Below are 72,089 nucleotides of genomic sequence, written 5' to 3' on the forward strand. Positions count from 1 at the left end.
TTTGGGTTGAGCTTCACTGGAACAATGCAGCAAGCCAAGGACAGACATGTGGGCAAGCGAGCAGGGTGGAGTGTTAAAATGGCAAGCGACAGGGAGGTTTGGGTCATTCTTGCGGACAGACCGCAGGTGTTCTACAAAGCGGTCGCCCAGTTTGCATTTGGTCTCTCCAATGTAGAGGAGACCGCATTGGGAGCAACGAATGCAGCAGACTAAGTTAGGGGAAATGCAGGTGAAATGCTGCTTCACTTGAAAGGAGTGTTTGGGCCCTTGGATGGTGAGGAGAGAGGAAGTGAAGGGGCAGGTGTTGTATCTTTTGCGTATGCATGGGGAGGTGCCGTAGGTGGGGGTTGAGGAGTAGGGGGTGATGGAAGGGTGGACCAGGGTGTCCCGGAGAGAATGATCCCTATGGAATGCCGCCAAGGGGGTGAAGGGAAGATGTGTTTGGTGGTGGCATCATGCTGGAGTTGGCGGAAATGGCGAAGGATGATCCTTTGAATGCGGAGGCTGGTGGGGTGATAAGTGAGGACAAGGGGGACCCTATCTTGTTTCTGGGAGGGAGGAGAAGGCGTGAGGGCGGATGCGCGGGAGATGGGCCGGACACGGTTGAGGGCCCTGTCAACGACCGTGGGTGGAAAACCTCGGTTAAGGAAGAAGGAAGACATGTCAGAGGAACTGTTTTTGAAGGTAGCATCATCAGAACAGATGCGACGGAGGGGAAGGAACTGAGAGAATGGGATGCAGTCCTTACAGGAAGCGGGGTGTGAGGAGCTGTAGTCGAGGTAGCTGTGGGAGTCGGTAGGCTTGTAATGAATATTGGAGGACAGTCTATCACCAGAAATTGAGACAGAGAGGTCAAGGAAGGGAAGGGAAGGGAAGTGTCAGAGATGGACCATGTGAAAATGATGAAGGGGTGGAGATTGGAAGCAAAATTAATAAATTTTTCCAGGTCCCAACGAGAGCATGAAGCAGCACCGAAGTAATCATCGATGTACCGGAGAAAGAGTTGTGGGAGGGGGCCGGAGTAGGACTGGAACAAGGAATGTTCCACATACCCCATAAAGAGACAGGCATAGCCGGGGCCCATGCGGGTACCCATAGCCACACCTTTTATTTGGAGGAAGTGAGAGGAGTTAAGGGAGAAATTGTTCAGTGTGAGAACAAGTTCAGCCAGACGGAGGAGAGTAGTGGTGGATGGGGATTGTTCAGGCCTCTGTTCGAGGAAGAAGCGGAGAGCCATCAGACCATCCTAGTGGGGGATGGAGGTGTAGAGGGATTGGACGTCCATGGTGAAGAGGAGGCGGTTGGGGCCAGGGAACTGGAAATTGTTGATGTGACGTAAGGTGTCAGAGGAATCACGGATGTAGGTGGGAAGGGACTGGACAAGGGGAGAGAGAAGGGAGTCAAGATAACGAGAAATGAGTTCCGTGGGGTAGGAACAGGCTGACATGATCGGTCTGCCGGGACAGTCCTGTTTGTGGATTTTGGGTAGGAGGTAGAAGCGGGCCGTCCGAGGTTGGGCGACTATCAGGTTGGAGGCTGTGGGAAGAAGATCTCCAGAGGAGATGAGGTCAGTGACAGTCCTGGAAACAATGGCTTGATGTTCAGTGGTGGGGTCATGGTCCAGGGAGAGGTAGGAGGAAGTGTCTGCGAGTTGACACTCAGCTTTCACGAGGTAGAGATCAGTGCGCCAGACAACAACAGCACCACCCTTGTCAGCGGGTTTGATGACAATGTTAGGGTTGGACCTGAGAGAACGGAGTGCAGTAAGTTCAGAGAGAGACAGATTAGAATGGGTGAGAGAAGCAGAGAAATTGAGACGACTAATGTCACACCGACAGTTCTCAATGAAAAGATCAAGAGAAGGTAAGAATCCAGAGGGAGGGGTCCAGGTGGAGGGAGAATATTGGAGGTGGGTAAAAGGATCCGTTGAACGGGGAGAGGACTCCTGCCCAAAGAAGTGAGCATGGAGACGAAGGCGGCGGAAGACTGTCCACCAATATCCATTACAAGCCTACCGATTCCCACAGCTACCTCGACTACAGCTCCTCACACCCTGCTTCCTGTAAGGACTGCATCCCATTCTCTCAGTTCCTTCGCCTCCGTCGCAGCTGTTCTGATGATGCTACCTTCAAAAACAGTTCCTCTGACATGTCCTCCTTCTTCCTTAACCGAGGTTTTCCACCCACGGTTGTTGACAGGACCCTCAACCGTGTCCGGCCCATCTCCCGCGCATCCGCCCTCACGCCTTCTCCTCCCTCCCAGAAACATGATAGGGTCCCCCTTGTCCTCACTTATCACCCCACCAGCCTCCGCATTCAAAGGATCATCCTCCGCCATTTCCGCCAACTCCAGCATGATGCCACCACCAAACACATCTTCCCTTCACCCCCCCCTGGCGGCATTCTGTAGGGATCGTTCCCTCCGGGACACTCTGGTCCACTCCTCCATCACCCCCTACTCCTCAACCCCCACCTACGGCACCTCCCCATGCATACGCAAAAGATACAACACCTGCCCCTTCACTTCCTCTCTTCTCACTGTCCAAGGGCCCAAACATTCCTTTCAAGTGAAGCAGCATTTCATTTGCATTTCCCCCAACTTAGTTGACTGCATTCGTTGCTCCCAATGCGGTCTCCTCTACATTGGAGAGACCAAACGCAAACTGGGTGACCGCTTTGCAGAACACCTGCGGTCTGTCCGCAAGAATGACCCAAACCTCCCTGTCGCTTGCCATTTTAACACTCCACCCTGCTCTCTTGCCCACATGTTTGTCCTTGGCTTGCTGCATTGTTCCAGTGAAGCTCAACGCAAACTGGAGGAACAGCACCTCATCTTCTGACTAGGCACTTTACAGCCTTCCGGACTGAATATTGAATTCAACAACTTTAGATCTTGAACTCCCTCCTCCATCCCCACCCCCTTTCCGTTTCTTCCCCCTCCCTTTTGTTTTCCAATAATTTATATAGATTTTTCTTTTCCCACCTATTTCCATTAATTTTAAATTTATACCTTTTATGCGCTGCTAGTCTTATTTCACCCCACCCCCACTAGAGCTGTACCTTGTGTGTCCTGCCATCCATTCTTAATTAGCACATTCTCTTAGATAATATCAGCACCTTCAACACCTTTGTTCTTTTGTCTGTGACATCTTTTGATTATCTGCTCCTATCACTGCTTGCTTGTCCCTACAACACCCCCCCCACCACCTCTCTCCCCCCACCGCCCCCCACACCTTAAACCAGCTTATATTTCACCCCTCTCCTAATTTTACTCCGTTCTGTTGAAGGGTCATGAGGACTCGAAACGTCAACTTTATTCTTCTCCGCCGATGCTGCCAGACCTGCTGAGTTTTTCCAGGTAATTCTGTTTTTGTTTTGGATTTCCAGCATCTGCAGTTTTTTGTTTTTATTTTTTACAAAAGAATCGGGTTGTATTAAACATTAACCTTTCATCTAGAGCCAAATCCAGTCCACACTGCTGGGATGCAAGTGTCCTCTGACTGTAAGGGTCCCATGTGAAATGAGTTTGTGCATCTCAATCCTGTTTCTGGTGGATGTGAGCCTAAAGCTCAAAACTGCCCTTAATTCAGTACTCATTGGTGAATTGACTTGGAGGGTCAATAGGCTGGAGAAACGGCCCACTGGTCGACGGGCTCTTCTGAGGCATAATGTGGCTGAAGACATGATGTTGTTGCTGAAAGCAGGGTTGCTTTACGCTGTAGCCTGCTGCGCTGTACCTGACAAAGAGGAAGCTGTTTTGTAGGTCAATACAATAACTAAAAAGGCTGCTTATAAGCGACTCTGAAAAAGTGTAACATTGACACCCGTCAGTGGGGGCAACTGGCTTAAGGGGAGAAAGCATAGCGAAAAACCATTCATGAAGCTACCTCCTCCTCCTGAGGCCTGTCGCATTACTGATGCTAAATGTGAAGGCCAGCTAAGGTAGTCTTGTCTGAAAAATCCAGATCCCCAACTCGGGATTCAGTGTTCAATCTATGAACGCTCATTTCCAGCAAAAATAACTCTCATTAGTCATCAAAAAAAAAACACCCTGCAAAAACTGAGATGACATTCTGGTTGATCGCAAAGGAGAGACAATGACAACCTGACCTGGGAGTGTTTGACACCTGGAGCAGGGAGACTGATGGCGGAGTTGATAATCTATTTAGAATTAAATGATTTGATGTCTGATCGATCAAGGAATTTTGATGGTTTGTATCCTTTGGTGGACGACAGCATCAGCCACACTCCCTGCTGACGTTGTCGCCTCGTCACTCAGGGGTCGTTATTCCATACATTATTCTGATGTGAGCGCTCCACTGAGAGTCAGTTGGGAATAATAATGGAAAATTGGCTGCTGGCACTGCCGAACGTCTTGCCTGAATCAGAAGGGATTATTCACAGCAAAATAGTGTTATTTCCCCTCGTCACATTGTCAATCAACTAATTCCTTTTACACATATATATGAAGTAAAGTGAGGATTTGGTTTCAGCTGCTGTGCAGTGGCAGTGTGAAAATCAAGGTGCAAAATATTTGGAGCTTCAGCTGGTTATCAGGTATGGTATCGGGTCATTAACCCTGGTTTGAGAAATTAACTCATGATATGTAGCTATGCTAAAACTGTGATTGAAGTGCCATATGATTAGACAGCTCTGTTCATTCCGTTACTCTCACTTTTCATTTTAATGACCTAAGTATCTCCCATTGCACCTGGATTGTGCCACGAGTTAAAGGTTAATTGACATTATTGAGGTCTGTCAATTTGGGATAAATCCCCCTTCCTTAAAGTCATCTTATTTCAGTTTATCCAGCATTTCTCAAAGGAAAAGAGTGGATCCTTGGAATAAATGAGTAAAGTTTTTGGACCAGAGAGATCAGGAACAGCTAGAAGCACTCACAGCTGCTGAACAGATACATCAAGTAAGATAATGAAGGGAATAATTTCACACTCAGTGATTTGATGCTTGCCCCTAGTTCTCCTTCAAACTCATTCGAAGGGAGGTGTCAGCTGTGGCTCAGTTCATAGCACCCTCGCCTTTGAATCAGAGGGTTGTGGGTTCATGTCCCACTCCCGGAAATCAAGAACTGTGATTGTACTCAAAAGAGTTGCAATCTGTGACTGTTGATAACTCGAAAGAGTTTCAAACTCATTCGAGCTGCCTCACCTATCCAGGCCCAACACCATGACAGACATGTTACTAGTAAGGGGGGAGGAAGTAGCACAGTGGTAATGTCACTGGACCAGTAATCCAGAGGCCCAGGTTAATGCTGTGGGGAATATGGTTCAAATCAAAATCAAATCAAAAAATTTATCTGGAATTTAAAAAAGCTACAAGGTGACTCTAGAGCCAGAGTAAAATGGTTGACTCTTAAATGCTCTCTCAAATGCTGTATTAAGCCACTATGAAGTCTAGAAGGAATGAAACCGGGTCAGGTGTCGATCTATGCAACAGAAACAACAATGATACACCCAGCTTTGTCGACCCTGCAAAGTCCTTCTTACGAACAACTGGACTCTTGGGAGAGCTGTCCCACAGATGAGTCACGAGTCATGGAATCATGCCTTACAGACAACATCCCATTCCTGGGTCTGTCTTGTTAGTCCTGTTGGTGGCGGCACAGTGGTATACAGCCAGGAGGGAGTTGCCCTGGGAGTACTCAACATCAACTCCGGACCCCCATGAAGTGTCATGGCATCAGGTCAAACATGGGCAAAGAAACCTGCTGGTTACCACCTACTGCGCCCCTCCCCCCAGAATGATGAATCAGTACACATCCATGTTGAAAACCACTGAAGAAGCACTGAGGGTGGCAAGGGCATAGAATGTACTCTGGGTGAGGGACTTCAATGTCCATCACCAAGAGTGGCTTGGTAGCACCACTACTGACTGATCTGGCTGAGTCCTAAAGGACATAGTTGCTAGACTGGGTCTGCAGCAGTGAGGGAACCAACAAGAGGGAAAAACCTTCTTGACCTCGTCCTCACCAATCTACCTGTTGCAGGTGCATCTGTCCATGACAGTATTGGTAGGAGTGACCGCCGCACAGTCCTTGTGGAGACAAAGTCCCCTCCATTATGTTGTGTGGCACTACTACCATGCTAAACGGGATAGATTTCAAACAAATCAAGCAACTCAAGAATGGGCATCCGTGAGGCGCTGTGGGCCATCAGCAGCAGCAGAATTGTACCCAACCACAGCCTGTAACCTCATGGCCAGGCATACCCCCCGATCTACGATTACTATCAAGCCAGGGGATTTCGTTCAATGAAGAGTGCAGGAGGGCATGCCAGGAGCAGCACCAGGCATACCTGAAAATGAGGTGTCGACCTGATGAAGCTACAACACAGAACTACTTGCATGCCAAACGGCATAAGCAGCATGCAATAGACAACTAAACAATCCCACAAAGAATGGATCAGACTTAAGGTCTGTAGTCCCACATCCGGTCATGAATGGTGGTGGATAATTAAACAACTAACTGGAGGAGGAGGGTCCACAAATGTGCCCATCCTCAATGATGGAGGAGCCCAGCACATCAATGCATAAGATAAGGCTGAAGCGTTTGCAACAAGCCAGAAGTGCCGACTGAATGATCCATCTTGGCCTCTGGAGGCCCCCAGCATCACAGATGCCAGTCTTCAGCCAATTCGATTCACTCCGTGTGATATCAAGAAACAGCTGAAGATACTGCAAAGGTATGGGCCCTGATAACATTCCAGCAATAGTACTTAAGACTTGTGCTCCAGAACTTGTCGCGCCCCTAGCCAAGCTGTTCCAGTACAGCTACAACACTGGTATCTACCTGAGTTTAATGGCTGTGGAGGTAGCCCTGTCCATTTGCCAGAGAGCCGGTGGCAACCCCACTATGGCCACTTCCAGGAGCCCTGATGGGATTAAATCCCAATCGGGCACTTACCTCCCTGCCATTGGGATTATGGATCGTTCAGGATGGGGGTCCAGCCTCCAAAAGCTGTCAGCAATCAGAGGTGTCCATTGTTGAGACTGCAGGAGGCCTGGGACAAGGAGCAACCATAGAGGCCTGGAGGAGAGGGTACGTTGGGGCGGCCTTTGCGGGGCCATTCAGGCAGGCCCCATTGAGGTGGGGGAGACGGGGGTGTCAGTATGGAGGGCAGGGGTCTTCCTGCCCTTTTTCAGCATCAAGTATTTCCAGGTCAGTTAAAGCATGGATTGGAAGCATAGCGTGTGCCTCCACCCCAATCTCAGAAGAATATCTCCAAATGTACCAGTGTGGCATTTTTTCAATTTGCTACGCTAACTGCCTTCTGAACTCTTAGAGCAACATTACCAATCTACAACTATTAATTACTACAACATATATAGCTTCTTTTGATGTAGAAAAATGTCCCATGCAACTTTCTCTTCTAGCCGTGCGGGTACAGGGCCATTAGGAATGTGCCACACAGGGGACAAACAGGCCAGGCACAAGCAGTGGCTCCTTTTAAGATGTGCACATGCATGGCTGAATGGCAATCTTGAAGGGGTTGCACAGTGCCATAAATGGAGTGCACACAGCAAAAAGAAATTACAGGGAACAATGCTTTCAGGTGCTCACTTATTGCTAAATTAAAGGCAGTTAAGCCCTTTTGAGTCCATGCAAACTTGGAACTGGCTTCAGATTTTGCAAAACTCAGTTTGCATAAGATCCCCTTGGCTATAAGGATAGAAGAGAATTTTATCCCATCAGCCTGGGCTGGATTTCAGCCCAGGCCAGTGTAAGATTGAGAGACTGAGCGTGATAATGGATTTAGGAAAATATTTATTTCTGCTCATTATTTTTTGTGTTCCCTGCGTTTATACTACTGTGTACCTTTTCACTAGAAATAGTAATGGATTACTATTAGCCCTTGGTAACAATGCACTTCTATCAGGAGCTCCAACACAGAGGTCCCACTATTACTTTGCAAACCTCCTATTGGTAAATATCCAAAGTTTGTTGCTTTTTTAAAAAAAAGTTGAATAAACTGATCACGTGATTGTGTATATGGCTTTCAGTTTCCAGTATCTGTAGTGGGTGAAGGTCAAATTCAAAGGCAACTTTCAGTTGAATCACAATGTTCTTTTTGTGAGTAGCATTATTGTGTTTGCTCACTATTTTTTCTCCCACCTCCCCTGAAGGTGCTGGTTCATGCCAGGTTATGGAACCATCCCTCCCCACTCACCCCTCCCCCTACCCTGCAAGCTGCCCCAACAATCCATTCCCCATAGCTATCTCTGATTATGATCAGCACAGATTCACCAAGTAAAGGGAGATCTCAATTACATAGTATTTACAGCACAGAAACAGGCCATTTAGCCCAACTGGTCCATGCCAGTGTTATGTTCCACATGAACTTCCTTCCGCCCCTCTTCATCTCACCCTACCAGCATAACTTTCTATTTCTTTCCTTTTAATTTTTAAAACTTCTTTCATGGGATGCTGGTGTTACTGGCTAGGCCAGTATTTATTGCCCATCCATAAGGTGAGCCGCCGCCTTGAGCCGCTGCAGTCCATGTGGCGTAGGTACACCAACAGTGCTGTTAGGGAGGGAGTTTTCCTTCATGTACTTATCTATCTTCCTTTAACTGCATCAATGTTACTCTATTTAGCACTGTCAGGAAGATATAATAATGTAATTGGAATTTAATGTAGAGTAATAATGGGGTCTGTGTTTATGTGTGTGTGTGATTTAATTAAAGGCAGCTGGTCTAAAGGCTTTGATGTAACAGAAGATAAGCTAGGCTTGAAATGTTAAGTCATCAAATATAGGTGTAAAGGGAACATTTGCATTTTAAGTAAACTAAACTAGCTCGAATTCAAAGGAGGGGTGAAATGTTTCACCTAGCCAGGAGAAGTTAAGAAACAGTGGCCGGGATTTTCTGGCCCCATCGCAGGACCTGCCATAGGCGAGACGGCGCCCGAGCCAGAAGTCCATTGACTTGTGGCAGGACCGGAAGGTTGCGGCAGTGAGCAGGTGCGGAAAATCCCGCCAAGTGTGTTTATTTTTCCCAAAGATTATTGGTAAAATTGGTACTATTATAGATTTTTTTTATTATTAGGGAGGTAAAGTCCAAAGACATCATGAGACAATGGGAATTTGCATTCAAAGGGGAAAATATGTATAAAGGAGAGAAGGCTGTGTGTAAGTGTAGGCATTCTAAGATCTAACAAGTGTGAAACGCCTCTAGCATCTAAGCCTCAAGCTGTTGCCTACAAAGAACTGAAGTTAAGCAAACTTACTTTGAATTGGATTGTTCAGGGTATCATGTTTCTTTGCCTGGGTCTTTTAAAATCTGTGTGTCTTACTGTTGCCTTAGTGTAAGTGTAACTGGGAGTTAGATTAACTGGGGGATTTATAAGTTACCATAGTCATCATTTGTAGATCTATGTGTGTGCTTAAAATCATTTCTTCTATTAATAGAGGTTTAATTTAGTTTTGTAAGAAACCTATAAGACTCGGTGGTCTTATTACTACTGAATTCAAGGCGCGCATCTCAATTTATACAAATTGCAAAACAGTTGTGGCGGTTGTTTCAAGTTTCCATTTGGGATTTGAGCAGCTCAGCATTTACCATTGGCTGTGCCATAACAAGCACCAAAGTTCACGTTTTATGATGCCACTATTCAGATGTTATCCAGATTAAATGGGACTGTAACCTGCAAACATTATCATTTTTGATGTAAATAGCATGCCTTAACAAAGAGAAAAATTAATGCTGGAAACCTGGAACAAAGATAGAATATGCCAAGAAAAGAAAGCTGGTCTTTCAGCATCTGAAAGAGAGAGATAGATTAATGTTCAGGGTAAGATCATGCATCTGAACAGTGCATCAGGTAAGGACCTCAAATGTTAATCAGTCTTTGTCTTTTCAGATGCTGACTGACTTACTATATATCTCCAGCATTCTCTGTTTGTATTTTATGTTTAATAGTTCAATAAGCATGTAGATTCAATGATGATTGACCAGAATATGAACAACTTTATAAGCATACAGTGCACGGAGGAAATTATCAGTATGGTTAGTCTCCTAATTTCTTTTGTTCAGCAGTAGTTCACCCATGAAGGCTTTTATACATAACATGATTAAAAAACAATGCTGACACATGGGACGCTATTAAGTTAATACTGTAATTAGTGTGAATTAGTGTAATTCCAGAACCAGTGTCTTGTTACGGACATTTTCAATTAGATGCAGATGTAATCCTTTTGATAATTAATCATTGCAATCCTATAAGCAGTGAATGCAGGGAGTTTACCAAGTGACATGTTCCAGGGGCTGGAGATAGAGACCTCCTTTCTTGGAAATTTTCTTATTTTTCCTTCTATGAAGTGCCTTGGGACATTTTTGTACATTAAAGTGCTCTATAAATGCAAGTTATTGTATTTGTTATTCTAAAAAATAGCCACAGGTAACTTTCTGATATATGGATGCAAAGGACAGTTTTGCAATTTAAAGGGCTGTTGCCTTCTCCACTCACAGTTTTGTTATTTTTTCCAATACTAGCTCTGAATCTGCTTTGTTTTTCTGCCTGTATTTTCTTCCCTTCTTCTTTGCATGTCCTGACTCACATTTGGACACGGTTCAGTGGCTGCTATCTGGTCTCCAGTAACTCACCTGAGCAGCCATCCTTCATTCTTTTAAGGGTACGGTAGCATAGTGGATACGTTACTGGGCTAGTAATCCAAAGGACTGGACTAATGATCTGGAGACAAGAATTCAAATCCCACCACTGGGGAATTTAAATTCAGTTAATTAAATAACTCTAGATAAAAAAGCGAGTATCAGTACTAGCTAATCAGTTCTTAAAAAGCTAGTATCCGGCCTACATGTGACTCCAGACACATAGCAATGTGATTGACACTTAATTGGCCTAGCAAGCCACTCAGTTGTACAGGGATGGGCACTAAATGCTGGCCTTGTCAGTGATACCCACATCCTGTGAATGAATTTCAGAAAGGAAGTTTGAGCCTACATGCTGAGTGTCAGTGCGTTGTTTTACCCTGAGAGGGGGTATCCCAGCCAAATCCAATCCAATGCACACGCAGGACTAACTAGATCATGATCAGAGTGGAACCCAAGCTAATTTTTTCCCCCTTTCTCTGGCCTGTAGTTAATTATGTGCTGCTAAAATGACCCAGACTGTGAACAGCTAACTCAACAAAGAATGTGGATGGAACCTGGGAATGTCCTGGTCTGTATGACTCAGTACCACACTGGGAAAAGCTCACCAATAATGGTTTTACTTGTAGGGTATTTTACTGTTGCTTTAATGTACTTAAGTTGCATGTGTATTTGTGCATCTCAACCAGTTGTGTAAAAGTAGATGATGATTATCTTAATCCATGCCTTATAAATTATAAGATGGCACTGTAACATGATCTGACCTTGATTCCCAGGAGAGCTTGGATATTCTCGGTTACTGCAAACACTCAATTTCAAGATAACATCTAGACTTTGAACATTTTGATTAAGTTATATAAGTTTCTCCAATAGTGATTAATGTAATAATATATAAAGTAGTCAATCACTTTTTACCCAGTGTTACCGTGGTTGAAATCTCTAACCCCATTCTTAACTTCCTTACATTTACTGTGACTATAATATGAAAAGATGGCCCTCAGCTCGTTAACAGATGTGGCAACAAGGGCACAGAGTGGCACATTACAGTAAGACACCAAACAGTAAATCACATCAGAGATAGTGTTGCTCCACAAAAATAGCGATCAAGTATTCATGTATCCCCATTTTATAATGCGCTTGTCCTCTGGTGACATTGTATTTAAAAGAAGAAAACTGACAGAGCCAACACCAACTTGCTATAAAAGAATTCCATGTATTAATTCAAAATGAACGTGTAACCCAATATGTATTTACATAAGGCAACTGCTATTAGGTTCTATGTTCCCATAGTTACATTTCTACCATGCAGGCTAGCAACAACAACAGCTTGCATTTATTTAGTGCCTTTAATATAGTAGGGAGGTAGTGGCATAAAGGCATTGTCACTGCACTGGTATTCTAGACACCCGGGTTTGAATCCCGCCACGGCAGATGGTGAAATTTGAATTCAATAAAAATCTGGTCTGATGTTTGTTATTGATTGATAACTCGAAGGAAATCTGCCGTCTCTGCCTAAATGCGGTTGACTCTTAAAATGCCGTCTGAAATAAATGCCCACATCCAGTGAATAAAAAAAAAATGTCCCAGGATCATCACCAGACAAAGTTTGACACCAAACCACATAAAGAGAGCAAAAGCGTGGTCTTAGTAAGTGACTTAAAAGAGGAGAGAGAAGAAAAGTTAAGAGAGGTCAGAGACCTTGGGAAAAGGTGAAGCAATTAAAATTGGGAATGTACAAGTGACCTAATTGGAGGAGTGCAGATATCTCTGAGTTGTCATAGGTAGGGAAGGGCAAGGTCAATAAGAGATTTGAACAAGAGGCAGAAAATTGTAACATTTGGACTAAGAGTCGATGTCGATCAGCAAACGAGGGTGATGGACTTGGTTCAGGAAATGAATGAGCTCAAGTTTATGGAGGGCAGAATGTGGGAGGCTGCCAGGTGTGCATTAGAATAGTTAAGTCTAGATGTAACAATATGGATGAAGGGTTCAGCAGCAGTTGAGCTGAAATGGGTAGAGTCAGACAATGCTACGGAGATTGAAGTTGCCTTGGTGATGGAGAGAATGTGGGCTTGGGAGCTTAGCTTGCTAGTAATAGGACACCAAGGTTGTGAATAGCATTATAGCAAAGAAACAACTTGCATTTATATAGTGCCTTATCACTTCTCAAAGTACTTCATAAACAATTAACTGTGCTTGTAGTATAAGGGTATCCGGCATAGCAAGGGTTGATGTGAGACTGGGAAACAGTACCGCCCAGAGTGTGATGTAAAAAGACATGTGACCTGAGACGAGGGTCAGTTGTGGACTGGATCGAGATGTGTAGAAGTAAGCATGGAGTCAGCTCATAGCTTGGGCTAGACCCTGTATATGTACATAGTTATGTGTTATCAATAAACACTTGATGTTTAGTCATACAATACTCAGAACCCCTTTGTGAGACCTACTGAACATACAACATGGTGGAAGCGAATGGAAAAACCCAGTACCTCAGAGAAGCTGGAACAGAATTTCAAATGCTGAAAAACTAAAGGGGCAGCAGTCTGACCTGATTAAAAGCACTGGAAGTGAAGACACAGAGGGCGATCACCTGAAAGAAGCTCCATTTCAGAACTGGAAGCAGAAAGGCAGAAGATAAAGCTCCACTGTGCAACTGAGGACCCCACAAGATCTCGTGGAGGTCCATTGTGAATGCCCACAGAATGCAGAGTCAAAGGACATAGCAGGGGTGAGCAAAAAATTCAGTTCTAAGCCAGGACTAGTTTAAAAAGCTTCCGTGTGGTTAAAAAAAAGTCAGAGAAGCCCATTTCTGAGAGCATTGTTTCCAGCCCAGGTTCAGAATCGGCGCCATATCATGTGGCAGCCGAGCTCGGTGTAAGAAAAAAAAAGCGGAAGGTATTAAAACCCCAGCCAAAGCTGGGAATCGATTGTAAAATGCCTGAGAATCCTCTGATATCACAGAGTAGGTCCAGAATAGTTGATTGAGTAAATCGCTGCACAAAACTAAAGACAAAGAGGTCGGGACCGCCATCATTGCAGGAGTCCACCAAAACGTGACCAGTGCTGGAAGACACTTTGGGGAAAAACGATTACTGTGGCATCATCTTTAAAACCTGCACAGCACTTAAAGCTGTACTTGCCTGAATTTAAAAGCAACCGTGGAAATCAAATCAACATTACGACAGCAATTTGGACTGATCCAAGGGCCAGACCAAACAATATTGGGGCCTTTGGCAGAAACGATTTTTAAGATACATGATAGCTTCAGGATTAGATAAAAAGGCAGAAGCTGAACAAGTGAATATGCTACTTTATTCAGTAGGTCTGATAGATGATATTATTGTGAGACAAGGAATAAACAAATCCTCAGATAAATTTGATGAAGTTCTAAAATCTTTCGATACATATTTTAATCTAAAAAGCAACAAATTTTAGAGAGAGCGAAACTCAACAAATGTGTCCAAAAGCCTGGAGAACCAGTTGACTCTTTTATAAAACGAATTATACAGATTGACTGAAGGCTGTGACTAAAGGTGAGCTTAAGTCAGAACTCAAGGGACAGAATTGTTGTCAGAGTGGCTGATGATGCCCTTTCAGACATACTACAGGCAAAGGAAGACCCGACTTTGGAAAAGGCCATCCAAATAGTCAGACAATCTGAAATCCGTCAACAGCACCGTCTATTTTATGGGGCAAAAGTAAGCCATGGTTCAGAGCAAACCCAACTGTCCAGCTATCAAGCAAAGGGGCAGAGAGACTCCAGGCCAAGGAAGGCAATACCCAAACAGACCACAAGCAGCTGGGAGACCATGTCAGCACTCTGGAGCCAAACAACTTCAAGGCAAGGGCAATGTCCAGCAATCTCAGTGCAGTGTGGAGCCAAACGACTTCACAGGCAAGAGCAATGTCCAGCAATCTCAGTGCAGTGTGGAGCCAAACGACTTCACAGGCAAGAGCAATGTCCAGCAATCTCAGTGCAGTGTTTCAACTGCAGCTGCCTGGGACACTTCGGAAAGCTATGCAGTGCTAAGACACCCAGACGGGCAGAGGATGCCAAGACAATCCATGAGATTTGAGGTATCACATCAGGAAAAGACCCAGCTGTGCTCCTTGGGTGAGGCCAAGGATCCTGGATTCTCTTTTTGGAATGTGGACATCTCAGTAAACGGGCACCTCACCAACTTCAAATTGGACATGGGAGCCAGTGTTACAGTCCTCTTAGACAAGGAACCATGGGTGGTGCCACAATGCCTGATGCCACCCACAACACAGCTGTACAGTGCAGGAGGCGTCAAGCTCCCAGTTAAAGGTATATTGCATGCAATATTCCAATACAAAGATAAACAAATACAGGTGACATTTGTAGTCGACAATCAAGAAAGGCCTGTGCCGACCTCAACATCCTTCAGAAAATTGAGGTCAGCCAGCAAGAGTCTGGTTCTAAATTTAAAAAAGTGTCCGAAACTTTTCACTGGATTGGGCCAGCTGAGGACCACATACAGTATTGCATTAAGGGAGGACGCAAAGCCCGTGTGCCCGTTCACACCACGGAAAATACTGCAAAGTTCATGAAGCAAGTACAATTGGATGAGATGACCAAAACGAGGGTGATCTCCCCCATGATTCAGCCGACCGAATGGTGTTTTGGGATGTCCCAGTTCTGAAGCCAAACGGGTCCATCCATATCCGTGTCGAACTGACACAACTCCACAAGGCAGTGGCAAGAGAAGGCCACCCAGTATCCTTGGTGGACGATGGCCTGACCAAGTTCTCCAAAAGCACAGTGTTTTCAAAAATTGATGCTCTCAGCAGCTTCTGGAAACTTCCACTAAACGAGAAATCCAGATTGCTGACTACATTTCTTGCCCCTTTTTTGCAGATTCTGTTTCAACCGCTTGTCATTCGGCGTTATCTTGGCATCCTAGATTTGTCAACGCACGATGTTAGCCATTTTGCAAGGCCTGGAGGGTGTCATCTGCCATATGATGAAGTTTTGGTCCACGACACAACTGTGGAGAAACATGGCAGGAAGCTCACAGCGGTCTTAGATTACTTGCACAAAGCAGGATTGACACTAAACAAGAAATGAGAGTTCTCCAAGACCTCTATTCGGTTCTTAGGACACATTGTCAGCAGCAAAGGCATCACGGAAGCCCCACAAAAAATGAGTTATCAGCGAGTTTCCAACCCCAACATCTATTCTAGATTTCCAGAGATTCCTGGGCATGGTGAAATTTCGACCCAGCCTGGCACAGGTCACAGAACCCCTGTGACATCTTTTCAAAAAAGGCCGGGAGTGGTGCTGGGATGCGCACCAGGAGCAAGTGTCTGGGCACAAAGCCACGCTGCTCTCACCTGATATCCTGGCTCACTATGACCGTTACTGTCCACTATAGCAGTGTCCGCAGGCCTGGGGCGGTTTCATTTCAGGAGCAACTGGATGGATGTCGCCGACCAGTATATTATGCACCTAGAGGACTGTCAGACATAGAGATACGGAAACTTCACCTCTCTTCTATTTTTACTTCGTTCTGTTGAAGAGTCATATGGACTCGAAACGTTAACTGTGTTCCTCTCCGCAGATGCTGCCAGACCTGCTGAGTTTTTCCAGGTATTTTTATTTTTGTTTTGGATTTCCAGCATCCGCAGTTTTTTGTTTTTATCATAGAGATACGGTATGTTGTTATCGGAAAAGAAGCTCTAGCAGTCTCGTGGACTTGGGAGAAGTTCTCTGACTACATTATCAATCTGAAAGCCACCATTGAAAAGGATCATAGACCACGGGTCTCACTGTTAGATGAGAAAGAACAATGATCCACCCGCTGCAATGTGGATTAGCCCCATCAAAACTCCTGGCGGGTACAAAACTCCGCACCCAGCTCCTAATGCTGCCAAAGAAACTAACCCCAGGGTTGGTAGTCAAGGACTACCGAAACATTCAGGACCAAGAAAAGTCCTACAAGCAGCAGTAGGCGCCTCTCTACAATAGCAGGTACCGCACTAGAAACCTGCCACAGTTACACAATAGTGACAGGGCGTGGATCAGGGACCTTGAAAGAGAGGGTGTCATTGTCTGGAGAGACAATGACCAGCCAAGGTCATACCTCATCCATACATCGGAAGGTACAATCAGGATGAATGAGGAATCCTCCTCATCCCTCGAGGCGAACCTCCGACTATACACACACTCCTACTATACACTTGAATCAGAAGAAAACAGCCAAGTGCCAGAAGCACAGACTACAACTCAAACTCTGAATCAACGAAGGTTTCCTAAATTAACAGAGCCTACCACTCCTCCGAATGCGACCAGAATGAGATCTGGAAGAATTGTCAAGCCTCCAAACCATCTGAATTTATAAAGTCAGAGACTTGAGTGGGGGAGAAGGGGTAGCACAATTGTAATGTAAATATGTTGGGTAAAGACTTGGGGGAGGTGTAGTATAAGGGTATCTGGCATAGCAATTGTTAATGTGGGACTGGGAAACAGTACCATCCGCAGTGTGATGCAAAGAGACACATGAACTGAAACAAGGGTCAGTTGTAGACTGGACAGAGACCGGTGCAGAAGCTAGTATGGAGTTAGCTCATAGCTCAGGCTATACCCTGTATATATACATAGTTATGTGTTACCAACAAACACTTAATGTTCAATCATACAAGACTCAGAATCTCTTTGCGAGACCGAGTGAACATAAAACAATGCTGAAGTGCAGTGGCTGTTATGTAGGTAAATTAAGCATTTATTTTGCAGACAGCAAGATACTGCAATCTTGCAGTGAAATGAATGAGCATTTAACCTGTTTTTTGGTGCTGTCAGTTAAGGGATGAATGTTGACCAGGACAGTCACAGTCACAATCAGTCACAGTCACAGAATCACACAGTGCAGAAGAGGCTCTTCGGCCCATCGAGTCTTTACTGATACGTGAGAAACACCTGACCTACCTACCTAATCCCATTTACCAGCAGTTGGCCCATAGCCTTGAATGTTATGACGTGCCAAGTGCTCATCCAGGCAGTGCATTCCAGACCATCACCACCCTCTGGGTAAAAAAGTTTTTCCTCACATCCCTCCTAAACCTCCTGCCCCTCACCTTGAACTTGAGTCCCCTCGTGACTGACCCTTCAACTAAGGGGAACAGCTGCTTCCTATCCACCCTGTCCATGCCCCTCATAATCTTGCACACCTCGATCAGGTCGCCCCTCAGTCTTCTCTGCTCCAACGAAAATAACCCAAGTCTATTCAACCTCTCTTCATAACTTAAATGTTTCATCCCAGGCAACATCCTGGTGAATCTCCTCTGCACCCCTTCCAGTGCCATCACATCCTTCCTATAATATGGCGACCAGAACTGCACACAGTACTCCAGCTGTGGCCTCACCAAAGTTCTATACAACTCCAACATGACCTCCCTACTTTTGTAATCTATGCCTCGATTGATAAAGGCAAGTGTCCCATATGCCCTTTTCACCGCCCCACTAACATGCCCCTCCGTCTTCAGAGATCTATGGACATACACGCCAAGGTCCCTTTGTTCCTCAGAACTTCCTAGTGCCATGCCGTTCATTGAATACTTCCTTGTCAAATTACTCCTTCCAAAGTGTATCACCTCACACTTTTCAGGGTTAAATTCCATCTGCCACTTCTCTGCCCACTTGACCATCCTGTCTATATCTTCCTGTAGCCCAAGACACTCAACCTCACTGTTAACCACCTGGCCAATCTTTGTGTTATCCGCAAGCTTACTAATCCTACCCCCCACATAGTCATCTATGTCGTTTATATAAATGACGAATAACAGGAGACCCAGCACAGATCCCTGTGGTACACCACTGGACACTGGCTTCCAGTCACTGATGCAGCCTTCTGTCATCACCCTCTGTCTCCTACAACTAGGCCAATTTTGAATCCACCTTATCGAATTACCCTGTATCCCATGTGCATTTGCCTTCTTTATAAGTCTCCCATGTGGGACCTTGTCAAAAGCTTTGCTGAAATCCATATAAACTACACCAACTGCACTACCCTCATCTACACACCTGGTCACCTCCTCAAAAAATTCAATCACATTTGTTAGGCATGACCTCCCTCTGACAAAGCCATCCTGACTATCCCTGATCAAACCTTGCCTCTCCAAGTGGAGATAGATTCTCACCTTCAGAATTTTCTCTAATAGTTTCCCTACCACTGACGTGAGACTCATTGGCCTGTAGTTCCCTGGCTTCTCTCTACAACCCTTCTTAAATAGCGGAACCACATTAGCTGTTCTCCAGTCCTCTGGCACCTCCCCTGTGGCCAGAGAGGAATTAAAAACTTGGGTCAGAGCCCCTGCGATCTCCTCCCTTGCCTCCTTCAGCAGTCTGGGACACAAATCATCCGGACCTGGAGATTTGTCCACTTTTAAGCCTGCCAACACCTCCAATGCCTTGTCACTCCCTATGTCAATTTGCTCAAGAACCTCACAGTCTCACTCCCCGAGTTCCATACCTTCATCCTCATTCTCTTGGGTGAAGACGGATGTGAAGTATTCGTTCAACACTCTATCGATGTCCTCTGGCTCCACCCATAGATTGCCCCCTTGGTCCCTTATGGGCCCTACTCTTTCCCTGGCTATCCTCTTCCCATTGATATACTTATAGAATATCATGGGATTTTCCCTACTTTTACCAGCCAGAGCTTTCTCATATCCCCTCTTTGCTCTCCTAATTGCTTTCTTAAGCTCCACCTTGCACTTTCTGTACTCCACTAATGCCTCTGCTGATTTGCTCCCCTTGTACCTGCTAAAAGCCTTTCTTTTCCTTTTCATCATATCCTGAATATTTCTGGTCATCCATGGTTCTCTGGGCTTGTTACTGCTTCCTATCACCCTAGAGGGAACGTGTTGAGCCTGTACCCTCCCCATTTCCTTTTTGAATGCGCCCCACTGTTCCTCTGTAGATTTCCCCACATGTAGCTGTTCCCAGTCTACCTTGGCCAGATCCTGCTTTACTTTACTAAAATCCGCTCTCCCCCAATCCAAAACTTTTTTTTTGCAACTTATCTATTTCTTTGTCCATAACAAGCTTAAATTGTACCATGTTGTGGTGGCTATCACTAAAATGCTCGCCCACCACCACCTCAGCCACCTGTCCGGCTTCATTCCCCAGAATTAGGTCCAGCACTGCTTGTTGGACCCTCTACATATTCACCTAAAAAGTTCTCCTGTACACATTTCAAGAAATCCATTTCATCCAAGCCCTTAACACTATGTATATCCCAATTAATGTTGGGAAAGTTGAAATCACCTAATATAATTACCCTATTGTTATTGTTTTTACACACCTCCGCAAATTGTGCACATATTTGCTCCCCAATTTCCTGCAAATCGTGCACATATTTGCTCCTCAATTTCCCGCTGACTATCTGGGGGTCTATAATAAACACCTAACAATGTGGCTGCCCCTTTTTTATTCCTAAGCTCTACCCACAAAGCTTCATTCGATGCCCCCTCCAAGATATCATCTCTCCTTACTGCAGTAACTGACTCCTTAACTAATAATGCAATGCTTCCTCCTTTTTTAACCCCTCCCCTGTCTCGCGTGAAGATTCTATATCCCGGAATGTTGAGCTGCCAATCCTGCCCCTCTCTCAACCACATCTCTGTGATGGCTACTATATCACAATTCCACGTGTCAATCCTCACCCTTAACTCATCCGTTTTACCTGCAATACTCCTGGCATTAAAGTAGAGGCCATCCAGCCTTGCCTTACTCCCTTGAAACTTAATGCAGCTGCATGCCCTCTGACTGGACATCGGGAGATCTTCATGCTCTTCAAAGTGTGCCATAGTATCTTTTGCCATTCCCTGAAATATTAAATGGGATTTAAGGCCCATGCTTTTTCGATGTCATGTTTAAGCATAGGCCCCATCTATCTGGTAAGCATAGGCCCCATCTATCTGGTCAAGTGACTACAATTCAAAGATGAGCAAGGAGCTCTCCTGGTACCCTGCCAAATTCCTCCCTCAACCAATACCATTAACAAAATCAGATTAACTGATCATTCATCTTGTTGCTGTTTGTGGGATGTTACTGGTGCAGACTGGTTGCCATGCTTGACTCCATAACAGACACCTCAAAAAAAAATCATTGTGCGAAAATACTTTAAAATGTTTGAATGTGAAGGGGTGCTACAGAGAGGTTGCTGGACTACTGAGCTTTTCTGCTTGATGGGCAACACATTGTGAAAACTGACCAGTCTCTGAAGTGGCAAGCACCAGAAAGAAAGAAAGACTTGCATTTTTGTAGCACCTTTCACAACATCAGGAGATCCCAAAGTGCTTTGCAGCTAATGAAGTACTTTTGAAATGTAGGTACTGTTATAATGTAGCAAAATGGCAGCCAATTTGCACACAGTAAGCTCCCACAAATAGCAATGTGATAACCAAATTATCTTTTGTTTTAGTGATGTTATTTGAGGGATGAGTATTGGCCAGGACACCAGGGATGACTTTCCTGTTCTTCTTTGAAATAGTGCCTTGAGATCTTTGACATCCACCTGAGAGAGCAGGCAAGGCCTCGGTCTAACATCTCACCCAAAAGACTGCACTTCTGACAGTATAGCACACATTCAGTGCTGCACTGGAGCGTTGGCTAGATTTTTGTGTCCGAGTATCTAGAGTGGATTTCAACCAGCAGCTTCTGATAGTAGCAAGATTGCTACCCACTGAGCCCCAGCTGGCACACAACATCAGAATACGTCAGTGGCGAGTCAGAGCAATGACCTTGAAATGACAAAAGTTGACTTAGAAGGAAGCATTAAAGCAAGAGTTAAATCAAGCAATAAGGGGTGAATGTGCAATGGAGCTAACTGACATGAGATATGAACTGTATTAGAAAGAGGACCTGCATTCTTGTCAGTAAAGTTAATTCGATTAAAATAGACAGCCAAAGAAGATATTAATAGTGTGCTTATTATTTAAAACAGATATTACTTTGTGCACCTATCATTCATATGGCAGCTAAGCTCTTAAATTGTATACCTTGTGTATATTGTATACCTTGCATAAAAAGCAGGAGACTTTGCCTACTGATACTTTGCCAGATACAGAGACATGTTTGGTTCACAGTCGATCTCCACATGACAGCACAATTAAGAATACAGGCTGACTATATTGGGCAATGGAAGGTTTTGTTTTTCTTTATGAGGCAATGTCGCATAATATTTTGTGTCTGTAATGCCCCATTTCTTCTTCCTGATTCGTTAAGCATCAACCAATCACTTTCCACTTGGAAAGAAATTCTCCCGCTGACCTGACTGTGATGGAAACAAGATTCCACCCTCTCTTGTTCCACTGTTGGCCACTGTGCCTTCAAAGTAAACAGTCAGCATTAGTCATTTCTATTGCTATGCATTCAAAGTATATTTTCAAAGGGTACACATTGCAGTCTTGGCCATCAACACATGCAAGCAAGACTGAAAAAGACACCAGAAACTGATAGATTGCCTCCGAGCAAGCATTAACCAAAATTAAAATGCTCAGCCACATCACATATTTATTTCAAATATATGGATTCCCATGATTTAAATTGTGACCCTATCCATTATAGTCTAATTTAGTTTATACATTTTTGCAAGCAGCCTCTCATCAGGTCAAGATTGGTTAGTGAAACACTTTCCCATGCTGGCTTCAGAAAATGGTTGAAATGATTTAAAATATTGCATCTCACACTTACCACTGAAGTGAGAAGGCCTCCTAGGTATCTGCCAGTATCACTCCATAATCGATCAGGAGATATGTGAAAAATTAATCCGTTATTCTCCTTCCTGTTAGGGCATGGGTGACATCAATGACACACCCTGTGGTGAACTTCATCACTAACCCTATGTAGCACATTGTGTTCAGGTTCCATCTGCCACTGTCAGGGCTGTAATAAACAGGATACACTCTGTCCCTCATGAATCGCTCACAAAAAAAGGAAACTGATTGTAACAGTGGGAACAGAAGAACATTTTGCTTTCCTTTTAGGATAGTATCTCGACTGCAGTACCAGACTATAAACCAGGAAGCAACACTTGGTAGCAAATTAATTGTGTGTACCTGCAGAGATCAGTATGGTGCTTTGATGCCACTCACCACCATTGTCCTCGCTGGTGTCAGGCAGTATCATCCCATTTCCAGTCGAACAGCTGAGAGAAGAAGCAAACACAGTGAAAGGGGAACTAAATTCAGATTGGGAACTTGACTGAAGAAAAGGCAGTGAGAAAACAGAAACCCTGTGCAGCAAACCGATCTTGTTAATTTTATTTTCCTTCTCAGTCTTTTTTTTTTACAATTTTCTCCTCCTCTTCTGAAAGCTCATTCCCTTTAATGAGGTATGGTTTCATGCCCTCTAGTACTTCACCCAAGTGACCATTATTCATTGGAAGTGTTAAGGGGCTATTTGACTACAAAATGTGGAGTGAAACTTCCCAACCAAGCCTGATCCTGGTGTCCACATACCATGCACAACCAGCAAGGGTTCACTCTACTGTGATTGAGGGTAGGAAATTTGACTCTTTTTTTCCCCTCCCTAACTAAGACAACTGTCATTCCCCAATTAGCCAGCTAACTCCACACAAGTCGGGATACCTCAGGACCTTCCTGGTCTGTATAGCTCCGAGATGAAACAGGTACCTCTGTAACACCAAGATGGCTTGTAAACAGATTTTTAAAACAAGCATAGGCTTGCAAAAGAAAGGCCTGCTCCTTATAGGGAACCTTGGAAGATTGTTGGGTGCTTTATTTTATTTTTGCAAAGTGATACTATATCTTTCTTCAATTCTCCAAGTCCAGTTTCTCCCCCTCCCCCAATCCGGGCTTCTCAAGGTGAAGGTTTGCACTGGATGCTGTGGGTTCCATGGGTTATGCGAAATACGAACAAGGAGCAGGAGTAGGCCATTCGGCCCCTCGAGTCTGCTCTGCCATGGCTGATCTGATAGTAACCTCAAATCTGCATCTCGCCTACTCCCGATAACCTATCACCCCCTTGTTTACCAAGAATCTATCCACCTCTGCCTTAAAAATATTCAAAGACCCTGCTTCCACTGCTTTTTCAGGAAGAGAGTTCCAAAGACTCACGACCCTCTGAGAAAATAAGTTCCGCCTCATCTCGGTTTAAATGGGCGACCCCTTATTTTTAAACAGTGATCCCTAGTTCTAGATTCTCCCACAAGAGGAAGCATCTTTGCCACATCCACCATGTCAAGTCCCTTCAGGATCTTATATGTTTCAGTCAAGTCGCCTCTTACTCTTCTAAACTCCAGCGGATACAAGCCTAGCCTGTCCAACCTTTCCTCATAAGACAACCCGTCCATTCCAGGTATTAGCCTGGTAAACCTTTTGTGAACTGCTTCCAATGCATTTACATCCTTCCTTAAATAAGGTGACCAATACTGTACACAGTACTCTAGATTTAGTCTCCCTAGTGTTATATATAACTGAAGCATAACCTCCCTACTTTTGTATTCAACTCCCCTCGCAATAAATGATAACATTCTATTAGCTTTCCTACTTACTTGCTGTACCTGCATACTAGCCTATTGTGATTTCATGCACCCAGGTCCCTCTGCATCTCAGAGCTCTGCAATCTCTCACCATTCAGGTAATATGCTTCTCTTTTGTTCTTACTGTCAAAATGGACAATTTCACATTTTCCCACATTATACTCCATTTGCCAGATCTTTTTGCACTCACTTAGCCTACCTATATCTTTTTGTAGCCTCCTTATGCCCTCTTCACAACTTACTTCCCTACCTATCTTAGTGTCATCAGCAAATTTGGCAACCATCCCATCCATCCCTTCATCCAAGTCATTTATATAAATTATTAAATGTTGAGGTCCCAGCACTGATCCCTGTGGCACACCACTCGTTACATCTTGCAAAACAGAAAAAGACCCATTTATGCCTACTCTCTGCTTCCTGTTAGCCAACCAATCTTCTATCCATGCCAATAGGTTACCCCTTATACCATGAGCTTTTATTTTCTTCAGTAACCTCTGATGTGGCACTTTATCAAATGCCTTATAGAAATCTAAGTACAGTGCATCCACTGGTTCCCCTTTATCCACAGCACATGTTACCTCCTCAAAGAACTCCAATAAGTTGGTTAAACATGATTTCCCTTTCACAAAACCATGTTGACTCTGCCTGATTACCTTGAACTTATCCAAGTGCCTTGCTATAGCTTCTTTAATAATAGCTTCTGACATTTTCCCTATGACAGATGTTAAGCTAACTAGCCTGTAGTTTTCTGCTTTCTGTCTCCCTCTCTTTTTGAATAATGGAGTTACATTTGCTATCTTCCAATCTAAGGGACCTTTCCAGAATCTAGGGAGTTTTGGAAAATTAAGACCAATGCATCAACTATCTCACTAGCCACTTTGTTTAAGACCCTAAGATGAAATCCGTCAGGACCCAGGCACTTGTCAACCCGCAGCTCCAACAATTTACTCAGTACCACTTCTCTGGTGATTGTAATTTTCCTGAGTTTCTCCCTCCCTTCCATTTCCTGATTTATAGCTGTTTCTGGGATGTTACTTGTATCCTCTATAGTGAAGACTGATGCATCAATTCATCTGCCATTTCCTTGTTTTTTTTATCAATTCCCCAGACTCACTTTCTATAGGACCAACACTCACTTTGCTAACTGGTTTCTTTTTAAAATATTTAATAAAAGCTTTTACTATCTGTTTCTTATATTTCTGGCGAGTTTTCTCTCATACTCTAATTTTTCCCTCATTATTAATCTTGTAGTCATCCTTTGCTGTTCCTTATATTCTGTCCAATCTTCTGGCTTTCCACCTATCTTTGCACAATTATATACTTTTTCTTTAAGTTTGATACTATCTTTAACCTTTCTAGTTGACCATGGATGGTACGTCCACCCCTTGGACTTTTTCTTATTTGTTGGAATGTATCTATTCTGTGTATTCTGAAATATCCCCTTAAGTATTTGCCACTGCATCTCTTCCTTCGTGAAACCAATTTGTGATCGTCCGCTCAGCTCATCGATGGCGGGCCGTGTTACCCGCCAACCAATGTCATGAACCTCATTGTAATACATCAGCATATCATTATAAGGCAGCCCGCCAGACTCACTCCCCACCGCTGCTGGATCGTCTGACCATGTCGGTGGGAAAACACGCTGACGTGTTTCACAACAGCATATACAAGGTTAACGTTTCAAGTCCGTATGACTCTTCATCAGAACTTAGAAAAATAGAAATGAGGTGAAATATAAGCTGGTTGGAGGTGGTGGTGGGACAGGTAGAGCTGGATAGAGGGCCCTCTACCTGTCCCACCCACCCACCACCCCCCCCCCCCCCCCCCCCCCCCCGCCCCAACCAGCTTATATTTCATTTCTATTTTTCTTAGTTCTGACGAAGAGTCATACGGACTCAAAACATTAACTGTATTCCTCTCCGCAAATGCTGTCAGACCTGCTGAGTTTTTCCAGATATTTTTATTTTTGTTTTTGTTTCAGGTTTCCAGCATCCACAGTATTTTGCTTTTAGCATATATAAGGTGTTCACTTGGCAGGCTTCACTTCACTCGGGACTTCATGGTTTGTCTGCCTATGTTGCTTCAGTCAGCACTTGCAGTCATCAGCGCCAGGCTTTGCAGACACCACCATATCGCTTTTATGGGGACTCGTGGGCAAATCTCTACTGATCAGATCAGCCATATGTTGCTGGCTTTTCAATGGCTGCAGGGCTAGGGCTTGCTTGGGGAAGGGGGAGAAGTGGCTTCAGGCAAGGGAAGAGGCTGCAGGACAAGAGCTTTACTGGGGACGAAGGGTATCCCAAGGTGTGTGTGGGGGAACATGTTGATCTGTGCAAGTGGCCTCAAGATGGTGAGGGCTGAGGAGGCAGTCTCCAGAGGAGATGAGGCCAGATGGAGATGTGAGGGTGTGTGTGAGAACGGGTGGTGATGACCCTTGAGCTGGCAGTGAGTGAGATGCAAGTGAATGTGTGATGGGCTTGAGTTTGAGAGTTTAGAGTGCTGAGATGGTTGCCTGGCTGCATGAATGAGATCATTCATCCTCTATCTGCATTGGATGGCCAACCTCTTCTGTGAAGCATTGGCACTGATCACCCCTGCCATCGCCTACCAAGCCGGAGTGGTAATGTAGCTGCCCCTCCTGAGGTCAGAGCTGGGGTAGAGGAAATCACAGCGGGCCTCCATGGCATCCAAAAGGTGCTCGAGGGCTGTAATCTTCTTGCCTTTCGGGTCCATGTCTTCTTTGCTGCAGTTCTGGGCTGAAAGCACTAAGCACGGCTGTACAATAAATGTGGTACCTGGCGTGATGAAATGGCGAGGTGACAGTGTGGCAGGCGAATTGGAGTTGGCCTGCCATCAAAACAGCATGTATCCCAGGATCGCATAATTATTGTGGTGGGTTTGGGATGATATGGCGTGAAAAGCTGCCATTGCGGCCAGCAGGAAATATGTTGTTTTTCTCGCCCGCTACCGCAAAGTGCAAATCTGGGACAATTCCATCCTTTGTGTTTTTTGGAGCATTTGATGATTTGTGGCAATCCTTCTATACTTCAATCCCATTGTGACTTTTGTGGGTTATGATGTTATCAGAACCACTTGATTGAATTACAGTCTTGTACCTGCCTGCCAATTAACCACCAAATCAGTACTTATGTTATTTTTTGCAGTTAGCTTACTGCGTAAAAAAAAAAACCCACAGGCAAAATACAGCTATCAATCTGTGGTTGCATGATAACAAGAATGTGTGTTGCTTGTTCAACATTACAAGCCAGGTTTTAACCACTTGTCCTCACTGAAGTAAAAGAAGTCTTGCGATTGGAATTAACTTTTTAACATATTTTTTGTCTGAATATTTGTTTATTTTGTTTTCTATCCTTGCAGTGAATTCTCATGTCATCAATGGGGAAATTACTTTGGGGGAGTCTGATGGGTGAGCGGAGGTAGGATCGACATAAATCGCTGACCCAGAGATATATAATTGGCGGCTGAATTAACATCTCCCATTATACACCGTTGCTCAAAGTCAGAATTATCCCCATTAAGTTTATAATTACTAGAATTTGACAATTTGGAAAATACTAAGTTTAAGTTACTAACAAACATGCAACCGCTGGTGATACCACAGTAGATATAACCAGAGATAGATAATTCAGAGCGGTGCAGTCACACACTAGTCCCAGAGGGGAAAGGACAGGTTTGACTCCAGACAAAACTGCTTGAATGAAGGCCCCCATTCTGATATCTGAAAAGAGACCCTGGTGAAATTAATTGAGGAAAGACAACAGGTCCCAATTTGGCTCCCAGCAGTTACAAGTCTGACTGCTCTCAAATTGATGTTTGATTTGCAATTTCATTCAAAAAGGCTATGAGGACAGCTAATGTGGAGAAGGGAAACATGAAACTGATGGAGTGGGGTATGGGCTTTTGATTATTATGGACAGGGGAGAGAGATGGACTGAAACTCCCAATTCCCTTTCCCTTCTGTCTGAAATCAGTGCAATTTAATTTTTATAAGGCTGATCTGTGTTCCCAAACCGTTCCCCACCCCACCCCACCACCACCCGAGAGTGTGCGGTCAATTCAAAGGTCACCAGCAGCAGACTTTCATGTATTTAAACAAGGAGTATTATTTATTCACACACTCGCCCAGAAAGGGCTATCGCTACGTCAATCATGCAACACTCACCCTAGAAAGATACAATTAAAGACAGTAGTGCACTTCTACAAATGTTAAAACCAGAATTGTTAGCTGTTCACGTGTCTTTGAGAGTCCAGTGAAGGGGGGAGCTTTTCCCACTCTGGAATTGAAATTCAGGTAAGTTCAGGTGGCTGGGGTCAAACCCACATTAACTGTAGGGCTCCTTCGAAGTTGGGGGCGGTGGGGGGTGGCGGGGAGGCAGGGAGACGGTGTTCAGTAGGCCGTGTAGACAGGCCCTGATGGCTGTTGTAACCCGAGGTTCAATTTCTTACAGGCGAACTCTGAGCTGTTCAGAACAGTTTGGAGGATGCCTTTAAAAGACTTAAACCTCAAAGGCCTTGAAAGATGGCACAGCCTTTCTGTGCAGCTGTGATGTTGTTGCCAGTGTTCTACAGACTGCCTGGACTCTCTCTCAGTTTTTTGATGAAAGGATTTCAAAATTGGAGGGCAGTTTTAATCTCATGATGAATGTCCATTGATGCACGATGGAAGGCAAATGATGGTCAATCATAGTGAAGAAGGAGTTTTTCACAGTCAAAAGCCATTGATATACAATAGAAGGTAGATAGTGGTCTTTAGCACTTCACTGTGGATATTCAGTCTCGATAGCCCTCGTTTTGTTACATGGCAGATCTGGAGTCAGAGAGTCTGGGAGTTTATTGTCCTTGTGTTTTGGAGTAAGCCTTGATAATAGCAGGTGGGAAATTCCACAGAAAAGTGCTGTTTAGGCACCTCCACTAAAGAGAGACCCCTGTCCAATATAATCTAATTTGGAACTTTCCATAAAGCTTGCTAGGTATGAGGCATAGGTTAGCTAAAATAGATTGGGGAACTTCATTAAAAGGCATGATGGTGCATAGGCAATGACTAATATTTAAGAAACAAATATATGCATTGCAACAGTTATATATTCCTTTCTGGCACAAAAACACAACAGGAAAAGTGGCCCAACCATGGTAACAAAAGAAATTAAGGATAGTATTCGATCCAAAAAGGAGCCATATAAAGTTGCCAGAAAAAGTAGCAAGCCTGAGGATTGGGAGCAGTTTAGAATTCAGCAAAGGAGGACCAAGAGATTGATTAAGAGGGAAAAATAGACTATGAGAGTAAACTTGCAAGGAACATAAAAGCGGACTGTAAAAGCTTCTACAAGTATGTAAAAAGAAAAAAACAATTAGTGAAGACAAATGTCTTCTTACAGTACGAAACAGGAGAATTTATAATAGAGAATAAGGAAATGGCAGAGCAATTGAACAACTATTTTAGTTCTGTCTTCATGGAGGAAGACACAAATAACTTCCCAGAAATGTTAGGGAACCAAGGGTTTAGTGAGAAGGAGGAATTGAAGTAAATTAGTATTACTAAAAAAATATTGCTGGAGAAATTAATGGGACTGAAAGCTGATAAATCCCCAGGGTCTGATAATCTACATCCCAGGGTACCAAAGGAGGTGGCCATGGAAATAGTGGATGCGTTGGTTGTTATCTTCCAAAATTCTGTAGATTCTGGAACAATCCCAGCAGATTGCAGGGTGGCAAATGTAACCCCACTGTTTAAAAAAGGAGAGAGAAAATGGAATTACAGACCGGTTAGCCTAACATCAGTAGTAGGGAAAACGCTCGAGTCTATTATAAAGAATGTGATAACAGGACACTCAGAAAATATCAGTGGGATTAGACAAAGTGAACATGGATTTATGAAAGGGAAATGATGTTTGACAAATCAACTGAAGTTTTTGAGGACATAACTAGCAGAATAGATAAGGGAGAATCGGTGGATGTGGTGTACTTGGATTTTCAGAAAGCTTTTGATGAAGTCCTACATAAGAGGTTAGTGTGCAAAATTAAAATTAAAGCACATGGTATTACCATAGGACCATAAGAAGTAGGAGCAGAAGTAGGCCATTCAGTCCATCGAGTTTTTGGGCCATTTCTCACCCCATCTACTCTTCCCCCTCCTGTCTTCCTCCCCTAGTTAAAAGTGCAGTGGGCCCTGCTGACCTCATTGGGCCCTGAGCTGCCTATTTAAAGGTGGACCCTGCCAGCTTCTAAAAGCAGGGCTATAACCTAGGCTGACATCCCCCCCACAACCCCCCCCCCTCCCACCCCCAACCCGGCCCCCCCGGCCGCCCCCACCAAGGACAGCACTCGGGGAGTACTGCATCATCAAAGATGCTGACTTTCATTCAGATGTTAGATTGAGCGCAGTCGAACCAGAATACAACTAATGGGCCTTCTAGCTATTAAATTCATACAGAAGTTGAGTCGTGAAGTTGTTTTAAAGTTGTGCTTGATGTTATTGGAATAAGCAAAGCAGAATCTGGTTGAGAGCAAGGGACATTGCCTGATTCTGAAAGTAATGTTTGAACCCATGTTGACTATAAATATGAAAGGGATACCACATCAGAAAAGAATTTGTCAGGTTTCTAATGTGTTTGAAAGGAAGAAGAGTTGGGGAAAAATAGAGGGCGCTCTAAAATTAAAAGAGAACAGACTTCAATGTTTCCTGTTCCATTGTCTTTACCGTTGTTTGACACATTTGCTGGGAAAGTACCGCTGAAACCAGAAGTCAGCATGTGTGCTTCTGATAAAGATTCTGAACAAATATAGTGAAATTGACACATTGGGCAGGGAGCTGGCACGAAGACAGACAATTTCAGGCTTGATCATTGCCACCGAGAAGATGGCACTGTAAATCCAGTAAGTTTGTGAACATAAGTACACCAGTGTGCTTTTTGATGTTAATGCTTGCTATGCGATAACTTTGAATGAAGGAACATTTGGAAACGAGAAATCTAAGAGTCAGTTTTGCGTCATTTTACTGTGAATTGTAATTATTTCTGTTGATGATCCAAATACTATTAGACCTAGGGATGACAAAGAGTTCATGAAAAGAAAATCAGATTGATTACTTAGATCACCACCAATTCTCCTCAGTTACAGAGATAGATTGTAGAAGCTGGGGCTGTTCTCCTTGGAGAAGAGAAGATTTGAGAGAGGTTTTCAACATCATGAGAGGTCTGAACAGAGTAGATAGGGAGAAACTGGTCCTGTTGGAGGAAGGACTGAAAACCAGATGACACTGATTTAAGGTGATTGGCAAAAGAAGCAACAACAACATGAGGAAAAACTTGTTTCCACAGCAAGTGGTTTGAATTTGCCTGAAAGTTTAGTGGAGGCAGATTCAATAAAGCCCTCAAAAGAGAATTGTCTGAAAAGAAAAAAAAATCAGGGCTACAGGGAAAAGGTGGGGGTGTGGAATTAGGTGAGTTGTTCTTGCAAAGACCTGGCATGGATGCGAAGGGCCAAATGGCCTCCTGTGCTGTAACCATTCAATGATTCTACGAAACCAGTGAGTGGAAGGTGTGTGAGAGGAATCCAGTAACCAGTCCCCTCTCTCTACCTTCTCAGTGGGACAGCTAACTTGAACAAGTGCACTGTGCTACTTCACGATCCAGTTTTAATAGTCTCATAAGAAATGTTCCTCTTGTAAAAAAAAATATTATGGTGGTGTTGAGAAAAATTGAGTTTATTTCTATTGCTGTTTCTATGTGCTGTTTCCTATTGGGACCCATTTGAAGAAATTCTTCTCTGCGCTATTTTAAGGCACTCGTTAACCCAATGGGACTGGAATTTCTGAGAACATTTCTAACTTAGCTACTCCCTTCCCCCTCAAAAATACAGGAAATTCTGATCATGTATTTTTATTTTCAGTTGAATAACAGTTTAATTTGTTCTGTTTTACTTCTGTTTTACAAAAACCCGTTTGGCTGCCTGAAACTGGAAGTAGTATGTGTAAAGGTTGTCCCAATTTGAGCTATTGCAGTGCCTCTGTATTGTGGCTTGATAATTTTAGTAAGGCATCATCTATAACTGTCAGCATTTTCACGAGCACAAAGAATACTTAACGGGAGTGTTGGGGTAGATGTGGGAGATTGTGAGACGAGAGAAGAGGTACATGCAACAAAAAGGATCCACTTTCATTATTGCGCCCTTTGAAGAGTAGCAGGTCAAACAGCCCTTTTATACTCCTGTGAAAATACTAAGTTATAGATACTTAAAACTGCTTTCATTTTGTTTGCAGTTTTTCTTTTGTTGTCCCAAAGGCCTTCATTCATGCTGAGACATACTGGCACTGGCCACCTTCCACTATTCATCCTATCTCTTTTTAGTGCTTCTTGCTGGACAAAGATTCCAAGGAGCAAGCCATTTATTCTCTGTTCCAATTAGAGGTCTTTGACCTGAAACATGAACCCTGTTTCTCTCTCCACAGATGCAGCCTGACCTGTTGAGTATTTCCAGTATTTTCTGTTCTTATTTCAGATTCCAGCATTTGTAGTATTGTTTTTGCACCACTCATTTTCTGGCTCAGAGGTGGTGCATGGTCTGAGCTTTGCTTCAGAAACTTGACAAGTAGAGTAGTCTGATGGGTCATTCTAGCTGAGATTGGAGCATGAGCTTTGATCGAAACCGAAGGTCACATGCTTCAGGCAGAGGGACTCTTACATAACAGAAAGAGCAAGGAATAAGATTGTCTTCTCTTGCCTTCCTATCAGAACCTACTGTATGTTTGCTGTGGTGATTAGGGGGTGGGTTGGTGGCGTGGGGGGGGTGGGCGGGGGAGGGAGGGTGGTGAGATCTATCCTGCTATCCATAGTGTTAATGAAGATCCTGTGTTAAAACTATCAGCCCTATGATACGAAATCTGTAAGTTTTAATAGAGGGCTGTCATTGCTGCTGCGAATGTTGGAATAGTCTTGTCTGCACTGTTGCTTCTTACTTTCTGGTTGTTGAAGAGTGAGAGAAAATAACACTTGCAAACACACAGCCAGATGGGCTGCAAGGAGAGAAAGAACAGGAAGAGAAAACAAAGGAATGGCAAGAGAATGAAGATGTTAGTGGTGATTGGCACCTCCCCGCCCCCAACCTGCCCCAAGGCCCCATGTAATGGATGCAGCTTGTCGCTTTCTGGCATAAATTGATAAATTGTTCCGTGCCTGGACCCCTCAGATATATGGCTGGTGATTGAGAATCTCACGCTTGGAAACAGCCCAGTGTTGACATCCTGACTGCTAGAAACCAATTTGAACAATTGATAGTTGTGGGGGAGGGCTGAGATAGACTTGCACCAACAGCTGTGACTTCTGTTTCATTTCAGACTCTGTGGAGATCCTGTTTGAACAACTTTGTTTAGGAAGAAAAGACTTTTGGATTTGAGGTTCAAAAGAACAGGATTAAAAACTAGGTGTAACGGAGCTAAGCCCTCGCACTATGTTTTTCTGAAATATATATGTAACATCATGACTACTTCCTAAAATTTTAAAAACTGGACAAAGACTTTAAAAAGGCTGAAGCTATGTCTGCCTGTAACCCTGAACATAAGGAACTTTCTGGCATTATCAGAGAAGCTGACACCTCATTATATCTGAAGAGATGCTAACCACCCTGTGAGCTGCAGAAACCAAATTCAAAGGGAATTATACAAAGGCCATCTACATTTCCTAAGCCAGGCCTGGTCAACGGAGACTATTAGTCTGCTAAGACAAATAGCCCTGCAACTTTCTTTCAAATTCTTATTTTGGAACATTAACCATTTCAGGAACCCAGACAAAGGAATATACACCCTTTGTCAAAGCCAAAATGGAGAGGTAGGAGTAATGTGACATGACCCCTTAGTTGGAGGAACCCAGTTATACTGTATTGCTGTACTGCCAATCAGTCTGCCAGGTTCCACCTAGCAAGCAACAGCTCAGAACAAGGGCTTGGTCCAGGTTTGAATGCTTGGCCCCCCCATCTACACTGTTTCTACTGGAACGTCTGTACTAGCATCTACAAGACTCATTCATCTCTGTTTGTCTATCCCGTCATGGAAGTCATCCCTACTGGAAAAGTGAACTACCCAGCAGCAGTCTTCAACCTGCCAACCTCTGTGTAGGAATACACCATTGGATTTTGATTCTGTACTCTGGACTAACGTGAAACAATAATTCTTTATTCCGTGGTCTTTGCCCTGCAAATCTTCCTTTCTCCATCCCACCTCTTTTATTGTATGGGTGAAAAAGGAGGATACATTGTGACCCTCCTCTCCTATTTGAGTGTATGTAAAATAAACTACCCCTCTGGGTTTACCCTATATCAAGTTTGCTGTGGGGTTATTAATAGAAATTGGATCACACCAAAACTGAGGGGTTGGGAAATACGCCACTGCTTAAAAAGGGGGAAATCAAAATCAAAACACTTTTCTGTTTACGGACTGGTGATAAGTGGAGAAATCAGGGCTGTTTAAATTAAGCCCTCTCCTGTCCGTAACATTAAGACACTAAACTGCCCTGAGGGAAAAAATAAAGCAGAAGCTCGAAACAGCTGCATGGTGAGATGAAAACATAAGCTGCGTACTGTAGAGGAGGCTGGTCCTATATTCCTCCTATCATATGGGCCCAAGGAGAGGGGAGAGCAAGGGGAGTAATGAGGGGAAAACCATTTAAAATTTCACGGAAAGGCACTTCTCAGCCAGATGCAATCAGTGCAACATGTACTGGAGTTTTTTGGGCCCTGTCAGTGAACTTTGCTTTCCTAACCACTGCACTAGGAAATACTGCCTTAATCTGTACAATAGCATTGAGGAGATAGGCTAGATAGCAGCAGGGACTGTGGAGTTTTCCAGATGTCTACCCACTGATACCATGTGGGCGACACAGATAATAGAGCATGGTTATGCCCCATTCATGGAGCCTGTTCTATTTACATGCATGGTCATTCATAAGGCACCATTGATCACGCAAACAAATAACCTTCTCTAGGTGCCCACGACAAGAATGTAAGGAGGTGATGGTTCAAATCCTTGCGGTTATTGATTCTGGGTCAATCAGTTCCTTTAAAATGGAATTGAATCAATACCTATTGAGAAAGAGAATTGGGAGTTCTAGAGGTGCTATTAGGTACTAATGCCCTCGTTTGATGCTACCTATGTTGATAGTTAACTAAACCCATTACTCTATTAGTTTCAAGAAACCCTCATTGTCCCTACTGAAACTGTTATAAAAAGAGAAAATGCTGGAAATACTCAGCAGGTCAGACAGCATCTGTGGCGAGAGAAACAAAAGTTAACTTTTCAGGCCAATGACCTTTAATTATTTCAGATTTCCAGTATTTGCAGTGCTTTGCTTTTGTAATTTTCTACTAAAACTGTTGCTTCATCAAGCCACCTTTAATCTTTCAAATTCTGATTGATGTGCTGTGTGCACTTCCAGCATTTTCTTCCTTTATTTCAAATTTGCAGTGTTTACAGTTCTTATTTTTAGCGATCCTACGTCTTTTATTGACCAGTGTAAATTCAGTTGCAAAGTTGGAAACATAATTGATTCTCTGCCCTGTTATGTGTACATATTACTTTGGTGCCCAGCTTATTTTGTTGTCAAGTAGCACAGGTCTGAAGGGTTAAGAGAAAGCTTTTCAGCCCTTCCAGCTTGCCCATCATCCATCTTATTTCTGGATATAATCTTGTCAGCTCAGTGCCATTTGCATTATGTCATTATACACGTTGAACACTTGTCTTATATTTGCTATAAGATGCTGCAATGTAGTACTGCTGATGTCAGTGATGCTCTTTAATACAGAGGACCTGACTTTCAAATATGGGACTGTATCAGAGACTCTTGTTTATGTGTGTCTGGCAAGCTTCAGCTAAAACTAAAAGCATGGAGGTGGGTTTCCTCCTTACAGGAATGGGAATTACAGGACTGGGGCCTGGATTACGAGCAACAGGAAGGAAAGTAAAACAGGAAGAGAAGTGCATGGAGATCATGGTTTCCTTTTCAGCTTTGCTCCCCTGAGACCCTTTTATATAATGTAATGTGCTAATAGTATCAAGAAATGAAATTAAAGATGCCACAAATAATCTTGACTTCTGTCTTTACACACAATCCCTCATTTTGCTCACCATAACCTGGGACCATGGCCATCCCTTCATGATGATTTATGAGAATTAATTTTAGTTTCTTTCCCTCAGCACACATTGCTGGAAAGTGCTTATTCACACCTCCTTGCCTACTTATATTGAGTGTGTTGAATTGGAGCAATGAATAGAAGGGTTCGGTGGTGCCTTAAATAAGTTTTAAATTTGGGAAGTCATTGTGTATTGCACTATAAACAGAATGTTTGGTGATTTCAGTGCTGACACGCAGTGAAACCAATGTTACAGGTTCCTGTGAACCTTAACCATAAATGAAACTCCTTTTTAGCGCAATGTATTATTGCTATGGTTGCCATGAGTTTAATTTCTTCCTCCCTCCTCCCCCATCCACACTACATGCACTCACCTTAGTGCATTATTAGGAATAGAATCTTTAGCAACACCAGTGAGAGAAGTTCTCAGTGGGACAGGTGACCTGTATGCAGTATGGAGAGTTAAATAAGGAAAACTGGCAATCTCCAGGCAAATGAGAGAGACGGTGATCCAAAAATATGCTACAAGCTGATTGTTGTGATGTTAAAACTGGAACGTTATAGGGTGAGTGAAACAGAAATGCAGGATTTGGACATTTAACCAAGACTCCACAAACTAGTGATTTTCATCCCTCAGATGTGATGCAGAAGCAGTATTCATGGTATGAGACACATCAATCTCTGCCAGTGGGTATATTTATTTTCCTTTAGTATCTAAGCAATTATCACAACAATTCCTTTGTTTTTAGGTATGGGCTGCACAAGGGGAAATAAAGAGAATGACAAAGTCAGTGAGGTTGTGGTGAGTCAGAATGTGATAGTTCTGCTGGGGAACTTCTAATATCTTTCAAGCAAAGAGGAGAGTCAAGGAACAAGTAAAAGGGAGAGACAAAAGTGAAGGCCAATTAGTGGCAGTAACCAAGGATAGCTTTTTAACATGTGCAAAGCTAGGTAGATGTTGCATCAGACTTGAGAACTAACTCTTTCCAGTAATGCCTAGTATCCCCATACCCTTGTGTTCTAATGATCATTGTACCATTAGAGTCTTAGAGTCCAAATGTACAACCATTTCTTTTTAGGAAAACACATCTGAAAGTCATTCTTTACATCTGTACCAGAAGGACATAAACATGGAAGAGAACACTCCAGCTGGTATTGTGTTGCATATGAGCAGTGAAGTATCCCATTGCACATGTGAAGAACCATTAAATTCGAGAGACATTTTCACCAAAATCCAATAAGATGTTGCTGCTTTTCTCCCCTGCATAAATTCAAAATTAATTTTGCCGGTTGGTTGATGAGACTTGTAGCAGAGAGGGAGGAAAGCCTCAAATAAAAACAGAAAATGCTGGAAATACTCAGCAGGTCAGACAGCATTTGTGGAGAGAAATGGAGTCGAAGTTTGAGATCGATGACCCTTCGTTAGAATAGAGGTAAACCTCACTGTGTAAATTCCAACTAAAGGGGACCACCAACCTCTTAACAGTCAGACTTGCTCCAAATGACCACACCTCTTTAAAATTTATTGTATTGAATGTGATTTTTTTTGTTTTAAGGTGGATTTGCCACCTGTTGTATGGTGGGTTTCTTTTTTGCTTGTTTTAAGATGTACTCACTTTTTGCGGGTGGATTCTCTTGTTTAAAGATGCATCTATTTGTTTTATTCAGGTGGAGTCACGTGTTTTAAAGCAATTAATTTCCCCACCACCACACAGGCCACAGAACCAACCTGAAGATTCTCAACAAATGCGGTCAAGTGAAGTTGTAAATTGTTCTTCAACAAGTGACCAGGTATCAAGCTCATCACCAAGATATCAGCACAAATCAGGTAGGTTTTCTTATGTATTTGGTGACCCCCTAATCGATGTTATACATTCAACAACAGTAAAGTAGCTAAGTCATAAACTCCTATGGCAGTGCTGACCTCGCTAGATGCAAGCACAGTTTGGAGGGTTTTTTTTATTCTTTCACACGATGTGGGCATCGCTGGCTAGGCCAGCATTTATTGCCCATCCCTAATTGCCCTTGAGAAGATAGGGGTGAGCTGCCTTCCTGAACCGCCACAGTCCATGTGGTGTAGGTACACCCGCAGTGCTGTTAGGAAGGGAGTTCCAGGATTTTGACCCAGCAACAGTGAAGGAATGGCGATATAGTTCCAAGTCAGGAAGACCTATAAAGCTGCCCATCTGATTCAGTACCCTGGCAGTACAGCCTCATAATTTCCATTGTTAAGTATTTCCTGTTCATTCAGCTGATCCCATTCCTATCCTAACTAGATGTCTGCTGGACACAGTGCTTGTCAGTTGGAGCCAGTGGAGTGTGATCAGGGGTGTAAATCTGGCAGATTTTACCCCTCCCATGTCAGAGGAATGGTGTTCGTGGGTGGGGAAAAGGTTGAGAATGGGAGAAATAAATAAAGCAATAAATACATTAATTTGTGTTGTTATGTCTCCTGTGCTTGGGCATAAATCCATTGCAATCAGTCATATCTAACCAGGATTGTCTTGTAGAAACTATCTCAAACAAATACAATTTTGAGGGCCAAGTTAACAGCATGAACCATCGTAAGCCTGAGTAAGAGTACAATGTTAGTGCAGTGTGTTTGGTTGCTGTGATCCACATCTGTTTCAAAGATACTTTTACCATCGCTTCATATTCCTGCTTTTAAAGATAATTCTCTCCTCTCATAAGATCCTAAGAAATGGGAATAGGACTAGACCCCTCGAGCCTGCTCTGCTGTTCAATAAGATCATGGCTGACGTGATTGTGGCCTTAACTCCACTTTCCTGCCTGCTCCCCATAACCCTTGACTCCCTTGTTGATATAAAATCTGTGTCGAATATATTCAATGATTCTGCTTCCACTGTTGCCTGGAGAAGAGAATTCCAAAGCCTAATGACCCTCTGAGAGAAAGAAAATCCTCCTCATTGGTGTCTTAAATGGGTGACCCCTTATTTTTAAACTGTCTCCCCCAATTCTAGACTCCCCTGCTCTGTTGTTGTTGTTGCTGGAGCCACCGTTGCTCACAACCCATTGTTGCCATTGGGATGCCTTGGGAGATGTTGGACCCTAATCAAAGATCTGGCTCGAGGTAAAAATCCTTTTTCAAGTAACCTTTATTTACATACTCAACCATGTACAGGATTACAAAACACTAGGACAGAACCACTGCTCAGCTCTCAGATTTTCCTCATTCTCTTCTGTGTGACATCATTATTACTTAGCTCCTTCTGCACATGCTCAGTAGCTATTGTTAGACTAGTGTTAGAGTTAACCCTTTACACCCACAAGGGGAAACATCCTCCCGGCATCTACCCTGTCAAGTCCCCTCAGAATTTTATATCTTTCAATAAGATCACCTCTCATTCTTCTAAACTCCAATGAATATAGGTCGAACCTGCTCAACCTTTTCTAATAAGGCAACCCCTTCATCCCAGGAATCCGCTGACTGAACCTTCTCTGAACTGCTTGCAATGCAATTATATCCCTCCTTAAGTAAGGAGACCCAAAACTGTACACAGCACTCCACATGTGGTCTCACTAAGGCCCTGTACAGCTGTAGCAACACGTCTCTTCTTTTATACTCGATTCTCCTTGCAATAAAGGCAACATTCCATTTGCCTTCCCAATCACTTACTGTACTTTCATGCTAGCTTTTTGTGATTAACGTACCAGGACACCCAGTCCCTCTGTACTGCAGCATTCTGTAGTTTTTCTCCATTTAAATAACATTCTGCTTTTCCTGCCAAAGTAGACAAGCTCACGTTTTCCCATGTTATACTCCATCTGCCAAATTTTTTGCCCACTCATTTAACTTATCTATATCCCTTTGCAGACTGTTTGTGTCCTCATCACGAGTTGCTTTGCTACCTCTCTTTGTGTCATCAGCAAATTTAGCTACCACTCAGTCCATTCATCCAAGTTGTTAATATAGATTATAAATAGTTGAGGCCCCAGCACTGATCTCTGTAGTGCTCCACTAGTTATAGCTTGCCTACCTGAAAAACAACCCATTTATCCCAATTTTCTGCTTCCTGTTAGCTAATCAATCCTCTATCCATGCTAATACATTACCCCCAACACCATGAGCTCTTATCTTGTGCTGAAATCTTTTATGTGGTGCCTTATTGAATACCTTTTGGAAATCCAAAAGCATCACATCTACTGGTTTCCCATTATCCACCCTGCTTGTTACATTCTTAAAAAGCTCTAATCCTCTTTCACAAAACCATGTTGACTCTGCCTGATTGTTATGACCGATGCAGCTGGTAAAGTGGAGTTATTTAAAAATCCCAGAGGGAAACTTTAAACAACTGTCATAATCCATATTTTTAAGTATTATGTTTGAGATGTGACTCTAAATTCAGGAATCAGACCATCAGTTCTTGAGGTTTTACATTAACTAAGTTATAAATATATATACACATGGCTACAAATTACTACTATCATAACTTTTAACAAATTCCCAAACTAATCTCCATTAAGGCTACAGCAACCCATAGACTTAACCAAACACCAGGCAAAGCATTTTCACCTTACAAATTCAAAATGAGGTTCTTTTCACTGTGGAGCCAGTTGGAGGCTTGCAGCTGCCTTTTGACCTTACATTGCCTTGCTCTGCACACCTGAAAACTACTGAAGTTATACTTACCACCACTGAATTTAAATTCTCATTGTTTCACCAGTCTCTTTGAACTTTACCTTTTAACAATGAAACCCCATTCATTGTACCAATTTTATTAGTAATATAAACACATTGCTTGGCATCAGTTAGAAAGGCATCAAGTTTTCGCCCCACTTCTTGAATGCTCCTATTCAAAAAATGCAAATGCACACTATCTCTCTTACATATCAAAACTAGTACATATGAAAGCACCCAGACTAACTGACTTAAATCTAATTAAGACAGACCGGCAGACTAAACCTCTATTTTAAAAGAAAAACATTTTCCAAAATATTTTATACATTAATAGCTTCATGACACTGATTGTATTATAAATTTCTAATTGTTGTGCTATTACCTCCTTGATAATAGATTCTAGCATTTTCCCTATGACAGATGTTAGGCTAACTGGCCTTTAGTTTCTTGCTTTCTGTTTCCTTCCTTTATTGAATAGAGGTGCTACATTAGTGGTTTTCCAAACTGCTAGGACTTTTCCAGAAGAGAATTTTGGAAGATTACAACCAATGCAACCATTACTTCTTCATCCACTTCTTTTAAGACCTTAGGATGCAGGCCATCAGGTCTAGGGGACTTGTCAGTCTTTAGTCCCAACAGATTTTCCAGAACCTTTTCCCTAGTGATTGTGAATGTTTGAAGTTCCTCCCTCCCCTTTCCCTCTTGATTTTCAGCTATCATTAGGATACTTTTTGTGCCTTCAACAGTCTTCTTCCTCAAATCTACATGTTTACTTGGTAAAAAGAGTTCCTGCATTGTAAATAGGAGGACAAAACCTTAATTACTTACCCACGCCCTTCCCTAGCCTGGAGACATGAGGCCAATTGTCTCACTCACCTTGCTGCCCTGGGTAGGATCAGCACAAGCCAGCAACTAAACCTGGGATTTTCCTGCTCTGTATGGCCCGGTTCCCAAATATGTGTGTAGACCGACCAATTGATTTATGGGGACAGCCCTTTGTGTGGATCAGGATAATCTGGCTCCTTCAATGAAGTAGAAATCAATCTGTAAATGTGTTGGGAAACTAGACTTTGTAGAGGTTCAGACTTAACTTAACAACTGATATTTCAAAGTGGCATTGGCTTGGCTAACATTTGAACTCTTGCTTTTCATTAATGTTAAGGAGATGGAAGAAGCATTTGGACTGCTGTACCAGGAGTTTAGACGGTTGAAAATTGTGTGTGTGAGGCAGGCAGAGCTTATTAAGGAGCTGACTGTGAAGAGAGAAATAATCACTGGTGAGTAAAGAGCAGCTTTTCAATCTAGACCAGCAGATTTAATTGTGTTATTCATGGTGAGATGGAAGATGCACATTTTTTTTTATTTAACAAGAGGTGTTATCAATAAAGTGTGGCATAAATTGTGAAGGGACAAATGCTATATGGGATTTTAGAGGAAGAGTTCGCAGGACTTGGAATATAATATGGATTGGTGTGTGTGTTTTCAGTTGCAAAGTTTTCTCATTGAGGGGAGCAGTAGTGAAGTAATGCAAGAATTGATGAGAGCACAACAAAACAGGTCTACTCCTTAACAGGCAAGCTTCCTTTTCCTTCTAAAACTGGCTTTCAGTGAGGGACATAGGAACAGGAGGAGGCCATTCAGCCCTTCAAAAATGTTCCCCCATTCAATTAGATCATGGCCAATCTGGACTGCATTCCATTTACCCACCTTTTCTCCATATCCTGATCTCTCTCACACAACAAAGATCAATCAGTCTCGATCTTGAAAATTTTAATTGATCCATCATCCATAGCCTTTTGCGTGGGGCGGGGGGTGGGGTGAATTCCTGATCATCTCTGTGTGAAAATGTGCTTTCTGAATTCACTTTGATATGGCCTAGTTCTAATTTCAAGATTTTCCCACTTGTTCTGGATTCCCTGGTTAAACCGTGGCCCCCAATCCCCATAGCAGAGAGTTCTTCCAGTGACCTGGCCAATATTCCTCCCTCAGCCAAAACAACCGAAACACAAACAAATTGGTCATTTATCTCCTTGCTGTTTGTGGGACCTTGCTATGCACAAATTAGCTGCTGCACTTACCCATGTAACAACAATGACTACACTTCAAAAGTAGTACATTAGCTTGAATTGCTTTATGATATCCTGTGGTCATGAGAGATGCTGTATAAAGGCAAGGTTTTGCTTTATGTGCTGTGATATTGTGAACATGCTGGTTCATGTATCTACATTGGTGCTGTTCACTATATCGTGGTTAGAGGTACTGCTAATGGGAGAATTTATCATCCAATGTTAATTCCTATTTTTGTCAAACTGTCAGAATTTCCACGTTGACACCACATAATGTAGGTGGGTGTCTCATACAGTACCACATAAGCTGGCATCCAATGACATTGCTGAGCTGCCCAAACTACTATAATATGACTGGTGTCACCTAAACCCTTGGAACACTCCTACTTACCTGTTATCATGGATTGTGAATGGAGGAAATGCTGTAGCTGAGGCCCCAAGATGAGTTTATTCAGTGAGCAGCTGATTGATACAGAGCAGGAAAATTCCAGATATATTGTATGTGCAGTAGGGCTTGCGAAGAGGTTTAGAGTCTTGTGTCGTTGAACGTTAAGTGTTTATTGATGACACACAATGCTGTACGTATATACAACGCATAGCCCAAGCTATCAGCTAATTCCATGCTTGCTACTACACAGGTTTCTGCCCAGTCCACAACTGACTCTCAGGTCATGTGTCTCTTTACATCACACTGTAGGCAGTTCTATTTCTCAGTCCCACATTAACCCTTGCTATGCCAGATGCCCTTATTATATGCCTCCACCCAAGCCATTTACATTAAAATCATGCAACCCACCACCCCCCCCCGACCCTCACTCAAGACTTTATAAATTCAGATGATCTGGAGGCTTGACAATTCTTCCAGATCTCGTTCTGGTCACATTCGGAGAAGTGGTAGGCCCTGTTGATTTTGGGCAACCTTTGTTGATTCGGGGTTTGGATTGTAACCTGCGTTTCTGGCACTTGGTTGTCTTCTTCTGATACGATTTTTCCGCTCCTTGAGTTGAAGAAGAGAAGTTCAACTCCCCATCTGCTCTGCTCGGGAGCCACCGGCTTGTCCGGTTCTTTCCAGAGAGAGTATTCACTCTGTTCATTTTTCTTTTTCCGTGTGGTCCGCTGTGATCTTTGTGGGAGTTGAAGGTATCTTTTTGTTTGGATGTTCCTCATCAGTGGGCTCACCTTGCAGTTTGGCTTTGATTGTGACACTGTTCTTCCATGTGTCTCCACGCCTCACTGAGGTGTGCTCTGGCAAGTTGATGGTTGCTAGTTTCTTGCTCCAGCATTGTCTTGCAGCTTTGCGCATTGGCCGGAGGTTGTGGTGTTTGTGCCGTGGTGTTTACAGGTAGTATGACAGCAACTGTTGGAGCCTGGGGTTGGGGTTAAGTCTGCTGTTGCTGGTCATTTTCCTGTGTGTCTTCCACTCGAGGTACAGTGGGAATTATCTGGAAGTTTGGCTGCCTGACCAAAGAGGAGCTTCTGCCGCCTGCAAAGAAATTGGATAAACCTGCTCCACGAAGAGTGAAGACAATTCAGAGCTGAAGTCCCAGTCGAGAGTTTTGTTACTGGTGGGCCTCTCAGGAACTTGCAGTTCCGTGTAGTTGATGACAGAGGTTGTCTTGACGTCTTCTGTTGCCTTAAGGTTAAGGGCAACATGGGCATCTCTGTTCAAGAGAGAAAAAGATTGATTTTGGATGACATACATGACTTCGAATATCTGCTTGTTGCCATACCTTAGTCATTCGAGGATCATGCCTGTGACTGGAAGTCTGGTTCCTCCAGGTCTGTAGAGTGGCATGTCTGTCATTCATAGCCAGGGGTGTCTCAGCCACAGCTTCATATCCAAGAGGACCATAACACTGGCTCCCATGTCCAATTTGAAGTTGGTAAGGTGCCCCCCTGTTTACTGAGATGTCTGCATTCCAAAAAGAGAATCCAGGATCCTTGACCTTACCCAAGGAGCACAGCTGGATCTTTTCCTGATGTGGTACCTCAATCTCATGGATTGTCTTGGGATCCTCCGCCCATTTGGGTGTCTTAGCTTTGCACAGCTTTCTAAAGTGTCCCAGGTGGTTGCAATTGAAACACTGCACTGAGATTGCTGGACATTGATCTCGCCTGTGAGGTTGTAAGCGGCTAGTTTCTTTTTTCTCTTTATGGCCGGCGTAGACACAATGGGCTAAATGGCCTCGTTCTGTGCCATAACTTTTCTATGGCCAGAACTTTTCGCTTGGCGTGCAGGCGCACACCCAACACGCTCGAGCGTAAAATAGCGCACAACATCAGGTGAGCGCCCCGACGTCATCGCGCACTTGTGCGATATTTCGCTCGGCAGGCACAAGCAGGAGACGGAGCCGCGCCCACCATCAATTATGAGGCCAGTTAAAGCTATTAAAAAGGCAATTAAGCTGTGTTTTACATTGCCCATACGCTTTCAGGCTCATCGCACGGGCAAAACAGGCAGGCAGGCAGCCGACAATTTCAAAAACCTCCTCCAAGGGCAGGATAAAAAGGGTCAGCAGCACTGCCTGTCTGAGGAGTGAGGAATTTTGGAGATAGTTTGCTGCTGGTTGCTTATTGGTACTTGGTAGCTTCATCTCTGTTCAGGGCTTCACTCTGAGCATTTCCAGGCTTCATTTCAGGACTCATTGCTATCTGCCAGGCCCCCAGAGAATTCAGACCATGTGGACCCTTCCAGGTATCAGACAACCTTCTGTAAGCCTGGTAATGGGGATTGTGGTCTCCACTGGGGGCACCTCCTCTGAGGAGGAAGAACAGGGCAGAAGGGAGAGGAGGCCAGGTGTCCCAATGCAGCTTCCAGGGGAGGGTCCTGTGGGAGGAGAGGCGCAGGCACAAGGGGCGCAGGGCCAACAGGTAGTCCAAAGCGGAAGGGGCCGCAGAAGACGCCACTATCCTGCTACCAGGGTATACAGGCGGTGATGCAGCTACCTCAATATGTCCAAGGTGCAACGCTGAAGGAGGCTCCGCCTCTCAAGGGAGAGCGTGACCTCCATTTGTCAGATGATCAAGCCTGAGATCAGCTCCGACTGTGTGGGTGGACACCCCATGCCAGTGGCTCCGAAGGTCACAGTGGCCCTCAACGTCTATGCCTCCAGCTCTTTCCAGAGATCAATGGGGGATCTGTGTGGAGTCTCCCAATCAGCTGTCCGCAGTTGCATCAAGCTGGTGACAGAAGCTCTGTTCAGGCTCTGTTAACCGTATGGACGAGGCCAGCCAGGCTGAGCGAGACAGAGGCTTTGCAGCAATTGCTGGGTTCCCCTGCGTCCAGGGTGCCATCGACTGTACACATGTGGCCATCAAGGCGCCAGCGGGTCAGCCGGGTGCCTTCGTCAACAGGAAGGGATTCCATTCAATAAACGTGCAGATAGTGTGTGACCACAGGATGCAAGTCTGTGCAAGGTACCCTGGTAGCTCCCATGACTTGTACATCCTGAGACACTTCTAAGAGCCTAGGCTCTTCAGTGCTCCAGCCCAACTGGATGGATGGCTGCTGGATGACGAGGACCTTGAAAAGGTGACTCATGACGCCTCTCCACCACCCAAGAACAGAGGCAGAGAAGTATTACAATATGAGTCATGCCTCCACAAGGGCTGTGGTAGAGAGGACCATAGGTATTCTCAAGATGCACTTCCCATGCCTGAACCGTTCAGGGGGAGCATTACAATACCCCCCCAGAGTGGGTGTCACTGATCGTGGGTGCATGCTGCGCTCTCCACAATCTGGCACTGGCAAGGGGGGACCAACCGGAGGATGAGGATCTTGACGCAGCTCCACAAGCCACAGATGATGAATCCAGTAGTGAGTCAGAAGAGGAGAATGCTGAGGGCGTGGAAGCAGACCTCAGTAACCTCCAGGGGGGCAGGGACACCACAGACGTTTTGATCCAACACTCCTTCAGCTAGGCTGCCAAAGATCTGCTTCCACCTCATTGCCAGGGCTGCCACCTCCAACCCGGATGTCTGAAATGACCCTTTCATTTACACCCAAAGTCCGCTCAAAGCCTGTGCAATAAAGCATCGATCCACTCGTGTCCAACGTTACATACTGGCGTCCCCTGCACCAGAAAGAAAAGAGGTGAAGCATACTCAGGCCATCAGAACCAAAGCAAATTTAATGTTATTGTCATATTAAAAGCATAATGACATTACCATTACTGGTGTTGATGTCCACACCAGCAGACATATAAACCAAACATAAATGAACAGAAGATCACCCGTGACCTGTCCCTCCTGTGCTCATGGTGCCTTTAACTTACATTTCCGAGTGCTACATCTTGGTGCCCCTTCCCTTGCTGCACCAGCATTGGAGACAGCCTGCTGACTCTGCTGTCTTGTTGGCCTTGATGATCTTGGCGGTCGTCCTCTGGCCAGTGGAGCCTGTGCTGGCCCCGCCTGGGAGGGAGTGGTCAGCGCAACAGCTCATATCTCCCCAGTCACTGCAGCCTCACCAGATGCCACGGCCTCTGGCGGAGAAGCTGCTGCTGTCATCCAGAGCGTCCTGAGAGGAGCCTGCAGAGAGGACAAGCAGCTTGTGTGCCAATGTGAGGTTGCTCTGGACCTCCCTGCTCACCATTGATGGACGGGCACCTAACTGGGATTACTGGGTGTCTCGTCCATCTCCCACACTGGCACTGACCACCTGAGGTCATTGCCTGTGTGAGGGCTTGCAGGTCCGAGCACAACTCCAGGAACCCCTCATTCTGTCCCTGGAGCTGTCTCCCCATGAGAGTCGCCACTCCCTCAGTGGAGGAGGCAGTGCGCTCAGCCGTGAGGGTCAACACAGTGCTGATGCTCCGCATGGACTCCTCCACAACAGAGTCCATGACACGCACACCCTCATGGATCTCCGCCAGATCCTCCCACAGAACCCGCTGGGCATCCAGCATCTGCCGCCTAATGGATGACTCTAGAGGCTCATGATCTGCCTTTGTCTGAGCATCGTCCTGGTCCCCAGCAGCCCTCCGACTGCCGGTGCCCTGGGCACTCTCTACCTCCGCCTGCACCTCAAGTGAGTGTGAACTGCCTTCACTAATGTGCACCGGTGACGCAGGTGCAAATGAAACCTGGTGGTCCTCCGCCGTCAGGGGTGGCACTTCAGGGTCCAGAGAGCGAGTGCGTGCTGGAGAACCTAACAGGGAGAGCAAGGACATGTTGTGAGTTGAAGTCATCAGACTGTCACTCTGCATGCCAGGCACCCTGGTGAGACAATGGAGATCTGCATCACAGTACCATCGTCTTCCAATGATCAATGGGACTCCAGGCTTGAGGCTCCCATCGATGAAGAGACTACACTAGAAGGTTGCACAATCCAAAACTCTCACCTCTGTGTACTGCACTGTTACCTTCATCTGGCACCCCCGCCTCTCCACGCCCGGTTGCACGTGGAGTGGCCGGCTTTCCAGCTCAAGGGCATCCTGCTCGAACCTGGTGAGCATCAGCAGACTGGATGGGCCTCTGCCTGTCCGTGACCTCTCCAATTGGTCATTGCTTGTCTTCTCCTGAAAGGACAGAGGAGCATTGATTAGTTCATTCTCTACCTGCAGCACCATTGCAGCCTGGCCAACCCCAGCTGAGGAACAGCTCACAGGGCACATCCAAGTTGTGGCCCTCAAGTCGTAAGGCACTCAGTCCAAGCAGCCAGGCCTCACCCTGCTGGCCAGCTCTGGTGTGATTGACAGTTGGTACTCAGACTCTAGCACCCCTGAAGTCCGCAGGGGGACGGCCAGGCCTTAACACTTTTGCACACTGACCCATGCCAACACGGTGCTCACCCTTCCTGAGCGCAGCAGGTCATTGAACCTCTTCCAGTACTGCACCAATGTGCGCTGCACCACGTCATGGCTGCTAACCAGCACTGCCATCCCCTCCCATGCCCTCTTTGTGAGGTGCGGTGGCCTCCTCCTCCCATCTCTGGGGACAAGGGTGTCCTTCTTGGCTGCCACCTCCTCCAGGAGGACCATGAAGCACTTATCCGATAAGTTAAGTGCCCACCCGACCTGTCCTCCCACCTGCCATGTCCAGCTGCGCACAACTCCATAACTTAATTATTGACAACGCAGAGGAGAAGTTCTTCCATCGCAGCCTTCCAGGGGCTCCCTGGGCCATTTTTAAACTGGCTGCCGAGTCGCCATTGGACCCGGCAGGCACCCACCCGCGCTTGCCCCTTCCCGACCATTGAAAAGCCACTGTTCACACTCGGCGGGCCTTAATTGGCCTGCCAGCGTGAAATCATAGTCGGGGGCCAATTGCAGGTGGTGGGCCATTTCCTGGCCACTCCCGGGCCCACCGTCTGCACCCGCCCACCAACCTCAGAATTCTGGCCTATGGTTCTATGGTCATTTGGCTCCAGAGCACTGACGTGGTCTGTTTGGGTATTCCCTTGCTTGGCCTGAAGTCTCACTGCCCCTTTGTTGTTTCACTAGCTGGACAGTTGGGGTTGCTCTGTATCATGGCTTATTTTTGCCCTATAAAATAGATCAGTGCTGCTGGCAGATTTCAGACTGTCTGACTATTTGGATGGCCTTTTCTAGAGTCGGGTCTTCCTTGGCCTGTAGAATATCTGAAAGGGCATCATCAGCCACTCTGACAACAATTTTGTCCCTTGAGTTCTGACTTTAAGCTCACCTTTGTCACAGCCTTCAGCCAATCTGAATAATTTGTTTATAAAAGAGTCAACCAGTTCTCCAGGCTATTGGACACATTTGTTGAATTTCGGTCTCAAAGTTTGTTGCTTCTTAGATTAAAATATGTATCAAATTATTTTAGAACTTCATCAAATTTATCCGAGGATTCGTTTATTCCTTGTCTCACAATAATATCATCGGCTATTGGACCTACTGAATAAAGTAGCATATTCACTTTTTCAGCTTCTGTCTTTTTATCTAATCCTGAAGCTATCGTGTATCTTAAGAATCTTTTCCACCAAAGTCCCCAATTTTGTGTCTGGTATGGCCTTTGGATCAATCCAAATTGCTGTCGTAATGTTGATTTGTTGTCCATGGTTGCTTTTAAATTCAGGCAAGTACAGCTTTAAGTGATGTGCAGGTTTTAAAGTTGGTGCCGGAGTAACCATTTTTTCTAAGAGTCTTCCCACACTTGCCACATTTTGGCAGGCTCCTGTGGCGATGGTGGTCCTGATCTCTGAGGTTTTGGTTTTTTCAGTGATTTGTTAAATCAATGATTTGGGGCCTTCCCTTTGATATCAGAGGATTTTCAGGCATTTTACAATCAATTCCCAGCTTTGGCTGGGGTTTTAATACCTTCCGCTTTTTTTTCTTACACCGAGCTCGGCTGCCACATGATATGGCGCCGATTCTGAACCTGGGCTGGACACAATGCCCTCGGAAATGGGCTTCTCTGACTTTTTTACCACTGTTATGACCCATGCAGTTGGTAAAGTGGAGTTATTTAAAAATCCCAGAGGGAAACTTTAAACAACTGTCATAACCAATAATTTTAAGTGTTCTGTTTGAGATGTGACTCTAAATTCAGGAATCAGACCACCAGTTCTTGAGGTTTTACATTAACTAAGTGAAACATTTTATTAATTTACACAGGTTAAAATATATATAAACACATGGCTACAAATGACTACTATCATAACTTTCAACAAATTCCCAAACTAATCTCCATTAAGGCAACAGCAACCTATAGACTTAACCAAACGCCAAGCAAAGCATTTTCACCTTGCGAATTCAGAACAAGGTTCTTTTCACTGTGGAGCCAGTTGGACCAGTTGGAGGCTTACAGCTGCCTTTTGATCTTACATTGCCTCTGCCTGCACACCCGAAAACTACTGAAGTTATAGCTACCAGCCCCATTGAATGTTAATTCTCATTGTATCAACAACCTCTTTGAACTTCACCTTTTAACAATGAAACCCCTTTCATAACACCAATTTTATTAGTAATATAAACATATTGCTTAGTAGCTGCTAGAAAGGTATCAATTTTCACCCCACTCCTTGAATGGTCTATTCAAAAAATGCAAATGCACACTATCTCCCTTACATACCTAAACTACTACATATCAAAGCACCCAGACTAGCTGGCTTTAATCCAATTAAGGCATACCCGCAGACTAAACCTCTATTTTAAGAAAAAAATATTTTCCAAAATATTATATATACTAATAGCTTCATGACGACCACATTGAAGCTTTTTTAAACTAGTCCTGGCTTAGAACTGAATTTTTTGCTCACCCCTGCTAATGTCCTTTGACACTGCATTCTGTGGGCATTCACAATGGACCTCCACGAGATCTTGTGGAGTCCTCAGCTGCACAGTGGAGTTTTATCTTCTGCCTTTCTGCTTCCAGTTCTGTGATAGAGCTTCTTTCAGGCAATCTCCCTCTGTGTCTTCACTTCCAGTGCTTTTAATCAGGTCAGAATGCTGCCCCTTTAGTTTATCAGCATTTGAAATTCTGCTCCAGCTTCTCTGAGGATCTGGGTTTTTCTATTAGTTGTTACCATGTTGTATGTTGTATCTTCAGTAGACCTTATGAAGAGGTTCTGAGTCTTGTATAGTTGAACATTAAGTGCTTATTGATAACACATAACTATGTACATATGTACAAGGTATAGCCCAAGCTATGAGCTGATTCCATGCTTGCTTCTACACAGGCCTCTGTCCAGTCCACAGCTGACCCTAGTTTCAGGTCATGTGTCTTTTTTTACACCATACTGTGGATGGTACTGTTTCCCAGTCCCACATTAACCCTTGCTATGCCAGATACCCTTATACTACAAGATTTTATTCCCAGGCTGTGCCGAGAAAGCTGATCTCAGCTAACGGTGGCGGGTGTTGTGGGTCACAATTGGCTTCAGTACCCCTGGGTTTCGGAGAGAAAATTGACATTGATCATCATCCAGCAATCCCCACTGAAAAGTGTGCATGCTGGATGTGGAGAGGGTCAAGTTTGGCAGCGATGTCCCTGCCACCAGCAAGGCTCAAACATGAATATTGATAATTTCAGCAAGGTATCAGTGGATGCCCAGTATTTGTGGACCCATAGCTTGACAAGAACTGATGGCCCAATGGCCACATAGTCAATAACCCATTTCTCTCTCTCAGACACTGATTGACCTTCTATGTAGTTCCACCATTTTCTGTTTCCATATCCTCTATATAAAGTCTCAAGGTACAAAATACATTTTAGTCAAAATCTTCCTGTTCTCCCCATGGGCAGAATTTTCCTGTTGGCGTGCAGGGGCGGGCCCCGCACGTCCACGCGTAAAATGATACGCGGTGACATTGGGCGAGCGTCCCAATGTCACCACACGACATCGTGATATTTCGTTGGGCAGGCGTACGATGATATTCGCTGCGCACCCGCCATTAATTAACGGGCCACTTAAGGCCCTTAACTCACCAATCGACGCTGATTTTTCAGCGCCTGTGCAATCTTCGGGTCAGCGTATGGGCACAACAGGCAGGCGGGTAGGACGCATTTGTAATCCACGGGTGGGATAAGACAGCTCACTGGACTCACTGTGCTCTCTCAAGTATCGATTTTTCAAAGTTTTTGAAACTTGCCTGTGTGATCTCCAATACTTCAAAACGCATACCAGCTGCTTGGTCTGGACTCACAACTTTCAAGTCAGCACTCTGCAGAGAGGAATCTTTTTTGGGCCTGCAGGTTTCAGGAAGCCCTCCCTTAGCCTGGGAATGGGAGCTGAACTCTCCACTGGAGGCAGCTCCTCTGAGGAGGAAGGGAGGGCTAGAAGGGGGAGGAGGCCAGGTGTACACATTCAGCCTCCAGGGGAGCCACCTTTGGGAGGAGAGGCGCAGGCACAAGGGGTGCAGGACCAAAAGGTAGATCAAGGCAGAAGGGGCCGCAGAAGACGCCAATATCCTGCTGCCAGAGTATACAGATGGCGAAGCAGCTACCTCAATATGTCTGAGGTGCAGTGCCGAAGGAGGCTCCGACTGTCAAGGGAGACAGTCAACTATACCTGTCAGGTGATTGGGCCTGAGATCTCCCCTAACTTTGTGGGTGGACACCCCATGCCAGTGGCTCTAAAGGTCACAGCTGCCCTCAACTTCTATGCCTCTGGCTCCTTCCAGGGGTCAGTGGGTGATCTTTGCGGTGTCTCCCAATCAGTTGTCCACACTCGTCAAGCAGGTTACAAATGCTCTGTTCAGGCCTGCATTGACCTTCATCCACTTCCGTTGGGACCAGGCAAGCCAGACACAGTGAGCCAGAGGCTTCGCAACGATTGCTGGCTTGCCCCACATCCGGGGTGCAACAGACTGCACAGATGTGGTCAACAAGGTGCCAGCAGTTGAGCCCGGTGCCTTCGTCCAAGAAGGGATTCCACTCCATGAACGTGCAGATAGTGTGTGATCACAGGATGCTGATTCTACAAGTCTGTGCAAGGTACCCAGGCAGCTCCCACGACGCTTACATCCTCAGACACTCCCAAGTCGCTGGAGGAACGGGCAGAGACAGAGAGTGCCCATGGTGCCAGCAGTTGGAGGACTGCAGGGGACCAGGCACTTGCTCAGTTGGCGCCTGATGATGTGGCTCTGGAGTCGGCCGCGATGTAGCAAATGCAGGAAATGCGGCCGGGTGTGCAGGACCATCTGGTGGAGATACATGAGGCTATGCTTGGCTTTGTCTCCGTGGTAGAGGAATCTACCACCTCTTGCCAAAGCAATGAGCCACATGTCCGAGCGCCATGTGTCCTCCATGGAGAGAGTGGCGACCCTCATGGAGAGGCTGCTCCAGGAGACCCATCAGAGCTTCCTGGGGATGCGCTCGGACCAGCAAGCCCTCACATCGGCATTGACCTCAGTGTGGGAGATGGTGTGGGCTCCTCCAGTGACTGTGAAGTGCCCTCACCGCTGTGCTCCGTGACACTAGCCGATGCTCTAACTCCCACCAAGGTGCTAGTATCTGTGCTGGTGTCTGCCTGGCAGAGATGGTGTGACTCTGGTGAGACTTCAGGGCCCTCAGGGCCCTCAGGTATGAGAGGGGGCCCCTGCTCCTCCTCCTGGCCCTGCTCCATTGATGCTGAAAGGAAGAACAAGGACATTTGATTAGTTAACACGTGGAGACAATGTCAATGTGCATCCCTGTCCCCCGGATCATTATGCGCTCATCCTTCCATAAGCAATGGTTAAGCCATGTTTCAAACTTCAATCACTGAACATTCAGCAGTGCCATGGCTGCTGGGAGAACAATGGTGACCTCACTGCTGGGTATACATACCTGCCCGTGGCACCCCAGCCTCACCGACACCGGTGGACCTGGGCGCATGGCACCTCTCTAGATCCAGGGCCTCCTGCTCAAACTGGCTGAGTATGGCTAAATGCACCTGGCCCCCACCAGTCCTCACCCGCTCTGCAGCATCATGAACATTTGCCTCCTGAAAAGGAGAGAAGAGCATCGATTAGTGCTACTTGTACCTGGATTCTCTTCGCGGACGGCCCACCCCAACCAGAGTGGGACATATCAGGGCTCCAGTGCCTCCTCACCCCACTGCTGCCAAACACTCACACAAAGATGCTAGGCCTGATCTCCCCCCCACCCCCCGGACATATGCTGCCTACACCACATTAGGCACCAGACGATATATCCTTCCGTAGCACGTGGAGCGCAGAGGGCAGCAGATCAATTGGTGCCAATGCCACCTTGAAGCTCCCCTCCCAACATGTCTTCACCCTGACTTTGACATGTCCTGGAGTTCCAGCACTGCGCCTAGGTGCAGCTCCTCCAGGTTGCCCCCAAAACAGTAATGTGGGTCTCAGTGTACCACATGCTGCGGGTGTAGAACCCATCTCTTCACCACCCTCTCAGGGTGACCTCGGCATGGGCAATATCTGCTGGCCCACCCAACGAACGACACATGCCGTCAATGATTCAATGCAGCCACTACACTCAGACTTGTGGGGGAGGGGGGGGTCGCCAGGGGGGAAAGCCGACCTGCTGGGTTAATTGACCAATGCCAACATGGTACTCACCCTGCCAGAGTGCAACAAGTCGTTGAAGCGCTTGCGGCACTGGATCCAGGTGCGCTGCACCACGTCGTGGGAGCTCACCACCTCCACCACCTCCTCCCAGGCACGTTTCGTCATGTGGGGGGGCCTCCTCCTCCCGTCCTGGGGAACCAGCACCTCCCGCCGTGCAGCCACCTCCTCGAGGAGGGCAGCAAGGCACTCATCAGAGAAAGGAGGGGTACATTGGCCCCCCACCCCACCCTTCGGCCTGGCCTACCCTCTGTACTTTACCTCTATTGCCGCTCTGCAGAGCCCTTCACCCAGCCATTGCGAGAAGCCTTTCCAAGGCTGCTGGGCCTTCCTTTATACAGGCTGTCGGGTCGCCACTGGACCCGGCGGCCTGAGCGCGCCCACCGCCGCCCACCCACTCCCGCTATGCACGGGCGTCGTAAAGTACACTGGGCGGGCCTTAATTGGCCCGCCCATGTAAAATGGCGGCGTGGACCCGATCATGAGCGATGATCGGGCCCACTCCTGCTCCACCCCTTCGCCGTCCAGAAAATTCTGCCCCATGATTCTCCTTGCTTTCTTTCAGATATGCCATTCACTGTGCCAATACAGTGCACAGACACCGGGAAGCCAGACCAATCTGAAGGACCCTTCCTCAGACCACAGAAGAAGAAAGACCTCCAGGTAGCTGCCTGCAATGTTCCTATTGATTCTCAAGATATTTTGATGGACAGAAACCACGGCAAGGAACTTGAGTACTGTTCCAAACTTGACATTAAGTTTCCCCCAACCAATGACAATTACAACTTTTTAGTCAGTGAACCAGAAAAATTACCCCACCTGAACACTCTTCATCTACCAGAACCTCCAACTCCAGCTGACAAAAGTGTTCAAGGTTCTGTGAACAACTTGTATGACGACTACAGAAGCATTTACAACTTTAATGTAGACAGGAGTGCATTGGAACAGCCAACTGTGAATATTCCTGGGTCCTCCCTGGGTGAGGGGGTGGTACTTTTAGGGTCGGACTACCCCTTTCAGGAAAAAGAGTTCTCCGGTACATTCAATGCTTCAGAAAATGCTCCAGTACCGAGGAGCTTGGACTTGGCCACTGTCTGTCATTCTACAGACTATGCATCTGTTGCACCTGAACTTTTCATCCCTCCAAAGATAAGGGGGCCTCAACAGGTAGGAAGCTATACTTTTATATTGTTTGTTGGTGTCACACTGTATCTAAAGACGATCTACATATAAGAATGTCTGATCCTTTTGAAAGCATCTAGAAGCCAGAAGTTACACCACAAGAGTCAGCAAAGAAATTGTACCTTGTGGACTGGGCAGGATTAAAAATCAGGTCCCAGAGTTTGAAGTACAGAGGCATGACACACTGTCCTCCCACCTCTGGTTCTGGGTTTGATAGTTTGACAATCTACTTTCCCTGCTAAATATACATGCCCACTTTGAAATGGTTCTGGGCAGTCTTAAACAGAGCTCCTAGTAGGTGCAGGCCCACAGCATAGAACCACCCGGAACCCAGCACTAATTGGCTAGAATCACTCCAATATGGCTGGTGCGAATGGTTCACTTATCACGTTCCTGAGATGAGGTAGCGTTGATGCAATGTAAAATATTATGTGTACAGCCTGTGCTATACCTCACCAGGAAGTCCTTGATGCTAGCATTCGATGAATAAGTGTTCCATTTTCCAGCACTTAATCATAACAACAAGCTCAAAATTAAGCAAAAAGTATAAGCATAGTTTTTAATTTGAGCCACCTGGTGACTGTGAGAGCTATCTGTGTAGCACTTACTGCCCCTCTAGGGCTGATGTTCCAGTCGCTACCATTTATAAAGGGGTCTAGCGCTGGGTGGCTGGACACCTGCCTGATAACTAGGTGGGCCCTAGTTATACGCAATATGGCATTGTATGATGTACATCAGACCCCAATTGCCATTTTAAAAGACAACTTAACTGAGTGAGCGCTGTCCAATCTTGGCACACAACCAAAGAGGACCAAAATGATAAGTTTAAAATGCTGCCAAACCAAAACTTTTCCAGTGCACTCCTGTCAAACCCCAGCATCTTTCAAAAGAGCCAGCACAGACATGATGGGTCAAATGGCCTCCTTCTGTGCTATATCTCTCTACGATTTCCACCCCACTGCTACTAAACCCCAGCATCCCTTATCCGAGTACCACCAAATCCCAACACTTCACCCCCCTAAATAGCAGGTACCTACCTCCACCCTGGTACATCTTGCAAACCATTTTGTTGTGTTTCCTCAGCTTTAAAAAGTTAATTGGTAAAAGGCAAATAGATGGGTAAAAGAATGTATGTAAAATAAAGACCACTCATTAGTGATCTTGATTATTTTGTGTTAATTAATTTACAGTTTTGCAATTCAATTCTCAAAACACTGATTTTAAAAAGCCCAGAATACCGCGCAGTAAATAATTTGATTTATCCAGTCACTGTAAGTTAATGGCCACATTGTGCATTTAATGGAAAACAGCCTTATTGTTTGTACCCTAAGACTCACTGTGAGCAATAGCACACAAGGTCTTCTCGGGGAAAAAAAACTTTCCAATGACACAAACTGGTTCCATTTATGTGATAAGCATTAATGATGTTTCTGTTTGGCTGCAGAGTTCATGGAGCCCTCATTATTTACCCGAGGATTGCTGCAAAACTACATTGAACTCTGAATCAAGCCTCAACTCCCAAGTCTGTGAATTCTGTCAAGCTGTATTCCCAGCTGGTGCAGCAACTCGAGACGATTACTTGGTGCATCTCACCGGACATATCGAATGCGAGTAACTCCTGTGGCTGCATTTATGGGCATCTGATTAATGCTTACTAACCACTGCAAAAGGCCAATGAACAACACTGTACTCAATTCAGTGGAGGCTGACAGACCATGTGTGGGTGAAAGTGTTTGCACCTAAAAGAGTGCAATGGGGTGGGAACACTTGAACTGAACTGAGCAGACATGAAACAGCACTCAGATAGGAGGCGGTGGGGAGGTAATTAAACTAACGTGAAAGTAACAGAATTTTTCTGCGTAGCAGATCACTTTATACTCTATGTAGTGCAGAGAACAGATGGCTGAAAAGTGTTTGATCCATAGAATAACACACAGCAGGAGTGTGTTACCAAGCAGCAACTCACCAGGGAAGGGTTCAGATCACTGCATCAACAGTGAGGGTAACATTGCTGTTTCTGATAGATAGCAAGCAGACTTGCAAAATGAACTATAGTAACATTATACTACGTTTCATGTGGCATCTGTTAATTACAGTGATATCATATTTCACAAAGGTAGGCTATTTGGCCCTTTGTACCTATGCCAGTTCTCTGAAAGAGCTGTCCAACTATTTTCACTTCCCTGCTCTCTCCCCATAGCTATTTTGCCACTTCAAATATTTATCCAATTCCCTTTTGAAAGCCACTATTGAATCTGCTGCCACCGCCCTTTTGTGCAACATGTTCCAGATTGTAGCTGCTCATTGTTTACATTTTTTTTCCTCATGTTGCCTTTGGGTTTTTTGCCAATCGCTTTAAATCTCTTTTCTCTTGTTATCAGCCCTCCTGCCCCTGGAAACAGAGTAGGTAAGAAAAAAAAACCTGTCAAAATCCTTCATGATTTTGAATGACTCTATTAAAACATCTCTTAACCTAATCTTCTCTAAGGAGAACAACCACAGCTTTTCCAGTCTCTCCAGGTAACTGAAGTCTTTTATTGCTGTTGTTCTACTTTATTTATAAAGCCAAGGATCGTGTTTTCCTTTCCAATGGCCTTCCTGCCACCTCCAAAGACTTGTGTATCTCCACCTCAAGGTCAGGTGTTCCATGTGACTATATGTGTCATGTGACCTCCACTGTGGTGGTATTGTGTCATGTAACCTCCTGCGGTGATATAGTCAGTTTAACAAGTTATTTATTTGCTTGTCTAGTTATTTGCCTTTGCAGTTTGGCATGTGGAACTCTTTAATTGGAGAGTTCATAAAAAAATATTTCTTATCTTTAAATGTGGTTTGGTGTATCACATTGAAACTAGGAGCAGGAGTAGGTCATTCAGCCCTTCAAGCCTGCTCCACCATTCAATATGATCATGGCTGATCCTCTATCTCAACGCCGTACTCCCACTCTCTCCCCAAACCCCCTGACGCCTTTAGAGTCTAGAAATCTATCTATTTCCTTCTTATATATATTCAGTGACTTGGCCTCCACAGCCTCTGTGGTAGAGAATTCCATAGGTTCACCACCCTCTGAGTAAAGGGGTTTCTCCTCATCTCAGTCCTAAATGGCCTACCCCGTATCCTGAGACTGTGACCCCTTGCTCTAGACCCCCCCAGCCAGAGGAAACATCATCCCTGCATCCAGTCTGTCCATCCCTGTCAGAATTTTATACATTTCAATGAGGTCCCCTCTCATTCTTCTAAACTCCAGTGAATACAGGCCCAGTCGATCCAATCTCTCCTCATACGACAATCCTGCCATCCCAGGAATCAGTCTTGTGAACCTTCGCTGCACTCCCTTTATGGCAAGTATATATTTTCTTAGGTAAGGAGACCAAAACTGCACACAATGCTCCAGGTGTGGTCTCACCAAGGCCCTGTACAGCTGAAGTAAGACATCCTTGCTCCTGTACTCAAGTCTTCTCGCAATGAAGGCCAACATACCATTTGCCTTCTTAACTGCTTGCTGCACCTGCATGCTTGCGTTCAGTGATTGGTGTACAAAGACACCCAGGTCCCCTTGTACATCAGCATTTCCCAATCTATCACCATTTAAATAATACTCTGCCATTCTGTGTTTCCTACTGAAGTGGATGAGTTCACATTTATCCACGTTACAGTGCATCTGCCATGTATTTGCCCACTCACTCAACCTGTCTAAATCGCCTTGAAGCCTCTTAACACCCTCCTCACCACTCTCATTCCCACCAAGTTTTATGTTGTCAGCAATCTTGGTAATATTACATTTGGTTCCCTCATCCAAATCATTGATATATATTGTGAATAGCTGGGGCCCAAGCATTGATACCTGCACTACCCCACTGTCACCACCTGCCACTCCAAAAAAAAGACCCGTTTATTCCTACTGTTTCCTGTCTGCTAACCAATTCTCAATCCATGCTAATATATTGCCCCCAATCACATGTGCTTTAATTTTACACACTAACCTCTTATGTGGGACTTTATCAAAAGCTTTCTGAAAATCCAAATATACCACATCCATTATCTATTCTGCTAGTTACATCCTCAAAAAACTCTAGTAGGTTTGTCAAACATGATTTCCCTTTCATAAATTCATGTTGACTTTGTCTAATCACATCAATATTTTCTAAGTGCCCTGTTATCACATCCTTTATAATAGACTCCAGGATTTTCCTGATTACTAATGTTAGTAATGGTGTTGTAATTGACTGTTTTCTCCCTCCCTCCTTTTCTAAATAGTGGCGTTATATTTGCCACCCTCCGATCTGCCAAAACTAGCAACTACATGGTAGCAAAGCCAAGATAATAGCACACATAAGCCTACATACATTCCATATATGTAGTAAGTAAATGTAACTTGAAATTTCTGTGTAACAATGAAGTGACAAAAGCTTCAACTTGCCATCAAATGGTTCTGAACAGTCAGCAGAGAGAGAGTTGGTTCTAACACAACAAATCCTGGTACCTTGTGTAACTGAAGATCAGCTTTTAGGACAGGAGAGTGAACTGGTGTTAGGTTCATGAAGAGAGCAAGTCTTCTGGAGGGTTAGTGGTACTCCTATCAGCCATGTCTGGTTTTTTTTTTCCAGATAGGTTCTTGGCTGCTATGTTTTCAGCTGATAAATTACCTGATCAGTGCAATGTGAATTTGGACCTGGGACCTTTTTGCTGCTTTGTGTGTTTTGCCTTTTGAATACAAAGCTCTTCACTCTTCTATTAATTATGTAAAAATATATTCTTCAAATAAATTGAATAAAATGGCCAATCTGCTGACTGACCCTTCTTGTGTTAGGATAGGTATAATTCTCATTGCCCTCTTAAATCCATTTTCTGATGGATGGAATAACTCCTGGAATAACTTACCAAAAGAAAGAACATTAACACTTTTTCCTGAGCCTTTAAATGTAATTGAGCAAAAATTAAATAAAAATCAATTTAACATTGCAAATGTTCACCCAGTCCTACTTGATTACAATCTTCTGTCTTAAACTAAAATATACTCCTTAAAGTGCTAGTGATCCTCATAAGTACATGACTCAATTTGCTTTTCATTTCTATTGATGTCATCATCCATTTTTAGACTTCACAGCCTTTAACTTCAAAAGCTTTGTGTTATTGCCCTAATGTCCTTCAAATCTGTGCAAAACCAACAGCACAAATGTAATCAACAATTGCTGGTGTCCTTTGACAAGTTGTACAAACAATTAGTCTCAGTAAGTCAGATAATCATTCAAATTTGCTACAGGTAGATTGAAGTGCCAGCCATTGTTGGACCTCGATTCATGGGTGAAGAGTTTCTTAAGAAGCCGTACACTTGCAACTTCAGCCAAGTCTTTACCTCTGGATTTTAAAAGGAGCCCTGCTTTTTTCAATTACAAAGTCAAAACCCTTACAGCCCTATAGGCCTCGAGTATAATCTTATTATTTGATTTGACTTGAAATGGCAGTTAGAACGTGTTTGATGTTTAAACTGCACTTAGTCAGTGAAACTATCCACTCTCATTTCATTTATCCAGCAGCACTAGTCAAATGTTCCATGTTCTTCCTACCAGGATCTGAAAATGCTCAAAGGAGCTGTAATCCTTTTTATTTGACAGTGTGATCACCAGCCTACTTGATACACAAATATATTTTGAAATCTTCATTAGTTTTGCACTTATGCTCATTGAGACCCTTGTCAACAGGGGGAAATTATAGAGACTGCCTCTTTAAAAGCCCTGCAAAAGTTATGTGATCTTCCTGATCCCATCCTGCAGCTGCACACTGATTCTTGACTCTTTATCTGCAGTAGTTTGTAGCAGGGCCTTGCTGTCTGGTGGGAAAATTCTTCAAGTTTTTCTGCTCAATTTCTGAACAGGATGGCACTAGCTACAACCCCTTTTATTGGTGCCATACTCCAGTCAATCCATCTCGCAGTTGCCTTGTCATTGGAAGTCCAGAACCAGAGCTCACCACTGTTTTCTTGTCAAAGCAATCTTCTGCTTGGATTGTGAAGAACCCTGGGTTCTTTCAAAATTAACATATGTACTAACAAGCAAAGTTTTCATTAACACTGACATTTACTCCACAGCATGTAGCTGTGTTAAGAGGATAGCCCTCTCTGTGATCTTTGGCCTATGTGTGATGTACTTGCTCCTCTTCAGTCAGAGCTCCTCTGCAGCACCAGAGCTTCAAATTCTGCACATCCCTGATGCAGGTCCTTCCCCAACTGCTGATGGTCACCAGCATGATTTTGGCATCACACCACCCGGCACAATCTTGGACAAGCTTTCCCTGGCCTCTTCAGGCAGACAACGGTGAAATGGGCTAGCGTTTGAAGATTGGCCTTCAGACATGGCGGAGGATCTTACTGGTGCTAATTTTGTATCCTTCCCTGAGTAAACTACATTTGAGTTTAATATCCAGATATAAATTTCTGCTCTTTTAAACTCTGTTGTAAGGCCTGCCTCTATTCTCGACCCAGTGCTACATTCTAGTCTCCCTCCTTCCACTTTCTTTGTGGCCCACCATAAACCTTGGGTTAACCTCCACTCTCAGAACATAAGCTCTATTAGACAATGCAGATCTGATTTTCAACTGAGATGGTTACTGGAAATGAATCTGCTTTTTGGTTCTCAAAAATGAAGTGAATGAGCTTATTCCAAAGCTCAGTGGTGTTGAGCTGTGGTGTGATTTTTCTCCCAGTTCTGTACAGATGAGCTGATGGCGAAACTCTGGCTGAGATTGATGACCAATATGCTGGCCATGTTGAACTTGTAGCATTAAGGAGGCTCCAGCCATAAGAAATTCAATTCAGCTGAATAGATCTGAAATTCCTTGCACCAACTTGCCAGACTGAGCTGTTTTGTAACGTTGATGAAGCTGAAAAACAGAAGTTTACAGGCTTGTAAGAAGTGATGCTAACTCACTTGATAATCCCTCATTGCTGCTTCACATTCTGTTGCACTGATCTTCACTACCCCACTGACCATCTCTACAATACCTACACTGGATCTTGTTTCTTGATTCACCTCCTCTAGTTAAATTATCTTAGCAAGTGTAAAAAAAATAGTTTGGAATGACGGAAAACTTAATCTCTCAATTTAACAATTTTATGTTTTGAATTCTCTCTGAATTTCTGTTTTGTGAAACTTGTGTCCATTCAGCAGCTCCTGGAAGAGGCAAAATGTACTCTGGCCTTCTCTTTCTTTCTATCCTTTCCAATATTCAGGGTTACAACATTTTACCATCTGTCCCTTGTACAGGAAGTGTTCTCACTGCATAGTTCAGTGTGCATTCTGTTGGAGACGCATAAATGTTTCACAGAGTTGTTGCAGCACAGGAGGAAGCCATTTGGCCTGTCATATCTGCACCAGCTCTCCATAGGAGCAATTTACCTAGTGCCACCACCCCCCTCCATCTCCCCTTAACTCTGCACATTCTTCCTTTTCAGATAACAATACAATTCCCTCTTGAATGCCTCAGTTGAACCTGCCTCCACCACACTCTCAGGCAGTGCATTCCAGATCCTAATCACTTAACTGTGTGAAAAAGTTTTTCCTCATGTTGCCACTGCTTCTTTTGCTGATTAACTTCAATCTCAAATCTCTGCCCCCTTGTTCTCGATCCTTCCACAAATCAAAACAGTTTTTCCCTATCTACTCTGTCCCTCTCCTCATGAATTTGAATACCTCTATCAAATCTCCTCTCAGCCTTCTCTTCAAGGAAAACAGTCCCAACTTCTCCAACTTTTCTACATAACTGAAGTTCCTCATTGTGACTCTTTTCTGCACTTTCTCTCTAATGCCTTCACACCTTTCCTAAGGTGTGGTGCCCAGCAATACTCCAGCTGAGGCCGATCCAGTATTTTATACAAGTTCAACATAACCTCCTTGCTCTTATACTCTATGCGCCCATTAATGAAGCATAGGATACTGTATGCTTTATTAACTGATCTCTCAACCTGTCCTGCCACCTTCAATGACTTATGTACATATACACCCAGTTCTCTCTGCCCCTGCACCCTGCTCCTCATGCTGGCTTTCTTATTACTTACCAGTAACTTGAAAAGGTGCCCCTTCTTCAGCTTCAGCCTTATTTAGCTGTGTATTTTACCCAGCAAAGCAGATTATCTGGTTGTTATTTCCTTGTTGTTTGTGAGAGCTTTCTGTGCATAAATTGGCTGCCCCATTTCCTGCTTTACAACAGTGAGTACACTTCAAAAATATTTCATTGGCTGTACAGCACTTTTGAGACATCTGGTGGTTGTGAAAAGCACTATAAAAACGCAAGGGTGGAATTTTATGCCGGCGGGATTTTACAGTTCCACCTAAGTCAATGGACTTTTGAACAGCTCTCCACATTTACGGCCCCGCTCCCACCATGACAGGACCATAAAATTCCTCTCCAAGTTTTTCTTAATGTAATGTACAATTGCTCCTCTTCAACAGAATCTCTCGCACCTTTTATTTTGACCATTCCTTTCAATGTTTCCCTTCCAATCCTGAAGTCATTGAGCCGGATTTTTGCGAAGTTGTGGAGACTCTGTGGACTTTTAAAAATGGAGGCGACACCCAGATTTGGAAATCCTGCTCCCATTTCCAACAGATTCCATTTTTGCAGGTAGGGAAAAGGGCATGGGGTGTGACTCACATGAGGGAAACCCAAACTCAGCAGGGCCATTTGAACTCGGTGTTAAGTTCAAACAGACACCATTTTCATTGGAACAGGGGCCTTAGCCTGCAGTGTATGAGTTACAAATTTTTAGAGTAGACCTAAATGCTCATGAAGGACAGATAAAGTTTGTAGAACTGTCAAGCTGTGAAGTTATTTAAATCCCCAACCCTTTAAAAATTACAAAAATAGGCTGCCTGTGTCAGTAAGAGGTTACAAAAAATCTGATCTAGTAGTTACAATAGCTATTTGTTGACATTACCCTTAGGGTTATCATAATGTCATTATTAATGCTTGGCTGCTTTGCACAACATACAATTATCCCAGCAGGGGGGTCCTAAATTAACAGATTGACTGACAGCTCCAAGAGGTTATTAAAGGATTACCTATCTTTGATGTGGGGTTATGAATACAAGTCTGTTTGTTTTTATACGGCCTGAAGTACTTGAGGGGATTTAAAAGTTTTGAATGAGCTTTCTTGAGTGGAAGTGGTTTTTTTACTACAGTAAAGGCTGTAATAGATATTTAGACTGAGTGAGTTGGCATGGAGGGTGTAAGGACAAAGGTGGGTGGGTGGGCATAGGTTGGCATTAAGTTGGCATGGGGGCTACAAGGGGCCATGGGGGTTGCTGGGCGAATAGGTTGGCATTATGGCATGGGGGCTAATAAGGGGTTATGGGGGTGACTGGAGGTCATGGGTTGGCATGAGCTGGCATGGGGGCATGGAGGTAGGGTGGTGATGGGGAATGAAGGGTGTGGCCTAGAGGGCCTATAATTTAAGGAAACAACTGGGACAACGTCTCAGAGAGCTGAGGCGGGCTTTTTAAACAGCCTGCCTTGGCTCTTGGCAGTCCCTGTGGTGACCTCCAATCCGCTTCTGGGGGTGGAGGGCCCGATTCCATCCTGCACTGGCCCTCCCAAGCAAAAATCAGGTCTGATGGCCACTTTCTCCCAAGGCAGGCGCGGCGAGCTGGGAATTTTCCCGACTTGTTCTTCCTGCTTTGGGAGCGCAAATCCAGCCTATTGACTCCCTTACTGGGACAGTGGTTCAACAGGCATCTGTGTCTCTGGTACCTTGCCCACGTGACCATTATTGGTGGAAGCCCAGAAAGAGTATAGCGTCTTGAGTCTTATCTGCTGAAGATAACCTGAACCAAGCTGGATCCTGACCTCTCCTCACCCGATATCTCGTGCAAATCGGGGTCACTAAAGATTGATCTGCACTGAGATTTATTTTTCTCCTACACAAAAAACAAAAATTGCTAGAAAAATTCAGCAGGTCTGACAGCATCTGTGGAGAGAAGGACAGGGTTAACGTTTCAAGTCCAGATGACTCTTCTTCAGAACTAAAGAGAAGTAGAAATGTGGTGAAATATATACTGTTTAAAGGGGGTGGGACAGGTGAAGCTGGATAGAAGGCCAGTGATAGATGGAGGCAAAGGAGAGGTTGCAAAAGATGTCCTAAATAAAAGGTCGAAGGGGTGTTGATGGTGGTGATACTGGCTAAAGGAGGTGCTAATGGTGAGATTAAGAGTAGAGAGCAGGATGAGCAAGTGACAGATGGCCCTAGTGGGGGTAGGGTGGGGGGAGGGGATGGTGTGGGAGAAAAGATCAAAATAGGCTAAAAGATGGGGATAAAACAATGAATGGAAATAAATTTTAAAACTAATAATAGAAATAGGTATTTTTCTCCTCCTCTTTCCCCTGTTCCAATTCAGTTGCCAATTACAAATCGAACCTGTGACCTTTCTCTTTCTGACTCAAGTTTTACTTCTTGAGTCATAGCATGTGCTAGTTTTCCTTTGTCCTTTTTAAAGGAAAGAAATCAAATACAATTGATACAGTCCATTGTTATGTTTCTCAGCACTTTACGTACAAGGACTAGAAAACTGAGGTGTTCTCCCTAGAGCAGAGATGGTTAAGGGGAGATTTAATAGAGGCGTTCAAAATCATGAAAGGTTTTGAAGACTAAATAAGGAGAAACTGTTTCTATTGGCAAGAATAGTAACCTGAGGACACAGACTTAATCTAATTGGTAAAAGAACCTAAGGTGCCACAAATTTTTTTTTACACAGCAGGTTATTATGATCCAGAATCCATTCCCTGAAAGGCAGAAGGAAGCAGATTTAGTAGTAATTTTCAAAGGGAATTGGATAAATACTTGAAGAAGGGAAGAAATGTGCCTGGCTCTGGGGGAAAAGGCAGGGTAAATAGTCTAATTGGATGGCTCATAAGAGCTGATAGAGGTACAATGGGTCAAATGGGCTCCTGTTTCATTCTATGATTCTAAAAAACACCTTTTATTGTTGTTATTGTAGCCATGCACATAGGGGTATATATGCACAAATTGTCAAAGGCAGCAGGGCAGGTTGAGAAAGCGGTTAAAAAGGCATATGTAGCCTGGGCTTTATAAATAGAGGCGTGGAGCACAAAAGCAAGGAGATTATGGTGAGTCTTTATGAATCACTGATTCCGCCTCAACTGGAGTATTGTGTCTTAATTCTGGGCACCACACTTTAGGAAGGATGTGAAAGCATTAGAGAGGGAACATAAAGGATTTATGAGAATGGTTTCAGGGATGAGGGACTTCAGTTATGCAGATGGATTGAGGAAGCTGGGACTGTTCTCTGTGGAGATGAGCAGATTAAGAGGAGATTTGCTCGAGGTATTCAAAATCATGAGGGGTTTGGACAGAGTAGATAGGGAGAAACTGTTTCCATTGATGGAAGGATCGAGAACCAGAGGACACCAATTGATTGGCAAAAGAACCAAAGGCAATATGAGGAAAAACCTTTTTACGTAGCGAGTAGTTAGGATCTGGAATGCACCACTTGAGGGTGTGGTGGCAACAGGTTCAATCGTGGCTTTCAAGAGAAAATTGGATCAGCACCTGAAGGGAAAAAATTACAGGGCTACAGGGAAAGAGTGGGGGAGTGGCAGAGAGCTGACATGGACTCAATGGGCTGAATGGCCTCCTTCCATACTGTAACCATTCAATGGTTCTATGATTAATATTAACCCAGAGATCAAAATGGTGGCTAATTCCAACTGAAATGTCTGGGGTGTTATGACTGTGGTGCAGTTGCTTATTAATTACAGCAGGGGGCAGTGAAACTCTAATAAAGGTTGTGAATGCATACCCAGTTTGAGCAAGATTAGGATTTGTATAATGGTGTAGTTTTATAGCAGCTGCAAGTTTTGTTACTCTTTAACATATACTAATAGTTTTTTTTCAATCAAATTAATTAAGAGAGTCGGTCTGCTACCATAAGTATACTGTTCTGTATCTCTACACTCCATTGCAGGTGTTTAGCCAAGGTTTCAGTTGAGGCCGTTGATTTGTGGCTTTCACAGAAGAAAGGATAGAATCTGGGAATGTGATTGTTCCCAAAATAGTGGATAAATCCTGGAATCCCAAGGCAGAGTTTGAATTATTTAGTCTTTGTATATCAAGTGGACCTGTATTTCGTGAGTTTCTCCTGTATTTGCTCTTTCAATTAAGAACTATTGGCTGCAGCAGTTTAGGGGATGTTCTCTGTGATAGGCCAGTGTTCTAATCCTGCTTTATTCAGTCATTCCTGAAAACAGCTAATCCACCTGTCTTTTGTCTAATTTTTTATTCATCTCTAAATGCCATTTAAATTCAATACCAAATTGTTGTCTTATATCTATCAGAGGAAGTTCATTGTACTAACTCTGCTTTGTGAACCTGGCTTCACACTGGGCTGCAGTTATATTCTACTAATGGTCTTGCACTGCTTGGCTTCTGTGTTGATCACTGACTTGGCTTTCAAGTTGTGCCCGCTGCGCCTGTGAAATTGTTTCATACCAATGCAAAAATAAATGATCCAAATAGCTGACCCTAGCAGTTCAAGGAGTAGTTTGCTTTGAAACAAAAACATCCACCTCTCATGTTATTTCTGTATAAATGCACCTTCAATCCCAGTGCTCCCTGTTTCGCTCTATATTGCCTTTGAGTCAGACAGTGGCAGATGTCATAGTTTGTAGTGTCATTCCCTACATATCATGTTAATCGGAAAACCATCAGACTACTGGTAGGTGTGACTGAAGCACAGTAAAACCCTTAAACTTGATGCGTGTTTTTAGACTCGAGGCAATTCTTTTCAATTTTAAAGTGTGCAAAGTGCTGCTGCTGGCCTTGGGACAGCTTAATTAATCCATGTTGCTATGTCCTTTTCAAAGACTTGAGGGATACGAAGCAGTGTTCTCAGTGCTGTGAATTAATGGTGCTGAGCCCCATCTGCTGGAGGGAAATGAAGAAATAATTTTAGTGCTGCCCTTCACTTGTCCTTGTTCTCATGCTGCAAGCTCTGTCACTGGTAGCAAGTGCTCTACTGGAAGGCACAAAACTGCTGGCTATCCCTTCACTGATGTCAGAAATTCTTATAATGTGAATGTCTCACTGTTGTTACTTCATCAACTGCAACTTACAGTCATTTTTAAAAGAAAGATTTGCATTTATACAGTGTCTCATTGGGTCTCAGAAGTCCCAAAGCACTTTACATCTGACAAGTATACAATATAAATGATTTATATTCATTGATGGTTAATTTACATGATAATATTGACTGTTTCTAATTTACATTAACAGTTTGGATTCTGAAACTGAATGTAAACTGGTCAGATGTGCAGGTGATACCAGATTTAGTGGGGGACAGTTGAATCTGGGGGATTTAGTAGACTCGATGCAAAACAGGTCCAGCCAATACGAGCAGCAATCCAGGATGCAAATAGAATGTTGAACTGCATGTCCAAAACAGTAGGATACAAGTCAGAGGAAGCAATGATCAAACTGAACAGTGCTATGGTCAGTTTAGTTAGGCTAAAGTACAAGGAACCTTAAGAATGACCTCAATTAGAGCACAGTGTGCAAAATAGGCTCTACAATATGGGAAGTATAGTGAAGCTCTAGAGAGAGTTTAACACAAATTCACTTAGATTCTGCTAAGTACAAGGAAATACAAATTTGAAGAATTCAGGAATTTAGAAATTAGAATTTTTTTGTTAGAACAACGCAGATTATGGGGTGATATGATAGAAGTCGTCAAAATCCTGAAAGGATGGGATAGAGCAGATAGAAGCAGAATGTTTCCAGTAGTTGCAGGGGTTTATAAATGAGGGGTACAGAATTAAATGTAAGATTTGGATCAAAGGGCAGGAGAAACATCTCGCATAGAGATGTGAGGCAGTGGCATTCACTTTCAGGGTTAGTAGTTGAAGCAGACATGATATCAACATTCAAGATTAGATTGGATAGACAGTTGAAGGAAAAGGGAACAGGGCTGGTAAATGTGATTGGAACTATTTTCTCACATGGAGGGTAAACACCAGCATGACCTGGATTGGCCAAATGTATTTCTATTGGTTTATGATTTTGTGGCACATAGTGCAGAGAAAGAATCCTCCTCTCACATGTTTACTACTGATATCAATAAGGAGCTTATTGTGAGATGCCAAGTGGGCATGGAAATGTTTTGATGTGCTTAGTATGCTAACCTCTAAATATTGTTGCAGTGTACTTTGATTTCACTAACTTAGTTATGTATATAACTATATAGTTATAGCACCATTACTTGTGGAATGGGATCGTGCCATTACTTGTGGTGTGGTATAGGGCTATTCCTGTGGTGTGGTTATAGGGCCATTCCTGTGGTGTGGTTATAGGGCCATTCCTGTGGTGTGGTTATAGGGCCATTCCTGTGGTGTGGTTATAGGGCCATTCCTGTGGTGTGGTTATAGGGCCATTCCTGTGGTGTGGTTATGGGGCCATTCCTGTGGTGTGGTATAGGATAATTCCTTTTTTGTTAATTCGTTGTGGCTAGGCCATCCCTAATTGCCCTTGAGAACTGAGAACCTTGCTAGGTCATTTCAGAGGGCATTTAAGAGTCAAGCACATTGCTGTGGGCCTGGAATCACAGACCAGGTAAGGACAGCAGATTTCCTTCCCTAAATTTTAGGACAATCGATGATGGTTTTATGGTCATCACTAGACTTCAAGATTTTTTTAATTGAATTCAAAATCACCATTTCCCATGATGGGATTCGAACCCAGGTTCTCGGAGCATTAGCCTGGTGACAATACTGTCATCCCAGTGGTGTGGTATAGCATGGTATATTCCTTGTGGTGTGATATAAGGACTATTCTTGTGGTGTGGTATAGGGCCATTCCTTGTGGCGTGGTATGGGGCTATTCATGTGGTGTGGTATAGCATCATTCTTTGTGGTGTGGGGACATTCCTCATGGCATAGGACTGTTCATTGTAGTATAGCGGCATTCTTTGTGGTACAGGGCTGTTCATTATGGTATAGGGCCATTCATTGTGGTATAGGGCCCTTCCCAGTGGTATAGGGCCCTTCCCTGTGGTATAGGACACTTCCCTGTGGTATAGGGCCTTTTCCCGTGGTATAGGGCCATTCCCCGTTGTATAGGGCCATTCCTCGTGGTATAGGCCCTTCCCTGTGGTATAGGGCCCTTCCCTGTGGTATAGGCCCTTCCCTGTAGTATAGGCCCTTCCCTGTGGTATAGGCCCTTCCCTGTAGTATAGGCCCTTCCCTGTGGTATAGGGCCCTTCCCTGTAGTATAGGCCCTTCCCTGTGGTATAGGGCCCTTCCCTGTGGTATAGGGCCGTTCCTGTGGTATAGGGGCATTCATTGTGGTATAGGCCATTCCCCGTGGTATAGGCCCTTCCCTCTGGTATAGGGCCATTCATTGTGGTACAGGGCCTTCTCTGTCATATAGGGCCATTCCCTGTGGTATAGGGCCTTCTCTGTCGTATAGGGCCATTCCCTGTGGTGCAGGGCCACTCATAATTTCTGTACCCCTTACACTTAACTGCAGTCAGTCTTATGTGCCAAAGCCTGAGACTTCTAATATTACCCCTGATTCTTTATGAATACAACTGAGTTAAATATGTTTAATTTTGTTATCCCCTCTGATTCATCATTGTAATGCTTGTCCCTAAGTTAATTTTCCCCCATTTTGTGAGACTCATTGTGTGGATTTTAGCGGGGAAAATTTTAATCCAGCGGGAGAGATTTTAAATGGAATCTTTAGCAGAAGTAGCTTTTAAAATAATATAACTTCGATTGTGGAGGAGAGCTTGGAGAGACAAATTAGGAATGGTAACAGTTGGAGGACTGAAAGGGAACTACAGTAGTAAATCAGGTATTATAGCCTTGTCCGTTAAAACGAATATAAGCAGGTGTTACTACCTGTCACAAAATGAGACAAATCATGA

The 72,089-nt window shown here is 44.3% G+C and overlaps 1 long non-coding RNA gene across 1 annotated transcript; it reads left to right on the forward strand.

Moving 5' to 3' along the window:
• Positions 1-37,981: 37,981 nt before the first annotated feature.
• On the forward strand, positions 37,982-55,680 carry LOC144672662 (uncharacterized). The gene is made up of 3 exons (XR_013574130.1): positions 37,982-38,114; positions 42,088-42,202; positions 55,544-55,680. It is a non-coding gene; the product is annotated as an uncharacterized LOC144672662 (long non-coding RNA).
• The last annotated feature ends 16,409 nt before the right edge of the window (positions 55,681-72,089 follow it).

Source organism: Cetorhinus maximus, chromosome X (genome assembly GCF_964194155.1).
Source record: "Cetorhinus maximus chromosome X, sCetMax3.hap1.1, whole genome shotgun sequence".
In the NCBI taxonomy this organism is placed as follows: Eukaryota; Metazoa; Chordata; class Chondrichthyes; order Lamniformes; family Cetorhinidae; genus Cetorhinus; species Cetorhinus maximus.